Consider the following 72,089-nt stretch of genomic DNA (forward strand, 5'->3'; position numbering starts at 1 on the left):
AACAACCCCAGACTCCGCATTTTTTACCGGCCGCTTTCGAAGGAAAGAGTTTGGGAGCTTACCATCTTTCCAAAGGATGGGAGGAGGAGCTTGACACTGCCAAGTCCTATTTGGACAAGGCAGCAAACAAGATGAAGAAGTTTGCCGACCGCAGACGACGTCCCACGGACTATAAGGAAGGCGACATGGTCTTGGTGAAATTCAATCCAAGACAGTTCAAGGCACTAAGAGGCGTCCATCAAAACTTAGTGCGAAAATATGAGGGGCCGTTCAAGATCGTTGCCAAGGTAGGCAAGATCTCATACAAGGTGGAGTTACCTCCACACCTCAAAATCCATCCGGTGTTTCATGCAAGCGTCCTCAAGCCTTACCATGAGGACAAGGAAGACACTAGCCGGAACCAACCCCGCCGGGCCCCCATTACTGTCACCGCCTCGCACGACCGGGAGATTGAAGCTATCATAGACTACCAAGCCAAACGGAAGCGGGGTCAGCAAGCCAGCGCCATGTTCCTTGTACACTGGAAGGGACCAAGTCCGGGATTTTCTGCAGCAATGCGCCGCGGTCGTCGCATCATCGGGTGGGGGAGCATGTGACGTCCCGCCACCAACATAGGCAACTTTTGCAACGAAGAAGGCATGGAGGTTTCTAGAATAGGCTAGAGAACCTTAGATATTTCAAGAAATCTTTAGAGAAGTGTAGAATTCTCTAGATAGGGGCCAAAGTGTAAATATTGGAGGGACTTATCATGAAAATATTAATTACACTTTAGTCCTTGGAGAGTAGTATAAATAGAGGTGCCACCATTTGCAAAGGCACCAAGCAAGTTTGTAAGCAATCTTCCAAAGCTCAATACAAAGCCTTCTTCAAAAAGCTCTCTTTGTTCTTTCCAAAACTTCCCTTAAACATTCTCTTAGCAAACCAAGTCCTAAAGGCTTCCTTGAGTTTACAAGAAGCTTGAAAGATTAGTGAGTAAACCGTCAAGGGCCACACGGAACTTTAGCCATCACTCTAAGTCCGTGACAATTTGGTCATAAATTTCTAAATATTCTTGACAAATATTATTTGGATGAAATTTCACTATGTGTTTGGCCATAATATTTGGGAAACATATTTCACATATTTAGAAAAATATGATTTATATCCATCAGTTTTAAAAACTATCAAAACTAACCATAAGTTTGTATTACAAGCCAATTGAATCTTCGTTACAACAAATAACAAGTAGTGTCCATGACACTAGAGCAATGTGGTAGTTTGGCGTGAGTGCAACAATTATCATTCCATATATCGTGAAGTAGACAAAGCACATGACTTTGTTCCTGAGCCGATTGTTCATCATTTTCATCAACAATCGTATCATCACTTTCATATTAACTGAATATTTCATCACTATTTTGGTGTTCACGTAAGAAAATTATGTAATACAACGCAACAACTACTATAGAGAGTGTTTTTGTAAAAGATAAAAATTTGACGTAAAATTTCAATTTTTAAAAATCTCAAATAATGAGATTTGGCCCAAATACTAGAAAAAACTAGTATTTGGGAATTTGGGATATTTGCCAATAATATTTGCCAAATAATGACAAATTGTATGGACAAACACTATTTGTCAAATTTTTCCCCAAATATTATTTGGAAAATCTATGGCCAAACGGGTCCTTAGTGAATATTTCATCACTCCTTTGTTATTCTCACAAAATATTATGTTGATATAAAATGATGATTTTTTTTTAGTTTTTCGCTAAAAACATCCTTAAAATATACCATCAACTTAAACTACATCCTTAAATTATTTTTCTTAACAAAAAACATCCTCCAAATATTTAAACTTAACAACTTTCATCCATCTATTAAAATTTGTCAAAAAATTAGTGAATTTCATAAATAAAAAAAAAAAACATATACAATTCATACTATTCTCATAAAAAATAACTATAATTTTATTATTTGTTTGGTAAAAGATTCCAAAATTTAATTTTTTATTTGCGACCCTTGTTTGTTGTTAAAAAAAACAATGTTAGGATGGTGCAAGTCTACGAGGAGACATTATCTGCTCTTCTCCTTTACCAACTGAATGGAGTTGGAGTTTAATTTTACACCATCTTCACCTTGCAAAGTCAAAATGACATTAGATCAATAATTTTTTGGGGCAAACTAAGAGTTGAGGTAATCAAGATTCAGCTAATTTTGATCTCTAGTACTCGAGTTTTGTTTTTCATTATTAGAGGTAAAAGTCTCCGATCGACATGAATTTTTGCAGATTCAATAAGAAGAAAACATTTCAACGGATAATTTTTTGATATCAAAACAAATGAAAAGTAAATAAAAACAAAATTGATAATTAAAAGGAAGACCATGCAAAACGTTGTTGCTAAAAAAAATTCACAATATTTTATTTTAGATGCATGTAGAATAAACAAAATTGGTTTATTGAGGGTGATTTAAGGAGTTATATTGAGAGTAGTGTGAATTGTACATGTTTTTGTGAAGAAATTTGTTATTTTTTGACAATTTTTAACAAAAGGATGAAAGTTGTCAAATTTTAAACAATTGAGGGACGTTCTCTGTTAAGAAAAATAATTTGAAGATGTAGTTTAAGTTGGGAATATAGTTTAAAGATGTATTTTGGCCACAAACACTGATTTTTTTTCTTACAAAATATAATAGAAATTTTGGGCCATTTGTTAAATAACAGAGTTAGGAATAAAATATTTTTAAAGCAAAGAATAAATTTACTCTATTAAATATATTAGGGACACATACTTGACCATTTTCTCTTCTAGGAAATAAATATGAGGAGGAAGCATTATTGCAACTTACACATATGTCAATTCAATTCTAATAAAGTTTATATTCTCTTACTTTTTCTTTCTATCACTGTTCACACATTCATTCTAAAAATTAATAGGAAAAAAAAACTTTTTTTGAACAAAGAAAAGGAATCACAAGTTAACATAAATGTTTTAGAGTTGTAAAAAGTGCTTTACTACAAAGTACTATAAATCAACATAAAAGTTTTGAGTTGTGTAAAAGATAAGTGATAAACTATGATTGGTTTATACAATTATGTTCACACCTTGAATTAATATTTTAACTTATTGTATATAATTAAGTGATAAATTTGTATAAAAATACATAGTAAATGATAGCAACATATTGAAAAGATACATATCATATGCTTATTAACTTTGTATTGGTATATTATACTCCCGTCAACTCTATTTACTTGTTAAATATTTTCTAATTTAATTTCTCTTTTTATTTGTCATTTTTGACAAATCAAAATATTTTTAACAAAATGGGAGAGGAAGACTTCCCTCACTTTTAACGAAAGTCATTTTTTCTTTATAACTATTGGCATTATTATTTGTGACACTTCTTTTTAGATTGATGTGTTTGATACATGTATTGAAATTTGATATCATAACCTGCCTCAAATAGGACTTAATTTGGAGGGTAGCACTTCCTAACAATAAGTTTTTCATATTTATAACTCGAACTCAAACTCGAGCTTTCTAATTAAAGGATATAAGATTGCGCCACATGTCCCTATTTAGTCTTCCATTAGAGTAAAAGCATACATGCTATAGTTTTTGGATGACAGAGGCATCAATATCCCAAAAGTATGACGGGGTATTTGCATATCATTTACGATAGTTCGAGGGTATATTTGTTCTTTTCCCCTAATTAAAAACATAATTACATCTCAAAATCTTTTTCACATTCTTTCCATCATATTCGTGGATAGTATATTTATAGACACTCGTGAAAAATAATCTTATCATGAGTAATATAACCATAACTATTATCAATATTATAATATATCATATTTAACACTATTCTTATATGCTCTAACAAACCACGCTTACCCAAAATTAATATTTGTTCAAACATGATTAAAGACAATATACCCACTTTTAGAGTAGTAGTTATTATAGTTTTTTAATTGAATCCCAAAAATTAATTAACTACTTTTACACCTGACTTCCCAATAAACTCTGTCACTACCAAAACTTCAGATCCAACACAACTCTCCCTCTCTGTTTCCTCCATAGCTTTGAGCTTAGAGCTTAGAGCTCTCCACATTCTTCAACCTCTTAGCTCAAGCTCAAATTTTGACTCCATCAATGGCTTCCCCTAACAACAACAAATCGAAGAATCAATTAGTTTCCACTATGATCAAACAAGGTTTCATTTCCAACCCATATCTATCTCCTTCTCCTTCCCCACCTCGTACCTCCAACCCACCTTCCCCTATCCAAATTCCGACCCGACCCAGTAATCCTAGCCCGACCCTTTTCGAGATGATGTCAGAGGAGCAGACCCGCGAGTCCAAACACTCACTCGAATCGCGATACCGAACGCAAGAGAGAGTTTCGAGGGTTTTGGCTGAAGCTCCGTTTCCGGCGGTGGGTGATGTCAGGCTGACGATAGCGGCGCGTGATGGGTTTAAAGTTTCTATGGATGTTCACCGGAGAGTGCTAGTCGGACGGAGTAGGTTTTTCGCTGATAAGCTTCAGAGAAATGGGTCGCATTCGGTTGAGATTCTTGATTGTGATGACGTGGAGGTTTATGTGGAAACATTGGTGCTTATGTATTGTGATGATTTGAAGAAGAGATTGATGGGTGAAAATGTTAACAAGGTCCTGGGATTGCTTAAGGTATACTTATTTTTTCTGTTAACATCATCAATTTTTACTCAATTTTCGTTTTCCTGTATAATAAAGTTATATTAGGCAATCCTCTCCTCGTTAGCTAGTTTGCTAGGATTGAGTTAGGCTAAAAAGTACATATCTTCACATAGTATCGTAGTCAGACCCATCTATTCATGTTGTTGTGTTTCTCAATGTTGAGTCCCCGAGTTATATTGTCCATGCTTTAGTTGTCCAGCATAGGGCTTGTGAGGGAGTATCAAGTCTCACATTGGTTGAGGAAAGGAGTTGTGATTTCCTATGGACAATCCTTCCTATGTGCGCTAATTTTAACAAGATCCATCTTTTACTTGGTAAGGAGCCAAAACTCATTGAGCACGGTTGTTGTGTATCATAATGTTGGACCCCCGTGTTATATTATCCATGCTTCAGTAGTTGTCCTGTCCTGGCCATGCCAAGGGAGTGTCGAGTTCCACATTGGTTGAGAGAATGGGTTGTGGTCTCTGTATATGGTCTTCGGCTTCTCCTCATAAGCTAGCTTTAGGGTTAGGTTAGGCCTGAGATTCATCTCTTCACATGATAAAAACGATAATTTAGTTCTGATGGAGAGGACATCTTATGGAAATCATCCTCTTCCCTCTGCTTGGGTGCTCCTTCAGTAAATGAGAAATCAATGGAGAGCTAGACACTGTAAAAGAAACTATAAGTCTATAGATTTATTGGCAACTAGCAGAATGGGTAGTGTACCAAGCTTGAATTTTTCCGGTATGGCTAAGTTTTAACTACACTGATGACTTGGGACTTTGAGTTTCCATTTATGATTTTATGTTCTGTATTAATATTTCTTATCACAGATATCGTCAGCAATTATGTTTGATGATGGAGTGTTGGCTTGTTTGGAGTATCTGGAGGCTGTTCCTTGGTCCCAACAAGAAGAGGAACAAGTAGTATCTCATCTCAGTCAACTTCAGCTTCCCGATTCAGCAGCTGATATACTTCAGAGACTGGTTGCTGAACCATCAACATCTTCAAGATCCGATGACATTCTTCAGAGGATACTTACTGGTGTTTTACATGCCAAGGATGATAAAGCCCGCAAAGAGATGAAAAAAGTGATATCTCGTTTGCTAAGAGAAAACACTAGCAATAGTAGCAGTCATGAAAGTAATCTTGATATCTCAAGGGATGCTCTCTATCATTTTTGTCATAGATGCCTCACTTCTCTAATACTTAGCTTGTCTGAAGCTACATCCGTGGATGATAACAGGCAGCAGGACCGAGGGGTTCTAATGGGTGAGATTGCTCGTGAAGCAGACAATCTGCAGTGGCTAGTTGATATCCTAATCGACAGGAAAATGGGGGATGAGTTTGTGAAACTATGGGCAGAACAAAAAGAACTCTCCATTCTTCACTCCAAGATTCCCACCATGTATCGACATGAAATCAGCAAGATCACTGCACAACTTTGCATTGCAATTGGTAGGGGAAATTTGTTAGTGCCAAAAGATGTTAGATATTGTTTGTTATCGACATGGCTGGAAAGTCTATATGACGATTTTGGGTGGATGAAGAGGGCTGGTAGATCAATTGACAAGAAGCTGGTTGAAGAGGGACTTGGTCAGACTATTCTAACACTACCCTTGGCTCAACAACAAACCATTCTGCTTAACTGGTTCGATCGATTCCTTAACAAAGGAGATGACTGTCCCAATATTCAGAGAGCTTTCGAAGTTTGGTGGAGAAGGTCATTCGTTAAACAATACACAGTCGATTCTCAGTTACAATTAGCTATCTTCGATTATACAGAGTGAGAAGGAGAGATTGTACAATGTCAATGTTGGTTTGTTACATGCTCCTATACACACCAATGTATATATGAAATGCATGCACCCACCATTTTTTCAAACAATCATGTAGTTCAGTTTCTGTTGTAAATTTGGATCTTGAGATTGTCTGATGATTTATCTACAAGGAGAGGGAAGAGCAGCAGAAATATAATGTACTTCAAATCAAGACCATCTAGTTGTATAAAGATGGCAGTAATTTCGATATACAACCAAACGCAACCCCAGAAAAATAAATAAAAACAATACTATCAAAGATAGTCTTGTTTGAATTTCGTAATTTAAAATGTAAAGAAAAATCGAAATTTCTATAAATTGGCATCTAAATGTCCAATAAGGCCTCAGAAATTATGCGGTTTTCTTTGTTTTAGGTTTGTATTAGTCCATAGATTTTGGTGCCTTGTGGCGCCCAGAAGGTTTTTCTAAAAAATTATGAGGACCTTTGTAATGACTTGGGGGAGCATTACGTATAGTTCCACAATTTTTAAGACATATTTTTGCATCTAAGGGCTAATTTTTAGGAATTACGCGACTTTCTAGATTTTCCGTGTGTATTAGTCCATGGATTTTGGCGTCTTGTGGTGCCCGAAATGTTTTTTCTGAAAAAACTTTATGAGGACCTCTGTGATGAATTGGGGGAACATTACGTATAATCTCACTATTTTAAGGCATATTTTTTGCATTTTAGGGGCCAACTTTTTGGAATTAAGTGACTTTCTTGATTTTTCGTGTGTATTTGGCGCCCGAAAGGTTATCTGATAAAACTTTATGAGAGTTTCTGTAATGAGTTTGGAAGCATTACAGATAGTCCCACCAATTTTTAAGGCATATTTTTGCAATTAGGGGCCAACTTTTAGGAATCACATGATTTCGTTAGTTTTTCGTGTGTTTTAACCCATGAATTTTGACGCTGATACATGCTTTATTCTGATTCACTTGCTATGGCATTCGTAGCATCAATTCCTTGCATCTATCCTATTAATAAGGTAATTTCTTATGATTTGATTAAATTTTGATGGCACCTGATAGTTATATATTGGTGAAACTTATTAGTACCACATATATTTTTAAAAATGGTAAAAGAGAATCGGAAGGTTTTTTGAAAAAATTTTATGAAAATTTTCGTAATGAGTTGGGAAAGCATTACGTATACTCTCATCATTTTTAAAGCATATTTTTACATTTAATGACTAACTTTTAGTAATTACCTGACTTTCTTTTTTGTGTATTAGCTCATGGATTTGTGAATCGTGATCCTGTCTTGTTTTTTGCCCAAATTTTTCATGGACGTTCGTTTCGACATTTTATTGGCGTAAGTTGGTCCCGTAAGGTAAACAAACAAATTTTCAAGTTCTAATGAGCCCCAATGCGAAAAAATAATCAAAATTTATCAATTTTCGCATGTTATAGTTCATTAATTTTTGGTGATACGTGATCCCAACTTGTTTTTGGTCGAAATGTTTCATGCACGTCAGTTACGACCTTATAAATGGCAGGAGTCTGTCCCGAGGGATAAACAGACGTATTTTCAAGTTCAAATGAGCCACAATGTGGCGAAAAAAATTAAATGTTTTGATTTTCGTGTGCTATATAATCTATGAATTTTTTATGATATGTCATCCCAACTTTAAACGCCGCTAAAAGGTATACTTGTTGCCACTAAAACCATGTACAAGTCGCCTCTAAAAACCAGCATTAGTGACAACGGTTGTCGCCGCTAAAACATATATAAGTCGCCACTAAAAACCTCTATTAGGGACAAGTATTGTCGCCGCTAAAACATATATAAGTTGCCACTAAAAACCTCTATTAGTGACAAGTATTGTCGCCGCTAAAGTATATATATAAGTCGCCACTAAAAATCTCTATTAGTGACAACTTTTGTCGCCACTACAAATAATTATTAGTGACAATATTTGTTGCCGCTAAAACATATATAAGTCGCCACTAAAAACCTGTATTAGTGACAACTGTTGTCGCTGCTAAAACATATAGAAGTCGCCACTAAAAACCATCATTTGTGACAACATAAGTCGCCGCTAAAACATATATAAGTCGCCACTAAATACCTGTATTAGTGACAACTGTTGTCGCCGCTAAAACGTATAGAAGTCGCCACTAAAAACCATCATTTGTGACAACATAAGTCGCCGCTAAAACATATATAAGTCGCCACTAAATACCTGTATTAGTGACAACTGTTGTCGCCGCTAAAACGTATAGAAGTCGCCACTAAAAACAAGTATTAGTGACAACTATTATCGCCGCGAAAAGGTATATATATCGCCACTAAAACCATCTATTAGTGACAACATAAGTCGCCACTAAAAACAATTATTAGTGAAAACATTTGTCGCTGCTAAAACATATATAAGTCGCCACTAAAAATCATTATTAGTGACAACATTTGCCGCGGCTAAAAGATATATAAGTCGCCACTAAAAACCAATGTATTAGTGACAACTTTGTCGCCGCTAAAACATATAAGAGTCGCCACGAAAAACCTCTATTAGTGACAACAGAAGTCGCCGCTAAAAGATATTCAAGTCGCCAGTAAAAATTGTTATTAGTGACAAAAGTTGTTGCCGCTAAAACATGTATAAGTTGCCACTAAAAACCTGTATTAGTGACAACTGTTCTCGCCGCTAAAACGTATAGAAGTCGCCACTAAAAACAAGTATTATCGCTGTATATTTATCGCCACTAAAGACTAGTGACAGCAATATTCGCCGCTAAAACATATATTAGTCGCCATTAAAAACCTGTATTAGTGACAACTGTTCTCGCCGCTAAAACGTATAGAAGTCGCCACTAAAAACAAGTATTATCGCTGTATATTTATCGCCACTAAAGACTAGTGACAGCAATATTCGCCGCTAAAACATATATTAGTCGCCATTAAAAACCTGTATTAGTGACAATAATTGTTGCCGCTAAAATGTATATATTTGTTGCCGCAAAAAAATATATTTGTTGCAACTTTAATCGCCGTGAAAAGGTATATTTGTTACCACTAAAAACCTGCATTAATGAGAACAATTATCACCTCTAAAACATATATCAGTCGCCACTAAAAGTTGTATTAGTGGCAACTTCAATCGCAACGAAAAATATATATGTTCCGACTAGAAACCAGCATTAGTCTAAAGAATTATCGCCGCTAAAAGATATTTTAGTCGCTACTGATTTTATTAGTGGCAACTCTAATTGCCGAAGTATGTTGTTGCCTTTAAAAGTAAGAATTATTACCAACTTTAGTCGCAGCTAAAAAAGATATACCGTCGCCTTAAAGTATGCATTTGTAGTAAATTGTTGCCACTTAAAGAAATGTTAATCGCCACTAAAATGTTGTATTATTATCAAATGATTTGGACATTTAGGGGTCAATTTACAGAATTAGAAATTTAAGTTGTGTGTATTTATTCATGAATTTTTCGGAATTATGCATCCATTGGTGACGACCTATTAAATGACACTTCATTATTTTTGAAAGGCGTACATTACTTTTTTGGACTTTTTGTTACGAATTTTTTTTTAAGTGTTTATGTGTCACAAAATAGCAATTCACAATTGTCTCAATTTTTTGAATTATGTGTGACACACTCGGTATGAGCATAAATTTTATGGTTCATCGGTAACAACTTATCAAATGATTCTTTTCGTTTTGAAAGGAGGACGTTGCTTCTTTTGGAGTTGGCATCACATATCAGAATTTCAAACTTATCTCAATTTTTCAATGTTAGTCTATAAATTTCCAAAATATGTTTAGACCTAGACCTCAAATTTTGTGTCCATTCCAGATGACATAACATATGATACTCATTGTTTTTTGATGGACTGTATGATACACAATTGTGGGACTATTAGTAACAACCTATTAAATGATACTCTTTATTTTTTTTGGATTTCAATCACGGAACAGAAATTTAACATTAACAGTCTATACATTATACTCTGCATTTGCAACTATGGAGCTAAAATAATGACATGGTACCATACGTTGGAGGCAGGGAGTCTAACGACACTTTTCACCTTTCAGTAACTATGAAAACAAATAATGTACACGTAAACATGTCAACCAACAAGGGCCAAAGTAACTATCAACATTATAAGGTTTGCTGAAACCAATCTTTCAAGTGTTGGTAAGACTTTTGTCTCCTTCAAAGACTTCTTTTAAATTCACCTGATGTTGAATGGTCAATGATAGGATCTGCAAATCACGCCGCACACGGAAATATTGCAAGTTGCTTACCTGTAAAATCGATCCCAAAGGCAAAAAAGGTAAGATGGTAAAATCAAGAAAGGTTGACCTTAATTACTGTTCCAATCAAATCTGATAATGCTTCGACTTCGACAATTTATTCCTCCTCCAAGTCCAAGAGGGTGAAACTAAAATATTGATGAACAGTTACCAGAATGGTAACTAAAAGAAGAAATTTTGATGCACAATATGCAAAGGGAATATAAACAAGCAGCTGCATCAAAGTATCATATCACAGAAAGAGTGTTTATTCTACTTGTATTAAATTCTTTACCTCAGCTATTATCCTTCCATCAGAATCCAGCAGTGCCTCAAGTATAAATTTGCAGAACCAGAAAATTCATTTAATCCAGTAGTGCCTCAAGTATAATAGGGTCTGGTTGATAATTCAGCTCAACCTGCTCAACACTGGCATAAAGGAAGCAGAAGATAAAACACCGGGAAATAAGGAATTAGTTATCTTGGAAGGTACAAAGCACATAAAACTTTAAAAAACATTCACAAGAATGACAAGAAAAAAGAGCAGCAAATGAATGGATATAATATGATTATTTGAGGGATCAAAGTAACCAAACTATTCGGTGTATTATCCTCCCTGTGCTGAAGTTTGGGTTTCATTGGATTTTAGAGTCTCACCACACCTACAAAGTTCACTTTAATATGCAGCAAGGATTTGGCTCCATAACCGTAGGTAATTGGAATAGAAGTAGATAACTTCTTAGATTACGCATCTGTCCTTTTTGTTAGTTATTGTACTAGATAACCACTTTAACTTAAAGTTGACAAGTTTACGAGGACTTCTCCAATATACACAACATGTGCTCGCGATAAAAGAATCTTTGATAAAATATGAGATGCAGACTTCACATAAATAAAACCTATGATTTAGCTTAACATTTAACAATAATTTCCATTTAACTGGTGATCCATTTTATGCTCACATACAATGATAATCACATACATATCTCTTTCTAAGCATCTGAAACCTCTCACTCTACATGACCTGCTTTTCTCTAACATCTTGTATTGCTGTCAGTGGCTTGGTTTATGGGTTTAAAATTGTCAAATCACCAATGTATTTTACCCCATTATTCTCAATCCTATTTAAATAAATATTTTTAAAATATTGATCACAATGTATACAGTATATTCCAAATAGTACAACATCCATGCGAAATATGATCCACTGCAAAGAACAACCAATTATCTATCGACATCTATTAGGTGCTCCGAAAGGTTAAAAGAATATAGATGATCCGTGAACTGCTTTGACTCCTTTAAACAACAGGATTTCTCTCTCCATATGGTCATAACGAGTGCCAAATGGACCAGCTCTTACACTATTTCTCCATATGTTAGTTAGAGATATTATCTTTTAGCTTGAGATAAGATTTTATCTATTAGTTTGAGGTATTTAATATTTTCCAAAGGTATGGAGTTCTAATAGTCTTAAGAGTTTTTACTAGTTTAGAAATCCCTACCCGAATAAGGCTTTATTTATTTATCTTGTTTCATTAACTCAAAAAAAGGACTTAACGAATAGTTTTTGGTGATATCTATGTGTTCCTATCTTTTTTTTTTTGACAAAGGTAACAATGTGTTCCTATCTTATTCTTCTCTCATTCTCATACTTCTCTAATTTTCTCCCAATCCCACCTCCCTTCTCGTCCTGCATCAGCCGGATGCAAAGATATGTCAATATTTGATTGTTCTAACTTCTAACAAAAAGAAACCATTCTGAGAATACTGTTTTTCCTGATTTAGCAATAAGACCTTAAAACTTCCATAGACTAATAAGTTTTCTCCTTTGTAGCTTCCAATGTGTTAGCTTATTCAAAAAATTACGGCACACATAGAGGATATTATTAAGGTTCAAGAATAAAATGTCATGTTAAAAGTCAAAAAAATACCGTTGCCGAAGTTTAAACATCCCGGTGCCTATCGTCATTGGTATGCCCATGATGATACATTCGGTTACTCCTTCTATCTTATCATCCCTTCCATTTACAGATGCATTAAACAGGTGGTCGGTTGTCTTCTCAAATGAAGCTAACATCAGTACGCTATCTTTCATTTTCTGAACACCATGTCTAGTTATTCCGAGGACTTCACCCTATGATAGTAACAAAGAATGTCATTAAGCTTGATACTTGGATATTAAAGACGACATGTTTTTGGATGAGGAAACTATTCCAGGAGAAGTACCTTATATGTCATCAGATCTGCAAGAAGCATCATGTGCCGCAAGTCTATTGTCATTCCATGACTTGACATGGTATAATTAATCTCATCAATTATAGATACCCTTGCTGCTTCAATGCCTAGAGTATTCTGCACCTCCATTATATGATTGCTCTTTGTATAACGTCCATCAACTCCTTCAATGCCCATTACAGCAAGGAGACCGGTACTGCAGAAAGGAAAGAGCAGGTATCATGTAGAATTTCTATTTTATACCAACAGCTCATTGGAGCATGAAATCCCAGAGAAGAAAACCAAAAACCCAACTTGCTGAAAACTGAACCAACACAGTAGAGTAGGATTGTAATTCTCTTTTACATTTCTTCACAGGATCCTTGAAACTATATCAGACAACATTATTTTGATGAAATCATTTTTATTATATGAGTCAGTAGTCCTCCAATTAACCTCTCAATGAGACAATAAAATACAGATTCTCAGCACGTTTTTAAAATCCTTTTATTTTTTCAAACGATCTTAACCGCAACAAACTGGTATTAAAAGCTCCAACTATGTTCTTGTGTGAAAAATTGCCATTTAATTGTTGCATTTCTCAAAAAAAATTGTTCCCTTGATACCTTATTTCCCGATTAAAAAAATAAATTCGAAGTTGTTCTTTATTTGATTGTCGTAAAGTTACAGACCTAAATTGATAAATAAATATTTTACACTTTTCCCCCTTTCTAACAACTTAAACTTTTAAATAGGGTTATAGGTGACACCCTTCAATATGGTATTAGAGCCTCAAGAAACTTGGTAGAGACCAATTAATTTTCATGTACCAGCCGACAGCCTTATGCTGCAAGCATAGGCATAAAATATAGCCTGTATTCTCCTCTTTTCATATATATTTTACATCATAGTTACATTTTAATATTTCAATTAGTTTGACGTATTATTATGATATTGAGCTTATGTCTAAAATCATTAAAAAGTACACATAGATGCACTTGTAGCTCGCAAAGCTTAAAAAATAACAAACAAAACAGCTTTACTGGATCTAATGTGTTTGTAGTCATTGACTAGTTAAATAGATTATTTTTGCAAATGAATACCAATTTATTTTGATCATACAAGATTAGACAAATATCTAATGTTACAGTTATAAATAATTATTCTGTTGAGAAATACAGATATAAATAATTGAAGATAATCAAATTGGGGTGGGGAAGTGGGGGGTTATTTTCAATTTGAGTCTATCCTCGCCCAAGTAGGATATGTTTAAACTTGAACTCATGCTCATGGACAGACTTTGACCGTATATGATCTTGGGTCACCAATGAGAATATGAACGCCATCGTGCCCGGAAACAATTTGTCCGAAAAGGAGGTCACAAGGACTAAGATTTGCCCAAGTTCAATTCTACTTCACTCTTAAGCAACTGTTTGAAAAGGGGGTGTTGAATTCTCTGGATTAGTGTAATGGTTTCAATAACTTAATTAGCCCTCTTAGGTTATTTTTTAACGTAAGAAAAACAGAATAAGGCATGTGAAGTGAGATAACTTTTGAATCTCTACCATAAAAGAGAAATAAATTATGAGATATTGAATGCATCTAGGAATACTGTAGAAATTACAGGCTTGCTAAACCAAACTGAGCACAACCTAATGATGTAGGACGTGGAAGAAGCTATACATAAAACTTACCCTTCAACAAGCAACTCATATGTTTCCCCTTTGACATCATTTTTACGATCTTTTTGTTGTTCTTTGTTCACCACAGCCCTTTGAACTGTAGTAATACCCTGACATCCCAAGAAGATTTACAAATGTAAGTCAACAGAGTAGTTCAGAATAAACTGAGTAATCCGTTCTCAACTGAAAACCCCACATATAAAATTAAATTAAAATCTTGATGATTGTCATACCTTCACAACAACAGCAGGCAGCTTATTTTTCAGCCGGTGCAGTTCAAAATGCAGTTTATCTTTATTAGCCTGAGGGAAAACTTCCAGCTTCCTGGGATTCAGAACTTTTATTTGCTGCAGAAAATAGGAAATTCACTCAACAAGATGTCATTGATTGATAAGCAGAAGCAGAAATAGAAACACAACTATCTTACATGTTCTTTCAATTTTATTTTTGAAGTCTGTAAAATTGATTGCTTGACAGTATAAGCATCAATACACAGTTGTGACACCTGAATTGTCTCCATATCAAGTGAAATAGCAATTGATGCTAATCGAGATGCCAACACAATCTTTACACTCTTAGCCACCTGCATACGAAATAAATTTGTATTCACAATGAACTTAGTTCAATGCCATTATGAGAGCTTTGCAAAATTTTCATGAATACAAGAAACTTACCTGCCCCAAAAGAGTTTTTTCAATACGGGCTTTAATCATCCTTGCTGCAGTTAAATTAGCAGCAGACAGAAGTTTTGTAGTAATAATAGGAGTAGTGATCTTTTTTGCTGCATTTATGATTTCTTTTATTCGAGGAACTCCAAGTGTAACATCTACCAAAGAGTTAAAGAAACAAGATGATATGATAAAAGGTCAGTTAGACTAGCCAAAAACCATTTTGATGATGTAAACTTAAGCTCCAAATAAACAAGGATACTCATGCTTGCAACTCCAGCAAAGTGAAAGGTTTTCAGTGTCATCTGTGTCCCAGGTTCTCCAATACTCTGAGCTCCAATTGCACCAATCGCAGTTCCAGCTTCTAGTCTTTTCAGGTGATACCGAGAGATGCACGTGTTGAGGAACACCTACAAACAAGCAAGGAAAATTAAAAATCCACACATTTGCACAATGCTATTAGTAACTTTATGATTCTGGAGAAAATTAAGCATTATCTTTTTTCTTTTAATACAAGTAGAAAATGTTATCCCTTAGTTCCTTTTTCCCCTTTTTTCCTAATTTCCCATTGAAATTATTTCCTCGATGAAGTACTGCTAGTAATTCTTGTACCAGACAGATTTCATGTCTATTTTACATACTATAGCTTTGTTTAGTCATACTATTGGGGATTACAAAGAATCCCTCTGTGTTTCCAATTTAAATGACTTTGATTAGCACAACAGTTAATATAAGCAAACATTTTCATGTAATTACATGGAGGGAGCCCAAGTTACCTTTCTCAAGAAAACAAAAAAACATGGAGGGAGCTAGGCTATTAAAATACTGATGGAACAGGTGGAATGTAAGATAAGTTTGAAGAAAATGTGGCACATGTCACACATCAAAGTCAAGGAAGTAATCCCATTGCTCAAATTTACACGTCTCTCTTTTCTATTCTTGGACTTCCCTAAATATTTGACAAACTTCAACTAAACAGGTTCTTGTATATAACTTTCAAATTTGGAGAATTCATATTCCACAGGGTACTTGTTACCTCCCGCCAACACAAGTACTAGGTAACTTTGTTCACTAAGGCTTCAACAAATGGGAGTAAATCACCTAGTATTTTTGCCTCCGCTAGGATTTGAACCTAAAACCTCATGATTCTCAATCCCACGTCATTGGCCACTTGGTCACAGCCTTAGATGCAATTAATATACCTTTTCCTATTAAATTTGAGCTTTGATTTTTTTTCCATTGCAGAACTTACTTCTTTTCAAAATTGAAACCAAAACACAAATTCATTCAAAAGAGGAGCATTTTCTGAAATAAAAACAAACAAGATCTAATTGGTTATCATCAAATAATTACTCTCATGATTCAGCTAATCTTGAATTTCAGCATTCAAGATTAAGCAAGATAGCCTGTTATGTACTTCTGACCAATTAATTTGCTAACTTTCGATTGAAAATAAATTACTTTATTGTCTCATTTGATGCTATGTAGTTCTTCTCGGTTATCAAAATTGTATCTCCTTTACAAAAACTATATTTTGAATGTGTAGAACTTTCATATTCCATTGTACATACTACATTTTTCATCATTCATGAGCACATAAAACTTCTTAAAAAAAAGTTCTTGAATCTATATGATCTACTCCCTCCATTTCAATTTGTTTGTCTAGTTCCGACTTGGCATGAAGTTCAAGAAAATAAAGAAGACTTCTGAATCTTGTGGTCTTAAACTAAAGATACGTAGAATATACCAAAATCTCATTCAATCTTGTGGTCTTAAACATGTCATGTGGAAAGTTGAAACTAAAAAGTTGCCAAAAAAAGGTAAGAGAAATTATCTTTGAAATGGACTAAAAAGAAAAGTAAGACGAACAAATTGAAATAGAGGAAATTGAAATAGAGGGAGATTTTTATCATAAGACTGGAATGTAAATAAAAATTCACTGCCACATATAATGTTTGGATCGAACTATATGAAGTTTCCACTAAGGAGCAACAAAGATTTAAGTCTTGCTTGTCCTTGTGTATTTTTATTTTGTCAACCGGAAAACATCTATCAAGTAATATATACCAATAAGAATTACAGTCAAGCAGCAATAGAAAACACGTCATATTGAACTCCTATCAAAATAATAAGTAGCTTCTGAATAACTAGTTTGCATCATCCTCAATAACGACATAATTATAACAGAACTTCATATCTTAAAGGATAACCAACAAAAATGAAGGACAGGTAAAGCAAGTAGCAACTTTATTGTGGAAAACATCTATCAAGTAATATAGTACCAATAAGAATTTACAGTCAAGCAGTAATAGAAAACATGTATATTGAACTCCTATTAAAATAACAAGTCATTTCTGAATAACTAGTTTGCATCATCCTCAATGACGGCACATTATAACAGAATTTCATATCTTAAAGGATAACCACTAAAAAATGAAGGAAAAGTAAATCAAGTAGCAACTTAATTGTTGTATGCAGTTTTGTCAGCAAACCACTTAATAGTTGGAGCAAGCAATTAACCGAAAAATCTTCTGCACAAGAAAAAAGGAACTTCCAAAGCTATTTACCTGTAGTTGCCTCTTAGTAATACCAGATATGTTTAACGCAATTTTTTCAAGATATCCACGATCATCCCCTTCATACTGCTCTTCACCCAATAATAGGGATTCCCGTAAATTTTTCAAGGTTTCAGCTAAATTTTTAATCAAAAAATCAGACAGTGAAGAACGGAATGCCTCTGAGCACCCCCCTTCGGGAGTCATATCATGATATGAGAGCCTTTCATTGACTATTTCGCAGATCTCTGAGTAAGACAAACTCTTCTCACCTCCAGGAGGACACGTTGCCTGTAAATAGAAATTATTATCAAAATTTCTAACAACTGATGTTTTATTAGGTTCTATTAAAATTGAAGTTCATACCTTAACTTTCATAAATAATCTGCTAAAGTTTAAAGGACGTCCTTTTTTCTCTTCCATCTGTGAAGGATCCATGCCATCATCACCATACATGAACTGAACTATACATGCGCTAGCATTTCGTACAGTGCTGTCATAATAAACAGCAAGGTCCTCCAAAGCTTTCATAAGTCGACGAGACATGTATCCGGTGTCAGCAGTTTTAACCTGTAGCAATCAAAATGGATGAACATTCAACACTGACAAAACTTTAGCCTTATACTTCAAAGAAAGACATCAGCAAGAATCTATAGAATCCTGTTACATGCACTCTCATATTTGATACGGGTGTGTTAAGTCTACGATACGGGTATAAGCAGTCATTTTGTCAATTTTTTGGTGCAACTCAAAGAACCTACACAGAGTATCCCATACTCATATCCTACCTGTTGATAGAAGTCGAGCAGACAAATGAAGAATTCAGATAAACAAATATTATATCCGAATAAGAAATAATAATACCACCAACAAATAAGTCGAAAGAGGAGATCCATACCGCCGTATCAACAAGGCCTTCTCTTCCTCCCATTGTGTGAAAAAAAAACTCAGTTGCTGACAAACCGTCAAAAAAGGAATGAGCCACAAACCCTTTAGCCTGGATCACAAACAGAACTGTACTCAGCATTCCATAAGGGTACATACATGCATTTTCTATAATTGAGTGCATAAGTCGCTGCAATAATTACTGTAAGCATCTCTTCCTTAAGAGGGGAAATAACTGCAATTGATGAATCTGAATAATTCATTTTAGAAGGATAAAACCAACACACTAAACAGAGTCGAACTAACTAGGATTTTAGTTTGGTTGGGCTGTAAGAGGTGTGGACATAATGTTATTTTAATCCCACAAAATTTGACGGAAATAAAGAAATGGAACTTTTAAGTCTTTTGAAGTTAATTTATTACTCCCTCTGTTTCAAAAAGAATGACCCAATTTCCTTTTTAGTATGTTTCAAAAAGAATGACCCATTTCCTTTTTTTGGCAACACTTTAACTTCAACTTTCCACGTGGCATGTGTTAAGGCCACAAGATTAAAGGGCATTTTGGTACATTTGACATAACTTTAATTTAGAACCACAAGATTAAAAAGTCTACTTTCTTTTCTTAAACTCCGTTCCAAGTCAAACTAGGTCATTCTTTATGAAACGGAGAAAGTAAATGTTTTAAGTGTTAAGGGCTAGAAATTAAAGTTTTAGAATATTTTAAGTGCTCCAAAAGTATGTACAGCACTCTACATCATTTGCCAGATTCCCAAAAATTGAAGATCTATCCCTTATCCCATCATTGTAGGGCATCTATAAGACATTATTACTGATTCAAAATCAGTTAAATATCCTTGTTGACAACAAAATGAAAATCTTAACTTATGGCACTTGGCTTATTTTTGTTATATATTGGCTTAAAAACAAGTGTTTTAAGGGCTACTTACGAAACTGTAGAGGTGACAGTTTTTTCAACAAAAATGAGCGCATGTATGCAATGTATATGTAATGTATTGATATTGTATAAATAGTTATGTAATATATATGTAATGTATAGATATTGTATAAATAGTATATAACCGTGTATATCTATGATGTATAACTATGTATCAGACATGTATATACCCATATACGCTGCTTATACAATATTTACATACACATATTGAGATTAAGTTTTAATACTTACTCAAGGAAAAACAAGAATCTAAGTGTGGGGAGGTGATGTTCGGGAAAAAATACATATATTTAGTCATTATTTACTCACATTTTAGTACTTTTAATCGTCTTATGAGTATTTTTTTTATTTTTTTTTGATAACCGAGAAATCTGTCTGTGACTCGCCCTTTGGACCAATCACAGCCTTCTAAACTCGGTGGATAATGGGCCCGCCCCTCTACCTTCTCCACTTAAATACCAGGCTTCGCATGGTGTGGGGCTTGAACCTGCGACCTAAGCCACAAATCCTCCACCTTTTGCCACTTGAGCTAGGCCTTGGGGGCTCTTATGAGTATTGATTATATTTTTATTTTTTTTTATAACCGAGAAATCCGTCTGTGACCCGCCCTTTAGACCAATCACAGCCTTCTAAACTCGGTGGATAATGGGCCCGCCCCTCTACCCTTCTCCACTTAAATACCGGGCTTCGCTTTGCATGGTGTGGGACTTGTATTATATTACTTTGTGCTTAATATTATATTTTAATGTGTAGGAATAAAGCAATATGAAGATGAAGAGATTTGGAACAAAATTGAATAAAAAGTGAAAAGAAAAAAGAAAGAACACCATGCGCAGATCTTTCTTTCTCTCGCAAGAACACCAAAGCCTTAGCTTGTCATAAAAAAAAACTTCCTTTACTAAGGCTCACACGTCAACTCCATTTTGTGCTTAAAGCCCCAATAGAAGTCTAACTAATGGAAAGTGCCTATGAATTAGTTCCAAGAAAGCAGACGTGAAACCTCGAGCGCTTTTTAGAGCTTTTTGCTTTTGACAAACATTGGTTACATTTTATGACTCATAAGTTCAATACCATGACAGTTCACACAACTTTTAGGGTCTCCTTTGGTTTTATAATTGTAACAATGGGAACTCTTACTCCACTTACCAATCATCCAATCACTTCTCAATATAGCATTATATTAGTTTGGTAAGTCATCCCATTCCAACCTCACCAAGACGCTTCCAACCCTCTATACCATCTGGACCACAAGCTTTTCTTATCCTCATATTTTTCATGGCATCCCTTACCTCTCGCATCTCTTGTAATTATTACCTGGACCACCTAAGGCTTTGTGATGTGGTTGATACAACTCTAAAGAACCTTCCTACTCACTGCCTTGCATAATAAAGTATTTTTCCTTCTCTCAAGTCTCAACCCACTCATACCAAGCTTCTGTGTCATTAATGTTTTATGTAATGTCATATAACCTATTCCAACCAATGAAGTAGATTCTCTCCATCATTATATCTCACTTTTTAACCGGTCACTTAATTAAATGATTGCATAAAAATAAAGAAAGATCAAATTTGAAAATCAATGTCTTACCGGAATACTACAAAGAAGTTGGAAGTTTTGGTTCGACAACAATAAATATGTGTTATATAAATTAATCCAAACCATCAAAGCATCTGCTGCTTCTCTCTATTTTTAGTATCATCCATACTAAACCTAAGTAATCCCAACCATTTCTCAATTTGTCCCCCCTCCTTCCCCAAAATCCTGGAACCAAACATCGAGCACCACAATACCACTTAAACCTACATGCAGTGGCTTATCAAAGGACATAATCTGGGATCTCATTGTAGAAACAGCAGTAACAATCACACTGCAGAACACGATAAATGTGCCTAGTCCCTAGGATGTCTCCCCCTCCCAGGAAATGATGTTCTCCCCCACAACAGATGTCAACCATCACAGAACATGTTCCTTTGTCAAATTGCAGAATCAACATTATGTGTTTAAAAGCATCACATCTATCCACTTTTATAGGTTACCAGTTCATTACTTTTTCTTCAGCCAATTCAAAATAACTACAATATACAAGAAGTGTGCAGGAATGAATGAATAGATAGACCAATAGTCAACGAGTGGGCAGATGTGAAGTTGCATAGGTGGAATAGACGGACAATTCAGGCAATCATTTAATAGTATAAGTACAACAATCGATGTGAATGAGAAACACCTGTAACATGTTGTCCGTTGCATTACTGAAGATTTAGACAAGGAACCATCATAATTGTATGGCAGCAATACACTGATGCAGCTAAATTAATTGAATTGAGATGATTAATACAAAGAAGAAAGTAAAGAAGGTTTACACAGTTAGGACAGGAATAGGAGGATGCTCTCAGCAACCCCACCTACTACTAGTACAAGTAGGGTAGGTGTATAAGGAAAGACCTTGAGTTCTTGTCAAAGAGCAAATGACTAATGATCCAGTGCATAACAAAAAAACTAAAATGTAGCATGAAGTACTCACAGCTGGAAATTTTGATTTGAAGGGAAAATGCGGAAGACTTCGATCTATGAATCCATCAGGAGCACGACGGCCACCAACAGACTGCTGACCAACACATGCAATCATCTGGCTTATGTTAATCGGGGATCCTTTTGAACCACACTGTGACATGATTAGAGGACTATTCCTCCAGTCTAGTGCTTTCATACAAATCTGTCAAAAAAATTGATATTCAGGCAAATTTGTTCCACCTTCCCATATCAGAATGTGATCAAAATTATTCTTAAACATCACAAAAACCTTACTTCTGGGAGAGAAAGGTTCAAGAGGAAAGAAAGAGAGTTAAAAGAAGCATGTCTACTAACTCCCAAAATTAGATGCCAAATGACCACTCAATTTATTTTTGCAAAGATTGGTGGGACCATAAAACGGCAACTTGCAGAGAAGAAGATTCTCATTACAAGTTGGCACTGTCACTGGCTGGGCTCTCTTTGCTCCAGGTGAAGGAGAAGAACATAATGTAAGATCTTAGACTGGTTTATGCAATTTGGCAAGGGTTTGTTCCAATGGCCCCCAACCCCAAATTCAAATAAACACATATATTTTCTAAAATGAGCTTGAATGCACCAAACTCTCCATCATATTCAATAAATAGGGGTTTACATGGCTTCAATATTGCTCATATTGAACAGAAGAAACTTGAATAAAAAGAATGACAACATGGATAGGGTATTTTCTTTTACTTATCGAATGAGGACTTGGCAATGTCAGGGAGATCAGGGTTTAACTAGAAGATTTAGACTGGTTGTGAGAACGATTAAAGAGAATTCAGGCAATCCACAATGAAGACGGAAAATGAAAAGAAAGGGCTACTAAGGCTATAATCAACAGTTGAAAACAATCTGTAATTGAACTTTAGAAGCTGGAAAAGAGCTATCCTGCCATAATTGGCCATCAAAGTAATTACTACTTTAGGTTTTTGGTGTAAAGAACAGGATATAGAAGAGGAGTTCCAATTAGTGGACTTCATAGGATCTCTGTAAGTATTTCTTTTTAGTCTTTTCCTTTTGTTGTAACAGTTTTTTTTTTTTTGGAGGTGGCCAGCATAGCCCTTAATGCTGAGGAATATAAAAAGTTACCAATTTCAAAAAAAAAAAAAAGATTATAAAGGGAAGCATCCTACGAGTGCAAATATACAAAGTGGAGGGAAAATGGGTAACTGAACCTGAATAGCATAAGATGTTAGGGAAAGATGGAAGCCCCTTAGTAGCCTGATGAGGTTAAGAATCTAATGCAGCAAATAGACAACAATATGAAAGAAGACTGACAAAGAGGTGCAAATAAACAAGGGAAACATAAGCTCTTAGGACAGTATATTTAGAAGAGGCAGATCTTGAGGATTATATTAAAATTATGCCCCTGGGTTTTGACGGCTTTGGTGCATATAGGTTGCCTTACACTTTGCAACTCCTAGGTAACAGATGAACTGAACTGTAACATCATCAGATATGGTTTATGCAAATTGGCTTACGGTGTTCCATTCGAGTTGCTATTACATGATCAGGAATTCATCAGCAGCCAAGAGTGACTCTTTTCCTTCTATGATTACTGTTCTAAGTACACAAGTTTAGCACCTAGCCTTGAAGTGTTAAATGTTTGAAGATTGTGGCTAAGCTCACGTTATCCATGTTTTACCTCCTTATATCTGTCAGGGGAACTAGGAAGAGATCGGGAGTTAGGAAGGTTCTACTAGCACAAAAGAGTTTACAAGCAATATACCTGTCTTGGATAGATACAAGCCCTACAGGAGAAGATGTTTAGAGGAAACTAGCAGCAAAATGAAAATATACATTGTTCTTACTTTTCCTATGTCGTCACGAACTTTATTCAACGACATAGTTACTTCAGCCTCCAGAGTCTGTGCAGCATCACAACCAGGTTGCACAGCAAGCTTTCCTTCATTAAATTGTGTAATACAATCCTCGCATTTCTTGTAATTTCGATGAATTTCCCCTTGTTTTTGCTTAACTAAGTTTTCCCCAGGTGTGACATCATCAATCCCTATGGAAAATCCATGATTTCCAATCCACCGAGCACTAGCAAGACATGAACAGTGAAAAAGTCAGTGTTTTTTAAAAATGAAAAGCGCAGCAAAACAACAAGGTCCATGGTGCTTGAAGTGAAAAGAGAGAACTGAAAGTGTGCTTCTTTGAAGTAAGCATACAATCTGAAAATTCAAAAATACCAACTGCCTATGAACTTAGGGGTCGTTTGGTTGGGAACAAGTTATCCCAGGATTAGTAATCTTGGGGTTAGATATCCTGGGATAACTTATCCCACCATGTATATGGGATAACTTATCCCATCACTATGATATAAATGGTGGGATAAGTTATCCCAAACACGGCAACCAAACAAGATACAAAAATTTTATCCCATCACTATTTATTTTTATCCCTCACACCAAACGACCCCTTAGTGCTAGAATAGTCAACTTGCAATCAGAATAACTACAGCATCCAATATCAGAGGAAAAGACTTTAGAAAGCTTAAATAGTAAAAAATCACTAAAAGGGAGAAAAATTTCCTCCACCATGGGAACAAGGAAAAAAAAACCCAACTCCATGCAGAACCAACTCCAAGTAATAAGAACATGAAATGTGTAGAATTTGAACCGAGTCGATGAAAAATTGAAAGCCTCTAATCACTTATTTCATCCAAAAGTCTGAGGACCAGCTACAAAGATGAAGTATGAAGTATACTCCTTTAATGACAGCTTAAAAAAGAAACTTCAGTTGACAACAAATGCAGAAGGAAATGGCTGATCTGAATCTAATTAACGCACCTCAACTTTGCAAGCCGATTCATGCATGTTGCAGCAGCATGGGACTTGTAGTCTCTCAACAGAACAGAGTATAGACCATCCTTATTTCCATTTCCTATCGTCATCTCACACAAATAACAACTACCGTTATCTCATTGTTTCTTACGGTCTTAAAATACAAAAAGAACAGACCATAAGTCAAAAGGACAATACACATAAAACTTCCAATATAATCAATCAAAGAAGAAAAGACTTAAGGCTGTGCTGTACTACCTGTAACATCAGTACATAAGCAGGTGTTCTTTTACATTCTACTCGTATCAAAACAAAATAAAGAAGTCAATTCAGCATAATTAGACATGAGATCTTGAAACAACATAAGAAAGACATTTCTCGCGCTTACAAGTAAATATATGAATGATCTCCTTTTTTATTAGGTAAATTATTTTATTAATGTTGGGGGAACCCTCATATACAAGAAGTTTAACATAAAACAGAGAAACCTACACCAAGATATGATTCTCCACAAAAATCTCCCACTCATATATACAAACACGAACCTCATGGTGGGTGCACCAAAAAGAAACTTTAGACAAGAGCCTATTCCTCGCATGTAAAAACTCACTCTTCACCCCTTCAAACGTTCTCCTATACCTCTCCCTCCACACAACCCAAATAAAACCTAATGGGGCTACATCTCATGACTTGGGTCTTCTCTTTCTCCCTTTGAATGACCTCCACCTCCTGGGATGCAAAAGAGTTTAAGTGATGAACAACAAGATGCATGAAAAAGGATTGTAGGTTTGGCCAAGATTGAAGACTCGATGAATGCAGGAGTACACAGATTGCTAATTCACCATTATGAACGGTTGTGGCTGTGATCAAACAGAAGTTGTTAAATCCAAAATGCTCAATTCACTTTCTTTAAAGAAAAAAGCCCCTTACCTCCAAGTACTATAATCTTACATGAGAACTACTAAAGAAGATTGAGCAAGAATGTTCTAGGCAAATAATATGGTGAAAGCAGTACGGAGTTTAGAACAAAGCGACAGTCCCCGTATATAAAGATCTTATCCAGTCTAGCCATACACAAGGAGTTTGAATATTTTTTCAAGTACTTCTGCAATCCAATGGAAGTTCTATAAATTAATCGAACTAAAATCATATCTTCAAATTAAATGGGATTAGATCCCATATGGTTAATACCTAATAAACCATAACCACCATGAAATGTTAAAAGGGAAAAAGGCAACTAATTTACCATTTATTGCCCCCATCACTGATATGGTTTCTCATTATTCACCATCTCTATCCATTCCCCCCAACCCTCTAACACCATGTCCAATCACCTTTGCATCAGCATCTTTTTGGTTATCTCCCTTCCACCCCACTTCCATGATGAGAAGACTTGTCCCTCATGTGCCTTGCTCCCTCATGACAGAGGAAACCCCCCTACTCCGGATTATTTTCATTTTTACTGTCCTGTGACTATTTCTTTAATCTTACTAGTGCTATTTATCCTCCCAAAGCAGTAGCAGTTACTTTTTTCTACTTGCCTGATCTTTTGTTACCCTTCATAGATTTTATTCGAAACCGGTTCTTCCTTTCCTTATTTATTTTTTGATAAGTGAATAATATTTCATTAATATAATATCAAAATGGTGTAAAAGTATGTACGAAGTGCATAAGTAGCTCAACAATCATATAGAACTATCTGAAATCATCTATACATAAGTAACAGAAGACATATTATACTTCTTACATCCTCATGCTATTTCAAACAATCTTATTTTATTGTTCCGGAATATACACAGTGGTATGGTATTTTAAGCCATCATTCTTTGTAGCCAGTTTTCTACAATCTCCAATTTGTGAATGCCCTCCCATACAGTCTTCAGCAACATCCATTAAATATTAAGCATTGAAAATTTCTTAGCTGAGCAGTGAACCTGCAACTCATTAGAAGATGAACAATTTCTTGATTCTTCTTTATACTCCTTATGTAAACAACTTTCTTATTTTCAAGTTAATCCTTGTGAGAACAAAAAAAAATTGGTGCCTGAGCATTTCACGCTTTCTTCCAATCTCCTAGTAGAATTTTTTTATTTTAGAAGTCTTCATCCCTTTCCCCGTCACCCTCGTGTCTACCCTTCAATCCCTACCCCTACTGGTTATTCATAAAGCTTATTTAGGAATTCCTTCACTTCCTCCTATTTATAATACCAGAGAGTCCTCTAGCAGTTAACTCCCAAAACAATTCCCCTAGCCCTCCATAAAAAATCACCAATATAATTCCATGCTAAACACCTACATGAGTGCATCTTTCAGGGCTTGTTTTTTTTTTTTGCACTGCAAGTCCTGTCAAAAATTACTCTTTCACCATTATTTACAGTATGTCGTATTTGCTCCGCGAAACCATTTCTTCCTTACACAATCCCTTTTGACACACCCACTCCATACAATTGCCTTGCTTCTCATTAAACCATCTACACTTGGCTCCTCTATAGTAAATTATCACCATTTTTCGTTCTTCTCTTCCCAGGTATCTCTACAACTACTTCCCTAACAATGTCACATTGAATATAGATATTCTTCATATCTCTAAAACCCCTTCCTTGTAGAAAAAATTACTATTTTACAAGATACTAGAGGAAAAACATTTCCCTCATTTTCTTTTTAAAAAGGAACTTCCATTATCTTGTACAACCTTGTTTTTTCTCTATAAGGTAAAATTTTATTTAAAAAGTACCAAGAAGGTACAGAAAGGTACATCAAAAACCAACCAGACAACAGCATCTTTAGGAACATCCTGTTACATATTTCCTGGAGTTCCCAGAAATTTCAACCTTGGTTTGTTATGAAGAAATAAACTTTTTTGAAACCTCGAGGCCATTCATTACATGTATGATGATGATAACTTACAATGTAGGAAAACGGAAAGACAACAGGAGTTTTTGAGGGTAATCCTGATGGTTTCCTGTAAATTTAGGGTAGAGCATTTTTTTCCCCCCGTAAATGACGAGCTTAATGATGATCCACCCATATGATATATGTGATGGAAAATCAATGGTAAAGAAAACTTACCTAAAATTTGTTTTAAAATGTAAGTAGGAGCTAATGTTTATCCCAACACAGTAGCAATTGGATATGTTGTAAAACAATTCAAATATCCCCAAAAGAAGATTGATAAAAATAGAATTATCTATAATCCAATCATGCATATAATTTTAAATCTTGGGACAATGTCTAAGGTACTACCAAGCGACCTATGAGCATTTGATTGGATTAAGAAGATGAAATGCTTTGCAGGTGAAGCCACCAAAAGATTCAATTTCACGAGCAAATATATTGAAATATCATAAATTAGAGATAAGTATAGAGTGGGTTAGGGGAGCTTCCCCACCATGGTCAAGCCTACTCCATTGTGGTAATCCTATACTAAAATTTCCAACCCGACTTGTTTCACCATGTCCCCACTTTTCTCCCCAAAAGAAGATTTTTTTACTATCTTTTGCCATATTAATAATTTTTTCATTTCTTTCGTCACTGCATCACAAAGTTTCTCCAACATACTTCACCCCAGATGCAATGGAACAAAAAAGAATTTAAAATTGTGTTGTGTATTTCCCATGAAAGCATTTGTTTGTTCATTTCAATTGCTGGTATCAACTGGATTCTCCCCCAGTGTCAAAGAAGTAGTGGGAAGTTGGAGTCTTGGAGAAGTTGATAGCCCCATCAAGAAGACCTGGCAGATGATTCTATGATGTATATTTTGGTGTAATTGAAATGAAAGGATCTTAGATGTTTTGATGGTATCTCAACTCCAATTACAAGTTTGAAATCCTTTTGCCTTATTAACCTCTTCTATTGGAGCAATCATCCCTTGTTAATGATATATTACCCCTCTTAGATTTCATTAGCTCCCTCAATATGGCTAAGCGATCATTCTTTTGCTTGTGGCTAACTCCCTGATTAAACAGGTGTTTTTGTTCTCAACAGGTGTTTTTGTTCTCAGGAGTTAACCATATTTTTGTGTCTGTAACTTGCATCTCCTTTATGCCTTTCAAATACATCTTACTTCATCAAAAAAAGAAATCCCAAATGTACCTCAGGAGGATCAACAGAACCAAATTATTTAGTAAATAAGAAGAAAATCATGTCAGTTTCAACAAGGGGGCACTAAAGGTAAACTCACCTAGTGTAGCCTTCCCGAGCTGCCCGCTGATCAGTTCGCTATTACGGAAATAAACAAATCCATCACTTGGGCACATTGTTTCCCCTTTCCCACTGTAACTCTTTTCTGTGACTGTTAGATTTACATAGACTCTCATCTTTGAATACGGACGCAGTAGCATATGGAAAAGTTGTTTCCCAGTCCAAAGCTCAACCGGCTGTAAAAGGCCACCTCAGTCAATTGAAGATCCAAAGACAAGACAGGCAGTAAATTCTACTGGCTTTAGCATTTCAAAAAAAGATGGAAACAGAACCCAATGAATACCAACAACAACACCCTGTGTAATCCCATAAGTGGGGTCTGGGGAGGGTGGGTGTACGCAGACCTTACCCCTACCTTGGGTGAGGTTAGAGAGGTTATTGCCGATAACACCCTCAGCTCAAGAAAAGTATTTACAAACAGGCTTGAACAATACAACAGTAAAAAATTAAGATGAAAAAGAACTCGATAAATACCACCAACTAATTAAAAAAGGGAATGTGCAGTGATTTTGGTTAGTGTTAATATCCATATTCCAGTTCAAATCAAATATCTAGGAAGAAAGATGACAGGCCAAAAGGCTTCAAAGATCAAAAATTCAATCAAATGATATTTTTTCAATTTTAGCACAATTAACACAAAAAAGGGTCAAATGTCACTAAATAGTTTCCTTTATTAGGGCAACAGCCCTATTCACTTACTCTATGTTGCCTAAAGAATTAAATAAGAAGGGAAATAAAGAAAATAAGGAAAGAAATTGTTGAAGCAACTTAACTGCCCTCATCCTATACATAGGCACCTCCCTCCAGAACAACATCCCGATAACCTCTGTTCCCTTTTCTTTCTCTCAATTACACACTTATCTACTACTTGACCTAATAAAATCTATGTGTGAGAGAGAGAGAATTAGGGGGAAAGAAAGTATGGTCATATGTGGACTATTTCACCCACAAATTCTGCCACCAACATGCCCTCATGAGACACAGAACTAAAAATAACTAAATCCAGAGTATTCTTTTTTTTACAAAGGCCTCATCTTCACTAACAGACGGAAAGAGGTGCCAACACATACTTGCAAAAGAAAAAAAGTGGATATCAGCTTATGGTGTGGGTATGAAAGCTCCATAACCAGCAAAAATACCTAAAAGGTTGTTGCCATAATGTAAAAATGCAGGTTCCCATATGCTTAACATTTGTGAAATGCACTTTCCCAGAGAGTATTTCTTTATTAATTTATTCTTCACAACCGCTGTAGTTCAAATGTTGAATCTGTGCAATTGCTACTTATGGATTTTTCAAAAATCTGCCTGAACACTTTCCCGGCATGTAAAGCCTTATATCTGTCTGACCAATCATCAAGCAAGCTAGAGACATGAAAGGAGCACATAGAGGAATAGAAAGAGGATCACAGAAAAGAGAGTTGTTTGAAAACAAGAACTTCATCAATCAGGCAACAAACGGAAGTAAAAGTTCACACTCTTTCGAGGTTTAACCAAACCTTAATAAATGCTGGAGATGGTAAATCTGTAGGATCCATTGCGTCACCCATATATGAACAAATAAGTGAAAAGGAAGCACGGTTATAGAATGTGTCCTTCCTCGTAATGAGAAAGGAAGACGTCAGAAAATCCTGGGTGGAAGCAACCAAAATTTCTCCACTCTTCGGAGTGCATAAATTGTTTTGAACCTGCATTTTCATCACAAACACATAAAGGAGAAAACTAACATGTAAACAAGTAAAGACAAGTTCAGTATTTCTTCATAGCCTGCTTTGGTCACAGTAGAGGACAGACTGACACAATTTCTGCCACATTTTTGCAACTAGATATCATTAAAAAGATGAGAGTTTGATGTCATCAAAAAAGATGAGAGTTTGAAGGATTTGCTTTTCAGGTTTCCTGTAATAACTTTCAGAAACTTCCAAACCGAAATGTAATACATATTAGTAAAGCATAGATGACGAAACCTTGACCTTGCTTGGAAAGCCTTAAGCAAAAATCTCAATAAAGGAACAGAAGAGAAGATGCTTCACTGGAATAATAAAGAAGCAACCGAAATCCCTCCCCTCAATCTTGTAACGTATGCATATAGATCCTATTAAATAACTTCAGCTAATAAGCAGGTAGGGATTTCGTCATGATTTTAAGAAGATGCCATTCTGATATGCCAACTGACCTTTCAAACAGACAAACACTATTGACAATGGAAGCAACAAATCTATATTTTATCCCCAACAGGAAAAGAGAGTATTAATCACAAAGAGATAGAGTAGAAAGGGGAAAAGGAAAAGTTTCCTTGCTTTGGAAAAGGGAAAAGGCAAAGCAAACTACATCAAGGATATGGACCCCTTGATACATCACGGTCATCTATCAAATAGATGGCCTTATATGGAGCCGTTGAGACATCACGGTCATCTTTCAATTAGATGACCTTAAGCAGTAGACTCTAAGATGCATAAATGCAACAGAAAACACCCAAACTGACATACCACTCGAATATATTAAGTCGTCCAATATTGAATCTGTTGGTTCTTCCCAGAGTTTATACTTTTTTCCAATTTATCGGCTACCTTACCATTTAGGGAGTCAAAGAGGTTGCTAATTAAGCATGCTTCTCTTAAATATTTTGAATTGTTTACTATCATGACTTATAGTATTTTTAATGAAGTTTTCAAATATGTAAATTTAATTCCAAAAATTAATGAATCTATGTTCGAATTAACGCCAAAAATCAAGTACTTTGACAATAGTACCTCTAACTTTTCCACATAAAGTTAGATGGTGGGAGTACTTTATAATGTACATAAAATAAAATCGAAAACTATAGTATACCAAGCAAATTATTTCTTTTAAATTTGAATACAAGTGAATCGATTGGATAGTATTGACCATATTTCTGTATTAGTCCACTTCTCCTCAACACATCAAATGTTTACCCTCACAATGAACTAGGATGTGGACTTTCTCAGCTGGACTTCTCTTTCACACATAACTATAATTTCAAACCTTTGTCTAGCTAACTCAAAACACTACCATTTTACTTCTTATCCACATATGTCAAGTAAAGATGGACGAAGCAGTGAACTTACCCCCATTAACATAAGAGCCTCTGTCCTCGCCTCTTCTGTTTGTGGCACATGCATATTCATCTCATCACCATCAAAATCGGCATTATAAGGGTTGCATACAGATTCATTAAATCTCAATGTGCGCCATGGCATTATCCTTGCCTGCCAGAAAAAATAAAAATTTATAATTTGAAGACAGAATTATCCAAAGGCTCTCCACTGCCTGGACATGAGTCAGCAAAATATTCATTCATGCATTTCGATCAAATAATAGTTACCCGATGAGACATGATTGACATTCTATGCAGACTTGGCTGTCTGTTAAACAGGACTATATCTCCATCTTCTAGATGTCGATCAACAATATAACCAAATTTCAATTCATCAGCATGACGCTTTCTAGAAGTGAACATCAACGATCTGCATTATAGAATTCAGATAAGACTTTAGAAGATTTATGCATGCAATTTACATGAAGGGTTGAAAAAAGTACAGTTCTTACATCTCAGATCCATCAGGATGCCTGATAAACTTCGCACCAGGATACTTATTTGGTCCATTACGAACACATTGCCTCAACTTCTCTATATTGTGCTGGGAAACTCGCTCAGGATATGTTAAAATTTGAGCCATCAGTATTGGAATGGCAACCTGCATATGCATTTGTGATTCTCCCTTCACAGTCAAATTAAATGATTAATATCGATCAAACACTAGTTCCGTGTCAGACCTCTGTAATTTTCAAATTTGGATCAGGAGATATAACAGTTCGGCCCGTATATTCCACGCGCTTTCCTGAGAGATTTCCACGGAATCGTCCCTGCTTACCTTTAAGACGTTGAGTGAAACCACTCAATGGTCTCTGAGCTTGCATATGTAGTGGCACTCCACGAACATCACTGTTTATATATTGTGCAACTTCCATTTGCAGATCAATCCAAAGATTCTATATCAATGTTGTAACATCGAGTAAGCTAAAATAGAAGTCTGAGTAGCATTAATAGACAGAAAATATCTGGTCAACATGCATCAGCAAATTGACAATAATTGATGCACAAAGCATAAAATTCAAATAGCCCTGATGTTTGGATAAACCCTGCCTGTTACACACCTTGAGTGTGGCCTAAATGAACTTTTACTGACATATATCTCTCACAAGAAAGCTCACACCAAAACATTTAGTAACTATATCAAACCAATGTCAAAAAGTTCAAAGATCATTTTCTAGTGTTTCACCAGGGAACACACAGTTTAGTGAGATTGATATCTAGACTCAAGTGATTGATATCATGAAGGGAACAAGCACATATTTCAAAAGGATATAAATCGGTGACATAGTGCTGAGATTTAGCAGAACTAACAGGACTGCTAGACAAATCAAGTCAAATCGCTATTACAGAAGTTAGATTTTCAAAACCCTACACTATCCTAGCCATTTAATCTTGAAGAGACAGTAATTTGCAATGGTGTATGCAAATACCAAGAATTAACAGTAGCTTTCAACAGTAAAAAAAACTATTTGATAAATAATTTTTTTTGAAACTGCTATTTGATAAATAATTTACCTAACATGGGTTAAAAATCTACTGTAGTAGCTCTCTCCACAGGTATAATATGGATCAATTCTCCGATTCATATAAAGGAGGTAAGAAGGTCAATTTGGATGGGAGAATGTAATCCATTTTTTTATATATAGAAATGGGAGAATGTAATCCATTTTTTATATATAAAAATGGGAGAATGTATTTCTAGTATTAATGCAAAAGGGCTAGAATTTTATCTGCTAAGCCAGAGAGTACAAAAGGACCAACCCAAAGGTGCAGAAGCGCACAATGTATGAAAGAATTCCCATCAGTTGTAATGTACATGCTATTGCATCCTAAATCTTAAAGAATGCGTCTAAATTGAAAATAAAGTTATCAGTTGGTTCTTTTCTACCATGGGAAAAAGCTGATGATAGAAAATAACACACAGCAATTACAACCTGATAATGAGTTGACAGAAATGGCAAGGTGAAAATGAGGTGACCACAAGAAAAAACAGAAATTTGCAACCCGCAACTAACAACTGCCAATGCCACTTGGATGTCCAAGAATAAACTTCCCAATTTTTACGCTCTTGGTTTCTTAACAAGATTGCATCTTTTTCACTACCTTCCTCTACAACCCCATACCTTGAGATGATCTCCCAGATATTCCACTACGAGTTACTAAGCAGAGATCTTCTACTATTCTGATTGAGGTACAACCCCTGGGGCAGCTTTACGCAGTTCAAACATAAACAATAATGCATATTCCACCAACTTTTTAGAAGATCGTGAATTGCTTCATCTAGTTTGCTAAAGAAGGAATACTTAAATTATTTAGGTAGCCCTGTAACACACCCCAAAACATGTGGGTCTAATTCTTTTGCTTGGACCTTGGCATGATGTGCTGCTAGTATATGACCCCAAGTATTGAGGGTGAAAGAACCGGTAAATCCAACCTAAAACCTAAAATCAAGTGAAGTGACCCTAAGACCTTTAAATCCCCATTGGATGCCCTTATTTATCAGATGTGAGGCTCTATATACCTCACTCACACACAACTCAGTTTTTGAGGTTCACAAGTGGACTTGAATGTGGACCTACAAATGAGGAAACATGAAATGTTAAGGCTTCAAGACAAGGTGAGAAAATGTGTCATTGTCTTTATATAATTTTGGACAATTCTCACATTAGTAGTTAAATTTTGGGTTGAATTACGCCCCAAGCTCCATTGTCTTCCCTTGGTGTAAAGATCAGCCCCATTCCTGTTGATGGGTTTCCAGTGTTGGGCCCACATTATTTTATAAACAGTTCAAATGTCCAATCCTGGGCATGCCCGGGGGAGGGGGTGTTAAGAGTGCTACACATTTGTGAGGGAATTTGTTGTTAGTCTTCATATATGTGGCATGTACAATCTTCGTTGGATGAATTAGTTTTGGGGGTTAAATTAGATCCAAGGTCAATTTTCTACACGACCAACAAAGACGGGCTCAGATACCACATCAAAGACCTAAGCATTTAACTGAAACCTTCATGCAGAGGGTTAAGTGGCCCATAATATTAATAAACTTTCTCCGGATGCTCTAATATCTACCACGGGATTTTATACAACTCTAAAACATCAATATGAACTGTGACTAATTGAGATTCCTGTTAACACTCTAAACAATACTTGTTGCAAACTCAGCGGAGACAAAAAACACTAGGTGATTCTTTTCATCTGTCATAGCCTTGGTGAACAGAGTTACCTAGAACTTGTTGGTGGTGGGAGGCGGTAGGTATCTCGTTGAATTAGTTGAGGTGCGCGAAAGCTAGCCCGGACACCACGGTCATCCAAATAAAAAAACAATACTTGTTGCAAGAAAAACCAAACACGCATAGACACCCACAATTATGGAAAGGGAGTTGCAATAATATGAGGCTCCTCAACATCACTTTTAAGAAAAATAGACTCCTAAAATGTCTCCTATGTGACATAAAATATTTTGGCAAAGAGTAAAATACAGTAGATATCAAAATATGCTTAATACTTCTCATCAAGTACACAATTCAACTATAACATAAAAGAAATGCAACACATTAAATATGAAGTCCAGGAGAAACATGGTAAATATTCCATCTAATTGACAATCAAAAAAAAGTTACAAAAAGATGATAACTGAGAACACTGAATCATTAACTTTCAAAAAGAGCAGGAAGTCAACCAAAACTTACCAGACTCTTAACAGGACTGGAATCAGACATCTCTTGATGAAGACTGGCATTTGCTTGAATAATGCGCTTAAGCCTCTCCGTGATGTCATTCTCATTGCTGCAACAAGCAACTAAACAACTTCAGGGAGTTGTCAAAAGTATTTGAATATTAATGTGAAAGATAATAGCACAGCAAATACAAAGCCAGGCTTCAAGTGGTAATTGAGCATCTATCAGAATACCAATGTGTCAATCATGTAAAGCTACAAAAGAAGAAGAGTATTGATGACAATCTCAGGGATTGAAGTTTCATAGAACAAAAACTATTGAGCTAATACAGGCAGAGTAAAAAATGTTCCCAGGCACATCCCCCGAGGTAAACTTTTTCTAACCTTTTCAACCAACAGAAAGTCAACTTAGAGTGTATAATCTGGCAACCCCCTTGGCCGGAAATCTTAACCAAGCCAAGATGGAAGACAATTTGACCTATTTTTCCATTGGTTTCAAATCATATGACATCACCAGGGAAGAATCTCGTGGAGAGACTTGGTACAACTGGACAGAACGAGATTGAAACATGATAAGAAGAACCTTTTCTAGCCAGAAGCCAGTGGAATGGCTATGCTTTGCACTGAAGGAAGCCTCCAAAGTGAAGAAAATTTGTAAGAAGATGGAAGCATCAAGACTACTCCTCTGAGTTCTTTTGCTTGAGAAATTTCAACAGATATGGATGTTATATAAGTATTGTAAGCATGCTACCTATGAACCCAAAATTGACATCCCAAAACAGATATGGACCTCAAAAAGTTCACATCCCAAAACAAGTAGTACAGCTACCTATGAACCCAAAATGACAGAAAAGGGTACTTTGAAGTGTGAAAAAACATTTTTGCACTAAAATATCTTCTATTGTCAACATACACTCTAGATCAAAGTAAAAGTTAAAAGTCAAAAAAATTGCATATGACCTCTGTGTTCCACCATCCACAAATACTGAAGGGCGAATAGCTATTGGTGGCACCGGAATACTTGTAACAAGGAGTTTTTCTGGTCTATCACTAAGGTAGAGTAACTCACAATCCTGCACAGAATCATGAGAGAACAATGGTAGAAAGTATAATCTTTGTTGAAACTGAACAATGATAGAAAGTATAATAAAAAAGTAGGACTAGACAACCAAGTGAATTACTTTAGAAGAAGGACGAAAGGGCATACGAATTAACAAAATCTTAAACAATACCTCATCGGACATATTCTTGAAAAGGGAGTAAACTACTTTTGGGTCAAGTTCTGGAGGCACACTAACAGATGCCCTGAGCTCTCTCTTATCAGAGATAGCAACATTGATCTCATCCAAGATACGATTTCCTTGTTCATGTGTGATTTTTAACTGAAGCTTTTTCACCATACCTACAATTAACAAATATAAAAGAATAAAATAAACAACGAGATTGAGAGGGTACTGTGACCGTGCAAGACCATAGAGTAATGCAGCCTCCCCTAATATCTCATCAAACTCTCAAATTAATCATTTGAAACTGTTGAAGACATAATAATCAAGCAAAAGGAGAGACATTTATACCCATTAAATATAGATATATCTTTTTGGTAGCTTTTTGGTGCAAACTAATTATTGTACATAATATAGATGCAATGCTAGAAACAATAGAAGATTTGCACAATTTGTAACTACGCTTGTTGCACTGGCCACTAGCTTAGTACAAGTATTTATAAATTCTCTTATTGATTATTTATAAAATTAAAAAAAAAAATTGTACTTTTTCTAACAAATGAAGGGTTTCGATGAGATGGTGGCACACTTCAACATGGTACTAGAGAAGATAGAGGTCCTGGGTTCGATTCTTACTGCCTCCCAATATTAAAATGAATTTTAACGTGTTTGGCTCATGAAAAAAGAATCATGCACTCACGTGATGGGGTATGTTAAAGACATAACTGAGTAAATAAAAGTGTCATCTCACTAACAACTTATGCTTTTAGTGAGATGGTCAAATGGTTCAACAAAAAATTTATAAAGCTTGATATATTTTTAAGGTAAATACTTTACTAATGTGGAAAAATCACTCATACACATCGTCTTTACATCTAGTATCATTTATATTGTGTTTATATAGATATTGTAAGATAGAATTTAGCTTATCATAGCTCCTCAAAAAAAAAAGAATTTAGCTTATCATATGCACCACGTTTGTGTCATTTGACTAATCTTTAAAAAGTTGTGATAAAGTATATCACAAAAATGGGCGAGGAGGCAATACTTATTGTCAGGTTGACCCCTGGCCCACAAGTTGTCCCCCTTAAAAACCTACAACTTAATAAAGATTTGTTACACACATTAATATTTGACTAAATGATGTTTGTTCACATTTACAAGTTCAAAGAATATCCGAATCATTTTGATTCCGAATTAGGTTATTGATACAACATTTTCATAAGATATTTTCAAATATGCTCTTTATAATCACGCGAAATACATGTGGAACACAAATGTATAATGACTAGTCAATAGAAGTGTAGATGGAATCTAGACCGAACAAATTCACCCAAAACAATGGAGATGGAGAAGAATATCAAACCATTCATGTATCCGCATTTGGAACATGTCGCAGTCTTCTGGCCACCTGCCATGGCATTACACCTTTTCACAACCTTTTTATGTAGTTCACTCTTCTTCAAAAACTCAGTTCTTGGATTTCTCATCTTCTTCAAAATGTCTCGACGCTCCTTGTCATCCAGAAGTATCGAGGAACAGCACTGATCAAGAAAGCAGTTGCACAAGGAAAATTATTAAAGCACTACAAGGAAAGTAGATACCAAGCTCTTAAGCAAGGCTAGTGTAATGGGTAAAACGAAAATTAAACTCTAATAAGGCATCATAAACTTCACGAATATTAGTTTACTATCTCCAAACCATCATGACACGGGAACAACAATAAACCCCGTGTACTCCCACAAGTGGGGAATGGGGTAACAAGGTGAAATTATCAAAATCAAATAAATTATTGTCCTGACGTGAAATCTTACTAATTGGCTTTTGAAGATTGTTCAATTTCTACTTAATCACTATTCATATTTATTTTTATTACTGACCTATGTTATATCGCAATCTGACTAACTTTTGCAATAACAATTCTCCACCAGATGATACTAACTTTATCTTCAGCAGATGAATCCATTGCAAAAAAAAATTATTCATAATACAGGCAATTTCGTGTTTGCACATATAGAATACGGTTTAAACCTTCACCATAATTAATCTACCTTACCCAGCACCAGGCATCCTTTACCTTCCCCCAAATTAATTCACCTTAAAATTCTTCGTATACACCAACCCCATCAGAATCCTCTTTTTCTTTGTTCTAAATTTGATTTAGAGATATTGTTTGCCTCTGAAACTAGCTTTTACATGTTAATTTAAGATAACAGCGTGATAGCAGTCTTATTCCCCAAACATCTCATTTACTTCTACTATCATGTTAATACAAAATTACTAGTTTTATACATATTAATTTAAAATTACTGCATGCGCCTTACTCCCCAAACATCCCATTTACTTCTTCTATCGTGTTAATATAAAGTTACTAATTTTTACATGTTAATTTCAAATTACTGCCATTTTTCCCTAACTTCAAAATCATTCTCATCTACTTCTTCTTTCTTTCATTCTTTTCCTGGGTGAAACAATTTCATCAATCAAACATGACGTCAATGCCATGATATGTACAAACCTCTGCTTCTTTATTCTGAATTTGTTTCAAAAATGTTTTGTGCCCCCGAACCAGGTTCTACCAAAATGACTTTCACATTTTGATCTCTATGAGCATTTCTACTTCTTTCTTTTCAACCAGAAACAAAAGTGTTCATAAGGACCAGACATGCTTCTTTTTGTGTGTGTGTGTGTGTGTGCGCCTGGGGGGGGGGATGTTTCTAAGAAGCTCATACCCATGTTTTCTTATCTTTTTCTGTATTGAGAGTGTTTGCGACAACTGCAATTATCTAAAATATTTATGTCAAATCAATCAGAAAGGCAACCTATTTCTAATAAATGACCTATTTCTCGTCTGTTCTAAACTGAAAATTTTTTGCTGTAATTTGGCAGTTTACACAAGTATTGCATCAAAAAAAAAATTAAGAATTCTAACAGTAGAAGTATTACATCAATAATCTAGACTGTTGATCCACATACTGTTTTATTTGCCTTGAGGATAATAGGAAAGTAGGTGTTTTTTTCTCATTATGCTGGTTAACGTCTCTGAATACTTTTCACACTTCTAAAACTTTGATTTAGCATAAAAACTATCACAAAATTTAATCATTTAACAACTTAAAATTAAAGTTACCAATGACTCTTTTTTCAACCAAAGTAATTTCTAACAATTTGGGTATTACTTTTCCTCACTACTACCAATATGATGTGGAAGAAAAATTAAATTTTCAGCCACTGTACCAGTAAAACTGCCGCCGGAGTTGTAAAAAGTTGATGTACCAGAAAAGATTAACTACGGATAGCTTTTTCAATCATTAAAACACAAATCACCTAATGATGTATAATATTAAAGAAGTTAAGTTCAAACAAGATATCACCTTGCATATGCACTTCAAGATGTCCACCACAGTGCCTAAATATCCAACATTATAAACTGGTAGAGCAAGAACCAAGTACCCATAATGACCTGGACACTCTCTAAAATTACCATGACATGTTTCACAACATCCATTCTTGTTTGGAGGTCCCTGAAATCCAAAACTTCCTATAATCAAGATATGGAAATCAGCATCAAAGACACAAAAAAGTAATTGGTAGACAGAAAATATATAAAGAGAATTCTCAGAGAGAAACACGAAGCTCAGGGTTGTTGTTCCATCATCTACTCCTAAATCAATATAACTTCATTTAGCTTCTGCTCATTCAAACTATTATGAGTGGCTCATCAATTGTTGGCAATTATAAACCTGTAGAACAGCTCGTAATTTTAAACTAAGATTTATTTCCCATTCTTTTACCAAAAAATCCTTTTATAGACTTTCTGCTGTCCTAAATTCGCATGAGGAAAGAAGCAAAGAAGCACCAACAACATAAATTTTTTGTCTATAGAGAACTTTTTGGTGTGAAAAGAGCAAAATTACAAAACAGCTTTTGAAGCAATAGAAATTCCAGTTTGGAAATTAAAATTGGTGCTCTTGTTTAATTTTTCTTTTGGTGCTCTCATCCAACTTCTTCGTCTCTTGGATAGTATTCGGCACATGTTCTGTCAGAGTTGGGACTCATGAAACACAGAGATCTTAATTCTAGCTAAACCGAAATTGTATACATGTATTTACTATGAATTTTCCAACTAAGCTTGAAGGAATAAGCAAGCAATTCTCTCAACTTTCTTCTTACTGAGAGTGTTTGGCTGTACTTTATCAGAGTCCTAGAAAAGACAAACTTCATGCCAAACCAATTAAGTCTAAGTCTTCATTCCTGAAATACTCATCTCCGAAAAGGTTGCATATGCTATGCTCCAAAAACAAATAGACATGTTATCTTAGCATAATTATCCTATTTTGAGATATCCCCCCTTTTCACACTGCACTACCAAAAAAAAAGGGCAAATTACAGAAATCACATACTTTTAAGGCAAAATTACAATTTATTCCTTAAAAGTTTATAATTACAGAAATCCCTCAAACGGATACAATAATATAAGGGCTGATACACTAATCTGATGCGCGAAAATGAGGGATTTTGGAGATTTGTAAAACTTATAGGGGATAATGGTAATAAGTAAACTAAAAGGTGAGATTTCTGTAATTTTTCCAAAAAAAAAACTAATTCCTCATTTCATCTATTTTGCTCTATTAGGCCCATTTCATTCCAATACTACAAAATTCATCTTCTAAGACAAATCAAGAGTTCTCATTCACCCCACCACCACAACACCCCCTCCCCAACAAAAAAAAGAAGAAGTTCCCTGAAACTAGAAATACTCCAAATCTCACAGTTATCTCTACACAGAGATACAAGTCTCTAACCATAAAGACTCCTAATGCACACACGAACCTAATTACTGTTCTACACGTTCCAACTTCTTAAAACAAATGAAAAGCTATTTTCCTTGCATCAAAATCTTCAAAATTCAAAAGGATACAAGCTAGAAACTAAAGATAACATTCATCTATAAGAAAACAGAATTTCACATTCCTTTTCTACAGTCGTCTCTCGATGCTCAAGAACAGATAGCACGGCATACCATCATTCTGGGAAGTCAGATTTCTCTTAATTTGGTGTAAAAATTGTATATTTATGACAAGAAACAAAACTAAACTGCATTTTGCTCCCTGCAACCCCAAAAAGAATCCAGGGCAACAACTATCCCTCCATAAATTGAACCACAAATTATATACTAGTATAGCCTTCTATCACGATGAACAATGTAGATAAGAGAGTTACCATGCGGGGGTCTAACAAGCCATTTTGAATAGGCTTTTTAGTAGATTCATAGTAAAGCCCAAGGTAGACTTCAACTTCAGCTGATTTCAAAATTTCAGACTCTGAGAAGAGAGAAAATTTAATGCTTTTTCTGTCCAACAACAATAAAAACAAAATAGATACAATCAAAATCCAATCATGAAAACATTAACCCCAAACAACATTCAAAAAAACAGAAAACATAATCAAAAAAAAAATGATCAACAACTACTAACATCTTTCTAGGGCCAACATCTTCAATGTAGGGCTGTTTGGTGACTTGCAACGAATTTTGTATTCTCTTCATCTTCCTGGGCACCACCCAGAAAACTCAAAAAGGACAGTTTTTTCTGGGGTTTAAGCAGATGCTTACTGGGGTTTATGGGGCGCCAGTGACAAACGATGGACGGTTTATATATAAAGTATAGAGAAACCCTAAGTGGCCTTAATTAAAAACGAAGGCGGCGAGAGCAAAGTTCGTTCTAGGTTAGTTGGCAAATATTGTTTAGTTTTTTCCCCACCTTTCAAAGGGTTGTGGGTTCGATTCTCACCACTCTCAATTTTTTAGTTGTTTTTCCTTTAGAAAAAAAAAAAAAAACTTACGGATAAATTAATAAAACAATTCTTCTTATTTATAATTTTTTAATAGGTGTGTAAGCACAAATGAACAACTAATACTATAAAATTAAGGAAATATTATGTTTGTGAGCATTGTGTTATTCCATCACTATAAGTAACTATTATTTTTTTTGGCAATAAGATGTGAATATTATCATACAACTTAATCAACTCAGTAGTCTAGTAATCTTTACAATCTAAGAGCATCTAGTGATTTGAATCCCGTTCTAGAAAGATTATTCAGCTTTGAACTAAACCTCCAACGCACTTGCTAAGAAAAAAGAAAAAGAAAGCAAACAAAACCTATATTAATTACAAATTATCAATATCAAAACTTGGCATCTTCTTCCTTTTTGAGATCCTGTGAACATGTTCTCCCTTTCTTTGCTGATTTTTTTTTTGTATTTGTGTCGTTATAAACCTTGTGTCTATATTCAAACCCTTGTACACTCTCTCGTTCCTTGCTTGTCATGCATAATAGATCAAGGCACCAATATTGCAGCTGCTAGTTCCTAGCGAAATTGTCTCCATTTGTCTATTCTTGATCCATCGCATACATTCCTCTATATTTTTTGTTGGAATTGGAATGTCAGACCATCTACTCAGCGCTCCCCGAACCTCAACAATCCAAGTGCAATGTACCAAAAGATGTTGTTGGTTCTCTAGCGTAGTCATTGCACACAAACAACAATCAGTGTCTCCTATAACTGAAATTTGTAACTTCATCATCCTATATGTGAGCAACTTATTCTGGTAATGCTAGCCACATAATCACCCTTTTGTCTAGGTAGCATAGTAGAAATTCAAATTAGATCTGCTTCCCTCAGTCTAGTCAGTGGTCCCAACATATCAATACTTTATAGTTTATATTTGATGATAAAGTGAAAGAATTGAATGGATTTATAGGCTTTCAATTTCTTTGATATAGATATTTTTTAGAGGAACTTTCACAAATAGCCACTATAATAAACTTAATTACGTTTCATAGCTAGAGTTTGCATATTTACGGGTTGTAGCTATAGTTTAAGGAGCCTCGTTTATATAATTCGTGAATTTGTATAATTCGTAGGTTCGTTTAATTCGCGGGAACATTTGTATAATTCAGTTATTTTTGTATAAACTCGAAATAACGAATTTATACAATTACAAACATCGGAAGTGTAAACAAGTATACAAATTATATTATACAAATTTCGAATTATACAAAAGTTATACAAATTATATTATACAAATTCTTAATTATACAAACGTGCGAATTATACAAAACTAAAAAGTTGAGCAGCGTAATTATAGCTAAACATAGGTCACGAATTGTAATTAAGGTAAACTATAGTTATGTTAAGTAATTAGCTAGTATATGTTTGCTTATAAATCTTTCCAATTTTTTATTCCAGTGTTTAGAATATTTGAATGAAGCATATTAATATTTAATTATTTAAAATGTATATCTTGAACCTCTTTATTTGTGAATGACCACAAATTTTCTAAAGTAACATTCCACCGTTTAATTATATATAATTTGTGTCAAGTTTTTTTTTTTTTTGTTGCTTAAAATCCGAGGATAGTATACCTTTGTTTGATAAAAGAAATGTAACAATTATGCTTGATGGTGATTGTAGAAATAGTTAATAGTGATGGTGGTTGAATATTAGTTGTTATTAGTGGCTAGTTATGATATAGTGGTGCTAATTGTAACGGGGAAGGTGGTTGGTTGGGGTTGTGATGATTGTCATAATAGAGGTGAATGATTGTGGTATTGGTGTTGTACCGGTGAAGTTAATTGATGTTAGTATGTAATTGGTGGTGACTGAAAAATGTGTGGTGGTTGATGATTTGTTTGTAATAGTTGGTGACAGTGTTAGTTATGATGATGGAGGTGGTTGATAGTAAAGATTGATCGCATTGATGGTAGTGGCTAATAGTAATGATGTAGGTGGCAACAATGATGTTTGTAATCGAAGAATGTATGACAGTAATTGGTGGCGGTGCTAGTTGTAATGATAGAGTTTGTTGGTAATAAAAAAAAAGTCTATAATGATGATAATGGTTGTAGAGGTGGTTGTGGCTACAAAGACTATAAGAATGGTGCTAATGAATATAATTATAATGATTGAGGAGGTAAGTGTAGTAACACTTGAAAGTAATGGTGAACAATTATGATATCAGATATAGTTGATGGTAAACGAGGATAATGGTGGTTGACAATAATGGTGGTCATGATGGCAAATGTGGTTAGTGGTGGTGTCGGATGATTAGGAATAGAGTGATAATGAATATTATCCATACAAAATACTATTTAATAATATTAATTAAAGTTATGTTATATATTTCTACTATATAGAAGCATGATAAATTAGGACGATCAAGGCTATATTTGTAATTTTACACAATATCCAATTTCTATTAGAGACTTCCCAACACAGACACAACAACATATGTCTAGAAACATCCATACGTCTCCTTCACTATTTTTTAGGCTTTCAAGAATGGTCTGTTTCTTTATCATCTCAAGAACTTTTTGTAAGCTGAAGCAATAGAGATTTGAATCGAACTTTATTAATTAATTGATCAATGATTAGTATTTTATCAAATGCAAATTTTATGGTGCAAATATTGCAAAAAAAGATAACAACATTGTGGACTATAGATATCACTTGCGAAAATATATGAAGATCGATGAACTTTTTCAAAGATATAAGCATTTTATATATTCCTCGAACACGAACTCATAATCTAACACAATTCTTTATTTCCTTGCTGCATAGAATTTCTTGGAATTCAACTTTCTCAATTTGAGTTGTAAATGACACATTTATGTCATATGAACATTTGAAATAGATTATTAAGTAATGTCCTGAAGTTGTTTACTGAAAAAAATAGTTTAAAGTACAAAAATTTCATTACAAAAATCCTATCCCGAAAGTTTCCTCAATTACAAAAATCTCGAATTTTCCATTGTTTTCGAATACATTCATTGATTGTCTGATACATTGCAAATGATACATTACTTCTTGCGGAAATGAATTCGAGAGGGGATAGGTATTTCTCCGATAGGGGATGGCTGTAGGAATGAGAAAATGATCAAAATGGTCCCTAATATATGACGGTTACTTTATTTTGATCTTTAATATATTTCACATGATTCATATGGTCTTAATGTATTATAAAAGGTACTCAATTTGGTCCTTTGTCCTAAAAGTAACAAATCCATTAGTTAAATTTAACGTTAGGGACCATGAAAAAATAAAATACCAAAAGCTCCCTTTCTCCTTCATTATCTATGTCTTCCCATCAGAAGCTCTGTTTCAGAGAGTTTGTGTGTTGTTTTTTACCTTAGCCATCAAAAGGATCCCACTTCCACTTTTAAAATATTACTTCTCAAAAGTATGGTTCAGATAATTGAGTTCTACTTTTGATAAACATTGAAGGACCGAGTTCATCTTATTTTATATAAATTGTGAATTTATTTTTACAATGCCTTCAACATGAAATTTGTTTGGTTGATGCTTCATCAACCCCCTATGACAAATTTAAGCTGAAAAATGTTGCCTCAAACACAGGAACACAAGGTCTGTTAAAAAAAAATTGTGACGAACACATATACAATTGGCTTTCACTAGAGACATTAGCAATTCTAAATATAGGATCAAATCTTATAATATCAATAACAATGTAAAAAAAATAAACTAATTTTCTAATTTAATACTAATAAATATATTTTTTTTAGAAATCCTAATTTTGGATTAGGGTTAATAAACAGTGGGAACAGAGGATGGGTGGAGGAGGGACTGAAGTGGAGAGCAACGACTGGCTGGTGGACGAGCGGTGGTGTGTCAATGGTCTAGAACATTATAATCGCCGGAGAAGAGAGAAGGGAGAAGAATTAGGCCAAGCTTTTCAGCTATGCCTGATGAAGGAGAAGGGAGCTTTTGATATTTTATTTTTTAGTGGGCCTGCCGTTAAATTTAACTTATGAATTTGTTACTTTTAGGGCAAATGACCAAATTGAGTACCTTTTATAATATATTAAGGACAATATGAATCATGTGGAATATATTAAGGATCAGTGTAAAACAACCCTCATACATTTTGATCATTTTCTCCGATAGGAATAGAAATGTATTCGAAAGGAGATATTTGTAATTTTCTTAAATGTTAATTTATTTTTTTAGAGATTATGATATAAGTATTAAATTATATTGGGTCCGTATGACGGGCCTTAAATTATTTAGTATTAATATAATAATAAAACCCTGATTTTGAAATAGGTAGAAAGTCAAGTGGAACTCAAAAGTTAAAATCATAAAACCCTAACAAAATCCTAGCTCAACAGAAGCATAGCAAAATGAAGAGGGTATCAGCTAAAGTTGAATCTACAATCCCAATCTCTCTCTCCGCCGCAGCAAAATCCCTATCCAAATTTGCTGCATCAGACCACGAAGCTTCACATGCTGTTTCCTTATATCTCCAAGGTGCTGCTGATTCATTCAACAAGCTTGTTAAGATTCAGCAGAAACTCAGTGTGAAAAAGGAGCATGATGTCAAAGTTGAAGAAATTTCAGAAAAGAAAAATCGGGATGTGGGTTTAAAGGTTGAGAAGAATGAAGATATCCCAAATGGGTTCCGAGAAAACAAGAAAAGCAAGAATCTTGTCAAGGAAGAAAACCCGGAAGCTGAGCCTAAGACCAAAAATTCGTCAAAAATTGATAAAGTGAAGGGTCATAAGTTGATCAAGACTGAACAAAAACTCGATATAGGGGAAGAAGAGATGGAAAAATCCAACAAAAATGAGCTGGAGTTTGTTAAAATAGATAGGGAGCTGGAGTTGAAGGAAGTTAAGGAAGATGGTATGACGAGTAGAGATAAGAAGAAGAAGAAGAAGAAGAAGAAAAAGAAGGATAGAGGTGTTGGTGACAGTGAACACGAGGTGGGGAAGGTGGAAGAGGATGGGAAGAGTATGGATCCTGATGCTGGTTCTGCTTCAGCAGAGCAGAGTAGCAAGAAAAAGAGTAAAAAGAGAAGAATTGAAGGTGATGAGTAATTGAATTTAGTTGAGTCTAGTTGCTGTTGTTGCTACTATTGTTGAGGATTAGAGTTAGTGTAACACCTGCGGAAATCCTCTCCCTTGCGTTTATCATTGCTAGAGCTGTATTGATATATCGTTTCAAGTAATTTTGTCGAGATATGATTCAAATTTGATATGGTCTACATATCAGAATGAATTTAGGATTCAAACTATTTTTTTTTAGTATAGGTAGCATTTTTGGGATTCAATCTATATTACAAGCAGAAGCATATGGTTGTATACATTGAGCAAATCAAAGCTAACATGTTTTTGTTCATTTCTGTTTCTTCACATTATTTAAATTTGTGTAACTTCTTTGCTAATTATTGGAGATTGTTGTTGGTTGGTTAAGTGGTGGTTATTCACTTGTATGACTCAATAGCACACTTTTGGATATGCTTTTCTCACTTCTTCCTAGTTCTCACATGCTGAACCCTTGAGAGTTGTAGCTAGGTTGTAGGTTGTCCATTAGCTTCAGTCGAAGAGGAAACGGAAAAGAATGCAAGTTTTAAAGGAGTTGTTCAGTTAACTTCAGAACCAGAGAATGTTTTATCGAATCTGTTTTTCTATGTTAACATAGTCTGACTGCCTTCTTTGTGCTAAAGGATTTGAATTGAGCAATTCAACAAGGAGCAAGAGTTCACTTGGGATGAATTATGCTGGTTGAACTGCAAGCTAGTCAATGTTTCACATTCATGTAAACCCATTAACATGTTTTAACAAGAAGCTATCATAATGTACATTATCAGCAAGAGTGGGTAAGACAGTTGAGATTTCTCCATTCTTAATTAGAGGTCTTTTGTTCGATATTGCTCCATCTCCACAGGACAAAGCACCAGACTCGTAAATATGTTTTGTAAGCACTTTCCTGAAATCAAAGTTACGACTTAGACATAGTAAACATGTGAGATAGAGAGCTCTGTATCAACCAAAAGGTGGCACATCCAGATAATTAGTTGAGTTTGACAATAAGCAGTAATGGCAAAAATTCACTGGTTAGTGTAAGCATAGCTTGGCAATATCAAATGTACAAGCAACAGAAATCATGGTAAGGTGAGGGGAGAAGGGGAGGAGGAGAGTAACCTCAACTAAAGAAGAGAGAACTTTGAACTCCAAGAAATGGCAGAAAACATATATAAATTTGTATGTTTTAGTATTCTCAATGTATGATTGTTGGCTTCTAATCTTTGGATCCGCCCATGGCTTTTTAATCTCTGAAAAGGCAAGCTTATTAGCATCTATAACTATCATTTTATTCTTGATTTTATTGCTTCTCTAATATGAGTTTCCTTTACTCCATTTGATAAATTTTAGTACTAATTTTTGTTGTTGGGAGTTTTTATAGCTTTCCTGTTTCAACTCCAACAGTTCTTTATAACTACTAAGTAGTTAGGAGGATGCAACTTCTAAATTTATACTTCTTGGGTCAAATAAAAAAAGATTAACTCAATAGTGAAGGTAACTAACTATATGAATTGAAATGGTTGCTGCTTGCGGGGAGCTTGTACGTGACACTGGGAGAGGAGTACATGATGAGTTTATCTCCTTTACGGACATTGTGAGTTTTCTTCACTTGAAACCATGGTATCTCTTTGCTAGCCACTCCATCATAACTCCATTTATATCCATCCCAATGTCCAAACACTGTTTCTGTTCGAAAAAAAGTATGTGCAAGTATGTTGAAAATTTAAGTAAAAAAAGTGTAATTTACGTACTTGGCTCATAAAAAAGAATCTGTATGACACGTGAAGGGTACTTACCCTATTTCTTATAGAAAAGAGAAATTTGCCATTGGAATTCATGAGATGAACTTGGTTGCTACGTTTAATGTTGTAGTTGTCGATTCTATAAACAATTTGTCCTTTTTATAATGCATGAAAGCATCTTCTCCATTTGAACTCTAAATATATATGTTGGAAACTTGATTTGTTTTTTCAAGTTAGCTACTGTCAGTTGTTGATTGATTTGTTGTGTGGGTATATTTGCATTGACTTAATACTTTTACAGATGTGTAGATTCCTTTTAAGATCACATCTCCTCCATTTGGACTCTAAATATGTATTCATGTAGTTATAGCATGTTAAACTTATATTTGATAGTAATATATTTTACTTACTTGACGTTTGCAAGGTGTATGGCTTGTGTTTTAGTTTTTTTGTCTAAACATATATCTGATAGTAATCTATTTTGTCTAAACATATATCTACTATAGACCTTGGATAGTGGATAGGCATATTGTTTAGACAAAAATAGATTTGAGGAAGGTATTTACATGTAGTCCTTGCTACATTTTGTTAGATTCCCTGGCAAGTTGGGAAGTGTGCTGCTATAAGCTTTGCATTTGTGTCCTATTTTTTTAATAACCGTGGTGATCGAGCCAGCATGTGCACCTCAACTATTTCCATGGGTTGAGGAGGAAAAGCTGCTGGAAGAAAAGAAACGAAGAAGAAATAAAAAGAAAATGGAAAGGAATAAGAAAATAATAAAATTAATTTTTAAAAAATGAAATACACACGTGAAGCGCCTATGTTTCATCACTTTTACACAAATCTAATGGAATTGTTTGGGTTGTGCACCTCACTAATTCCATGAGTACATTTCATGTCCTATGATTATCATATTTCCTTGCATTTGTCCTATATCTGGTCTGTCATGGAATGCATTAAACAAATTATATTACTCAATACTTATGCAAAGACTAAGTTTTTAGCACCTTTAGAAATTGTAAATCTGGATTTTTGATGTTAAGACCACAGTAAGCGAACTACTTCAAACACGGAACATGGCCTACAAAGGATTATCTTAAACGGTTGCACTTGCTAAGAGGTTCTGTGACAACTTTTCATATAGAAAATGATCTTTTATAGAGTCATCTGCAGACCAAATAAAGATACCATGAAGTGTTCCCTGACTCTTTAGTATGCTGCATGCATCAAAGAATCCATGTCTAGGAGACAAGCCACCACTGTTGTCAGTTCCAAAGCTAACTAGAATCTTGCCTCCTTTATAGTTATACATCTGAGTTTCAAAGTAGTGTAGGAACTGAGGAATGGTTGTGCCCTTTTCATAGGCATAAAATTGGAAGTTGACATAGTCTATTAGATGACCGTACTTTCTCCAGAGTGCTAAATAGTGCACCTGCACTGAATCATCTGCATATGGGGCTATTGATGTGTAAGTGACGACATTGTTCTGTTTAAGATAGTACAACAGTCTCCCAATGCACTCGGCGAATGTATCTGGATCTGCATTGAAGTGTTCATAATCTATATCTATTGCGTCCAGGTTATACTCTTTCACTATCTTGGTGATTGAATATATTGCATTTCTCACCCAAGAAGTAATTGAAGTAGGAGTGAAGGTGGCATTTTTACCATTCACTGTATCACCACCGAGACTCATTCCTACCTTAACGTTCTTATGCTTAGCCTTGATGGAAGAAATATGAGAAGGGGTGAGGTTATCAGTGTCCCAATAAACCAGGAAGTCACCATTAGTGGGTTCTGGTGATTTTGTGTTCGTGTAGTCTATAGCGAAGGATAGGAGGAAGTGAAACTCAATATTTGGATTAATTGGGACATCAGAGAATGTGACATTCTTGCCCTCAGCTCCAATGTATTCTCTGAAAACCCCAGGGCAGAATGCTGGAACTGCCTCGATCGTAGGGAAAATGTTGAAGAGAGCTTGAAGGACAAGAAGAGAGATGCAGAATTTTAAGGACTTCATGATTTGTTGTAGTTGGAAGGATCCCTTGTACTTCTTATTGGTATTTAACCAAAGTAGATGCCTATTAAAATATTTCTCCTTCAACAAGGCATTTGTTGTATGCATTGCCGACTACCCTATAAGGTTTAGATTCTATTTGTTCTTTTGTGAGTTTTGTCTCTTTTCAGGACCTGGTTTTGTAAGCATCCATACTATTAATAGATTCTGTCAGCTGGAAGCCAATCATTGTCTTTCTTGGCATTTCTAAGGACGGCTCAATTGTTTCTTCTTAGGTAAGTGATCGAATTTGGACAGTTTATATGACAACTTGTGGGGTATGAATGCTGTGAACGGCTGGTACTGCATTGTCTTTTTCTTGTTTGTGAGAATAAGCTGGAATAAGTTATTCCGCAGGATGTTTGAAAGGCTTGTGCATAGACACTAAATGGTGGTTCTTCACTTGAATAACATAGTAGTAGCACAATTTTGGAGAGCTTTTCTCACTTCTATCTAATTCTCACATGATATTGAAAGTTAAACCAGGTAAATCCATCTGCCTAGAAATATTTCGCGCCAAATGCATTGAGAGTGATGATGCAGATGAATCAAAGTGCAAGGGTTTGGGAAAATACAGGACATATGCTGGTGGGACTGCAAGCTGGTCAAGGAACTTGTACGTTTTACTTTCTTTACTCAAGATACTGAACGGATTGCTTGCTTTTGAAACCGGAAAATTCTTAATTGTGTATTTTCTAGGCGACTAATTCAAGGCATAATAATGGAAACCAAGTGCCTGCTAGTCTTAACCTTTATATTCACGCATGCTGCTGCATTTTATAACATATCTGTACTCAGGTATAGGTGTTGTAACACGTCTACATGCTTAGACTTGAATAGAGCTGCTGGTCAGTCTAATTGACATGTTTTGCGTTTTGGTGAAATGCTTCGTGTCAGTCCTTTTAGTGTTCTAAACTATATTTAAAAACATAATTATTTTTCTGTGAGTCGTAAGCTTTAGCACATAATCGTAAATCTGAACTTGTTTGCATCAATATTTTGATTCTAAGACCACAATACAAGTACAACCTCATACATGTCTTATTTCCTAGAGAAGTCTCCGAAATAAGAAATAACATTCTAGCATTCCAATTTTTATCTTTTGTCATGGCCTACAAAATATTGCCTTAAATCGATGCAAGATATCTAAGCTGCACTTGCTAAGAGGTTCTGTGACAGCTTTTCATATCGGAAATGATCCTTCATAGAGTCATCTGCAGACCAAATAAAGATACCGTGAAGTTTCCTCTGGCTCCTTAGTATGGTGCATGCATCAAAGAATCCATGTTCAGGAGACAAGCCGCCAATATTATTAGTTCCAAAACTCACAAGAATCTTGCCTCCTTTATAGTTACATCTCTGTGTTTCAAAGTACTGCAAGAATTGAGGAATGGTTGTGCCCTTCGCGTAGGCATAAAATTGGAAGTTGACATAGTCTATTAGATGACCATACTTTCTCCAGAGTGCTAAATAATGCACCTGCACTGAATCATCTGCATATGGTGCTATTGATGTGTAAGAGATGACATTGTTTTGTTTAAGGAAGTACAACAGTCGCCCGATGCACTCTGCAAATGTATCTGGATCTACATTGAAGTGTTCATAATCTATATCTATTGCATCCAGGTTATACTCTTTCGCTATCTTGGTGATTGAATATATTGCATTTCTCACCCAAGATGTAATCGATGTAGGAGCAAAGGTGGCATTTTTACCGTTCACTGTATCACCACCAAGACTCATACCTACCTTTACATTTTTATGCTTAGCCTTGATAGAAGAAATATGAGAAGGGGTGAGGTTATCAGTGTCCCAATAGATCAGGAAGTCACCATTAGTTGGTTGTGGTGAAATTGTATTTGTGTAGTCTATAGCAAAGGAGAGGAGGAAGTGAAACTCAACGTTCGGATTAATTGGAACATCAGAAAATGTTACATTCTTGCCTAGAGCTCCAATATATTCTCTGAAAACCACAGGACAGCTTGGTGAAACTGTCGCGGTTATACGCGAAATGGTCAAGAGAGTTTGAAGGACAAGAAGGGAGATGCAGAATTTGAAACACTCCATGTTTTTTTTTTTTTTGCAGTTTGAAGGATTCCTTGTACTTCTTGTTAGTATTTAACCAAAACTGATGCCAATATTTAAAGTAGACATTTTTTGTTACATGCTGCTCAACACCATCAATTAAGGCTTAATTTCTGGTTGTAATTTTGTGAGTTAACATTTTTTTCTTTTTGCAGACCTGGTTTGGTATTTGGTAAAGCATCAATATAGTTTTAAAAAAATGATGTGTTAGCTGGAAATTTGGCATTGTATTGCTTGGCATCTTCTACAGACGGCTTAAAGTTTTAATAATCTAAAATGTAAATTATACATGGACCTTGAAGTAGTCTTAAGTTACTTGTAACGATCTATTGGACTTCAGTTTTGTGTTTGAAGTAGTCTTGCTGCATTTGACAGCAAAATAAAATTCGCAAGACATAAGTGCAGTGACACAAGTTATGTCTGAAGGCATAAGGCAAAAGAAATAAGTTTAGTGACGCAAGTTATGTTCAAAGACATAAGTTCAAATGACACAAATCAAGCACAATATAAATGTATATTAACTTTAGTTTAGTTTGATTTTAATAATTGAAAAAATCAACTAAAATTGATTCAATTTCTATTTTAACAAAAAAATTGACCCAATTAGCAACGCATAATCACCTGTGCCTCTAATATTAATTTTACATAATTAATTTCTGCATTATTCATTTCTTTGAACCAAATGATCTCTGAATTTTTCTCTACAAAAGCAATCCGTTCCTTTGAGGCAAAGAAAGGTTATCTTCAAGTGACAAATATACGAAAAATAAATATAAATATGAAGAAATTTCTAAAATATCTTTCAATACTTCTTAATTCTTATCAATCATTATTTTTAAGTGTTTTCTAATGTAGTATTAGTACAATTAATGACAGAATTGTCTCTCAAAATCTTCTTCGTATCCTTTCTATCATACTGGTGAAAGGAATTTTAAAAAAAAAATTAAAAATTACGCAATACATGTTATTTCAATACAACAAACAAAACATTAGTGTGTTAATTAATTATCTCTAAAAGCAAATGAAACAAGAAGATTAATATCATTAAAAGGTGGTTATTATCTTCAAGTAATCTAAACATCCAAGAATATTTCCTTTTTGTCCATATGAAGCAAAGAATGAGTATCAAATATATGCTAAACTTCTCATATATAAAAACAAATGCATGTTTGTTTCATTAATGTTCTTCTTAATTTCTTTATATCAAATTAATCTCAATAGATTAATTAAAGATGATATTAATAAGCAAATTTACAATAACATTAATTATTTTTATCATAAGTTTTATCTTTCTTGCTTCAGGTTCGGAGGTTTCCATCAAGCCCACAAGTGATAGCCTTTCAACAAAAAAAAAGGTATGATAATATATTTAAGAGAATATTTCAGAAATAGCAAAAATACTAGACATAATAAGGTTCTATAGCTATAGTTTCTGTAATTGTGCTTCATAACTATAGTTATGTTTGCTATGAAGGTTACGATTTGTATATTTTGCTTGCAAATATACAAACAAGATAACTATATATAAATTCTATATTTATACATTTAGGATTTTTTCAAAACTCCGTTTGTATGTTTCACTTGCAAATATACAAATAGGGTAAGTATATACAAATTCTGTATTTATACAAGATTTTTTCAGAACTCTGTTTGTGTATTTCGCTTGCCAATATATAAACATGGTAATTTATTATGAATTTTTCATAAATTGTATACAAATAGTTAGGGTAAGGATATACCAATTCTGGATTTATACAATTAGGAACCAAATTATATAAATTCTAAATTTATACAATCAGAAACCGAATTATACAAATTCTGAATTTATACAATTAGAAAATTGAATAGCATAATTATATTCAAATGAGTGACAATACCTTATGTCTTGACAATTATTTTTTTCAGGAAAAGTGCACTTATTTTGTGACAATAGAGACAACATGTACAAAAGGTGCAGACACCACAAATCATGTAAGTCTAAGGTTTGGTGATGAAAATTCCAATGACATTTTAGTGAACCATTTGAATTCTAAACATGTTAGAAGAGTTGATCCATTGGAACCACAAGTTCTTGATGACATCCCAAGAAAACCATTTCAATCTTGCATGATTGATCAATTTCAAGTCACTGGTCAATGTGTTAAATCACCAATTTGTTATCTATATCTTAAATTGGCTGGAAGTGATGATTGGCGTCCTGGTTTTGCTCAAGTTCAAGTCTTACAAGGACCTCATTTTAGCTCAAATATGTTTTATTTTCGACGATATTTGCCTCGTCATGTATGGCATGGATTGGACCTTTGTGAGACACAAGTGACACCTTTTGGGTTAAAACGTAAGAGAAATGTATTTGGAGATGAAGGTCCGTAGATTTTTCTGTGTCCTGTGAAAAGATGAAGGTCCGTAGATCTTTCTGTGTCCTATGAAAATTATGAAAATAAAATATGATAGTTTTAAACTTGTAATGTACTTTGAGTAATTGAATTTGTATGTATAGAGATAGATTCTCCGTTTTAAAATCACATTTCGTGTAAAAGGAAGTAATTTGAATCATTGTTCTTTGATTCAATTCTGTTCTAAAAAGTTGAGGTACTTCGAATTGTTTGTTGACATGGACAAAGCCAGGGAAAACCTCTGGAATTGTTTCAGTATTGAATATATAATAGTTTCAAATCGAATCTCTTTAGAAAGAAAATCGTTTGTCTCATGGTAGTCTGTTTCAGTTCCCTTACGAAACTCTCATTATATATTGGGTTAGTCATACACTTCATACATTCTTTTAGTGATTCACATGACATCATCAAATGATACAAGTCTTAGATAAGAATTTACAACGCACTAAAATACCTTCATTGACGATCCTTTACTATATCAACATCTAGGGATCCTTGAAACATGTGATATTTTACATTGGTAAAATATACATAAATTCTGATAAAGCATGCAAAGAAACCGAAACAATTTGGAACAAAAAAAACAAGGTTTAAAATGAGAATTTAATGATTTGAAAAAGGTAGAGAAACAAACAATAATTTGTGAGGAAAGCCCAACTTTTTTGCTCTTTTTTTTTAAAAAAAATAAAATAAAAAGGAACTTCCAATTAGTAGATTACCTATTAATCCTCCGTTCTATTCTCAACCTTCATATTCTAATATCTACGGATATGTCTTCGATGAAGTTGTGTTATATCCTGCCTAAATACTTCACCACAATATTTCTTAGGCCTACCTCTACTCATTATCCAACTCACTACAACCAACCTCTCATACCTCTTTACCAGAGCATCTACACATCTCTGAATCATTTCACCTCACTTTCCACATCTTGTCCTTCACAATCCACCTTATACCAAATATCATCCGTCCTAATCTTACCTTTCTTGATATATCCACACATCCAGCTCATCGTTCTTATCTCTATCACTCTTATTTTCTCAAAATAAAAGTTTTAATTAACCAACACTTTATTTCATATAATCAATCTAACCATCATCCTGTAAAACTTATAAATCAAAATATAGGATTAAATATTATCAAAATATTAATAAATATTACCCTCCTTAAATTTACAATCATCATTTTGACCTGGTCTAAACGGTGCAGTTTTAATTTCCATAGCCCCATCACCACCACTCTTACCCTCGCCTTTATCTCTCATAATATTTATCTATATAAATATATTTTAAAATAATATTGTTTTATTTATGTATCGACGATCGAAAAGTAAATAAAAAAATCACTTTATCATTTATTTTTCTTGCTGACGTAAATAGAATTTTTGTCCTTAGAAGTATTAACTATAGATCCCTAATTTGACCCACTCAAACAGAGACACATTAAATTGGTGAACAATAAACAGAAGTAGAAATGATGACATTGCTGAAATATTTGTAGATCAACCACTCAATTTGGTTATCACAACGTCACGTTTTTTATTTTTTTTGGGACATGTCATAAATACTCTTCATTTATTATTTGTACTTCTTGTGTTTATTTGGTATAACACCATTTATTATATTTTAATTTTATTTGCTTAATTTTTAAAAACTAAATTATTTTTTTCGTAATTCAATTTTATTTATTCATTTTGAATTAATATAAGTATTTTATCATAGTATTGATATTAATTAATGTATAGTTTTAAACCTTGAGAAATGATTTGGAGAAAAAATAATTAATGTTGAGGATAAACCATTAAAAAAACTGTATTTTCTTGATTTAGAATACTGAACAAGTAAAAATAATTAGAGGGAGTAATTTATGACTTAATTGCTAATTACTCTTATTATTAATAATGATCATTTAAAAAATATTTAATTTATTATATTTAAAAAGTGATTATTCTTTAAGAAATGTGTCAAGTCAATACTAAACGTCAAACAAATAAAAATATGGGGAGAAAGTATTATTTAATCTTACTACGTCGCCAATAAGGGAGTTCCTTTAATAAAGTCACAAGACCTTTGTATCATTTTTATATATTTGGAGGAAAATATATCAAATGTACCTTGATATATTTAAATCAAATACATAATCCAATTAATTGGATGAGCTATTACCTCACCCTCCTAATTATCATCATAGATATCAGGTGCCCACATATATATGGAGTCAAAAGATATATTGAGTCCGAAGGATAGGGGATTTTCATCGGGGTTCGAGAGATGAAATAAATAAGGCCCCACAAGGTTGAAATTTATTGATAGGAATTTACACGAAAAGGAACGAGGAATTCTCTCTGAAATTGAACATGAAAATAATTTTTCATCAGACATTTTCTTTTCTGTTATTACTTGTTCTGATTCTACATATTGATCGTTTTGAACTAAAAGTAAAATTTTGGATGGAATATTCACATTATATATAATACTTTTACTCTCAATAGTTATATACAAGTTTATAAAACATAAAAAGGCAAGATGTCTATGACATGTATGTGTCGGATGAATCAAATCCTCATTGAATTTTATTTTTTCATTAGATGAGGCTCACACATGTTCTCCAGTACGCCCCGTAAATACTCCACTGATATGAGAAGTTTTTAGTGTTAAATGAGTACTTGATTCTCCAATCGATTGACGTGCAATAGAACCTACAACTTTCCACAATTCAACCAGGTCGCATGAGTGTTGGATTACGACCATATAACATAATCGACAAATTTAAAATATACTCTTACAAGTAAAACGAGTTTGAATAGAGATTTAGTTGTTCCCCAAAGGTTATGAATTGATTTACAAGTCCAATGTCAAATATCTTGATTTCTAGTGGCAATACATTGTGAACACATATATATCATATGTGAATACATAATCAATTAATGGCTGACTAAAAATTCTTTCATATCATCCCGTTTCGAAGGCTTAAAGAAATAACTAGTGCGGTGCCAAAATTCATTCGATATACAATAATGTGTTGAACTACTTCGATATGTTTGTTAGTGAGATATTTAACGTCTGATGTTCGTACATATACACAAACTCTTTTATGGAGTTCGTAGCACAAATTCGAAATGATGTATTCTGTTAGAGATAGTCCTTCGTGCAAATTACTTTGAATAAGTAAATCAATTATTTGTTTCTTGGCATACATTTCGGCTAAATTTGAATTCGCGCTAGAAAATGTTACATGAATATAAAATGTACCCTAACATTTCAAGCATTTTCATTTGAGATTATAACTATTTTTCTTTTCTAGTTTTAATTTGAAAATATTTAATCAAAGTCTAATTCATCCTCATAAATAAACATTTACCATGAAATACCTTCTTAGCTAACTACCTAACTCAAGTACTCAACTCCAAAATGTAGTTATCCGGGTGAAGATAGTCCAAAAGCATATAAAGAGACTAATTATATATCATCCCATTTTCGATATGGGAATCTTGATAATCCCCTGCATATTCAAATCTCCTTAATAACTAAAGCGTGAATAATATAATATGGATGTTCAATATTACTGAACAAGTAATTGAAATGAGTCTGACTCTAATATCATAAATGAATCTTAGGCCTTGTGCAACTCCAATAACTAGCTCTTAATTAGGATGAGAATTGTCTAAGATCACCAATTATCCATTCCATATCCAAATGAGACTCTTAACCTAAACTAACTTTAAAAAATTAATTACCAAATAATAATGTGATGATATTACTATAAAGTGATTTGACTTTTCATACATTTTGTAAAAGTACAACTCTCTAGTTCAGATATTTATATCTCTTTCTTTACTTTTCTGTAGGCCCTAATTTTCAAAAAAGCTGTGTAGAAGTTATCAAGTTGTGAGAAAATTAGAGTAATCAGCACCACTCTCTGGTCAAATTCATCATTATGCATTCTGGCTTAATTAATGAATGAATGAAGTTGTTATATCTCCAATTTTTCATGGAGATATTTACAAAAAAAGAGTTTTAAGTTTTAATTTATATACTAATAAAAAAAGAGATTGATCACACAATTAATATATTTATAAAGTACTTCTTCTGTTCATTTTTTATTTATCAAGTATCAACTTGACACACTTCTTGAAAAATAAATAGATAGAAGAATAATTTTACTATGTTATACTTTGAATATAATAAATTCAATAATATGAGAAATGTATTGAAACTGTGAGTTTGTTTGGTATTACTGTAGGGAGGCCAAACACACTTATTTTGAGGAAAAAAATACTTTTAAAAAAAGGCGTTTGACAAATCAATAAAAGTGTTTTTGAATGGAAGCAGAAACAATTTTTTTTAATTGTTGGGACAAAGCTAAACATTTGTGTTTTAAAAAAAAATAGAAGCAGAAGCACAAAATTATTTTTTTGAAGACCAAAATATCTCTACCATATATACATATTTATCAATATATCCCTTATATTTATTTATTTATTTATTTTTGTGGTGGATTTAATTTGTGAAATAATTTTTAATTTATTTTGCTAGATATTTTTAATTATATTTAAATCACCATATTAATATTATATCAATATTTAATTTTTTAATTAGACTATGTGAAATATTAATTGAAAATTTGAATATGTATGTTTTAATTTAATAAAAATAAAAATTTAATTAAAATATTTATGATAGATATTTAAAGTAGTTTCCTTCTATAAATAATCTTAATATTTAAAGTGCATTGATACTTGTCCTTTTCCGTCATTTGACTCTCAAAAGTACTCTTTAATTTTTTTATCCAGACACAGTTTGTTTATCAAAAATACTATTCAAATGAATTAATCAAACACAAATTGCTTTTTCAAAGCATTTTTCTAAAAAGTTAATTTTAAAAAGTACTTCTAAAAATAAGCGATTTTTAGCAGAAATGTCAAACATGCTCAAACTATAGTTAATAATGAGGATGATTAGAAACTAACTGATTTTTATCTCTTAATTTTCTAAAATAAGTAAATAAAATGGACACCTGCTTTTAATATAGGAAACAAATAAAAATAGACATCTCTTCATTTTCACTTAATTTGATTTGAAAAATCAAGAGATAATTTATCATTTTATATTTGTTTTACCCTTATTATCTAGTACTATATCATTTTCAATTAATTTTTCAACATATTATAATTTAGGGGTGATATAGTAAAATTATCATTTTATTTGTTACTTCTTAAGGGATATACCAAGTCAAATATGGACAAGTAAATATAAACGGAAAAAATACTTTTTCATTAATTTACTCCACTCGTCTCAAAATACTTGTTATATTTTTAATTTACATATTCCTTAAAATATTAATTAGGAGGAATATTTGACTATTTTTATTCATATTTATGCCTGATATAATCACTCTTCAACTTCATTAAATATTTAACATTATTTTTGTATCATAATTGAGGTGTTTGTAGTATTCAAAAATAATTACTTCTAAGGGTAAAATAAGAAATAAATATTTTTTTCTTATACTTTTAAAATAATAAATATTTTTAATAAGGACCGCAAGTATTTTAAAATGGAGAAAGTGTAAGTCAAGATGACATTAAATAATTTTATCCCATTTTGCCCTTAATATTAAATGTTGTTGAAAGTAATCGATATTAATACGCAACCAAATATTTAGTATAAAATTGAAGAATTCAAACAAATGTTCATTATTGGTTGATATTATGATTTTCAAATACTTGATCATCTACTTTTATTTGTCTGTCATAACTCGTATTAATAATAGATATCCATAAGTATTTATCTAATTTGAAAATTTTAAAAATAATTTATTATTTACTTTTTAATTTAATTTACCAATATTATTAATTATATACAATTTTCAATACATTTTTTAAAATATTAAATTTATTATATTTAAAGAGTGATATAGTAAAATGATCATTTAATTTATTACTCTATTTAAAAATATATATCAAATCAATTTGATTAAGTAAAAATGAAAAAAGAAAGTACCAACAAAAGAAAAATTCAAACAAGTAATTGTTGATTAATATTATAATTTTCAAATATCACTAAAAGTAACTTAATATTATCCTTAAATATAGTGCATATTAACTGAAGGGGATAAAGATAAATTAATTAATAAATATTTTTTATTTATAATTACTTAACGAGCGAGCAACAGAGATCATGATATTTCTTATATTTCAATTTATATAATTTACTTTATTTTAATTAGTGTGAAAAAACATCTTTTTATATTTAATACTAATAATTTCAAGTATTTATGACTTATTATAGACCATAAATTTTAAAAGAATTTCTATCTCTCTTGATTTTCGTGCCAAATCAAATTACTCTCTATCCAACAATAGTTGTCAATCATTGATTTGACACATTTCTTAAGAAAAAATAAATAATAGGATAATATTACTATATTATCCTTTGACTTTATTAAATTTAATGTTTTGAGAAATATGTTAGATGATAAAGGGTAATGTTAAATGGCCAGAAAATTTGGCCAGAAATTTAAAAAGTGTATAATATTTTTTTATTTTAAAATAAACTAATATTTCTTCTATTTTTTAATTTAATTAAAATGTATTAAAGTTAAAAAGGTAAAAATATTTAAAAAGTAAAACAACATAGGTAAAATACCATTCTGGCCAAATTCTGAATATACAGATTATATTATTACCGTCTAAAGATAATAGACTGTTTCTGAATATGCAGATTATACTTTTACCTTGTTAAGATAAAGAGATTGATTCTGATTATGTAGATTATACTGTTATCTTATAAAGATAGAGAGACTATTTTCGAAATATCTTCGGAGGGAGTATAACTTACTCATTATTTATGCATATTGGTGATGAATTAAAAATGTTACTTACACATGTTGTGCTAATGAATGCAAAGAGAGTATAGAAATTAATGAAAAGATATGTCGGAGAGAGAAGAGTTACGCGCTGAGATTAGCAAATAACAACACACATTATTTAGCCGCCTTGAATTAATTGGCTGCATAAAAAAAAGGAGGCTGTATATTTGAATTTTTTGTGCAAAAGATGATGATAATACAATCTCATTTAATGATCTCATTTAATGCAATTAAACCTACTTATTAAGTCGAGGAACTAATTTTAGCCGACCATAGCAAAGGAAGATTTATATAATTTTTTATTTTTAAAAAAAAGTAAATAAAAGTTTTTTTTAACGATTTAAGTTTTAGATCATAAGATATATAATCACATATTTTAATATGATATCAGAACATATTGGACAGTTTGATTGAATTTTACTCACTCATTATATATAAAAAGACAAAGAAAGCGTCAGGTATGCATAAGAGGAGACGTGTTAAAAATATAACTAATTGTAAATAAAATGTGTCATCTCTAAGGAATCATTGGGTATGAGGTATAATAATTCGAGGAAAAAATGTAGGATTATTTTATTCTACGACTGGTATAAGGTATTAAGTAGTTCTTGAATTATTTATCCTACTATTTTTGCCATAGTGATGAAATATATTATCTCGTACATAATGAAATAACTTATTCTGAAATAATTTATCTCGGAATAATTACTCTTGAAATATCTTGTTTCCAACCAAGCGACTCCTAACAATTTAAACGTTTAAATGGGTCTGTCACTCATTTCAGCAAGGATTTTATTAGGGATTAATTAAAAATATGTTTGACATTTGTTGCATGTATGTATTCTAATGTAAATTTAGCTACTCCTCATTTGAATAATTAATATGAAATTTTAAATTTCGTAGTTTTATATTATTTGTTAGATTCTTGTTCTTATTTGCGTAAAATGTTTAATCGAATATATAATACACATGAAGAATTAAGTATGTGTTCGATTATAATTTCTTTTTACAAAAGATCTTCATTTTCTATGGATAAGTAATCATCATTTTTCATATAAAAAATCTATAATTTCTTTTTTTCTATTTAATGCAAAATAATTCTCATTTCCTCTAATTATACAGGCTTTGTCCTATCATAGAAAGGACAATAAATAATTAATTAAATGTGATTATTCGTAGGTACTGTGGGTAGGTGTAAGTATTACTTTCTGATTACAAAAACTCAAAGCCTTATGTGATCACCTCAAAGTAAGGACTTGTGGTCCAATTGAAATTATGATTTATTTCAATTTTAATACTTAAATAACTATAGAGTATTTCATATTAATTAGTTTCAAGTTGTTATGGATCAAATAGAAGAATTAAACCAAAATATTAGTTTGTTTGGTGATTAGAGAGTTCATTTAGCTACTCATTAATTTCCTTTTCATCATTTATCTAATGAAAATAATTGACACGTACACTTAATAGAGACTGACAAACCATATATTTTAAAGAGACTTACTTATATATATATTCTTTGACCGACCTAGTGTAAAATATTTTTTTATATTAATGATACATAATATAAAACTTTTTTTAATAAAGTTTAATGCAATCTCCATGCTAGTTGAGTTTTGACAGTATATATGAGTTGGAACTTGGATGATCTACTGTGAGGAAATATTAAGGGAGGAATGCAATGTAACTTTCTACTATAGGAAACTTTTGCCTTTGTTTGAGTAATTCCTCCGTCTCATATTACTCGATCTCCATGTACAGTTACAATATATTTTTTCTACAAACTAAATAGAATAGTAATGGTCAAATTTTATGTTTCAAAAATATTAATAATAAAGTTAGTTTAGTAAAGTGAGTATATCTCTAATTCAGACTTTATCAACTATGTATCAAATCAATATCGATAAAATAATATGAAACCAAAAAAGTACTAAAAAATGAGTTGACTCATGTCTGGCCTTCAAACCCTATTTAACCCTCAAACATATGTACCAAACAACCAATAATTTCTAAACCTAATCTAAAAGGTCCTAATTTATGATAATTAACTTTTTAGGAGAAATTATAGTGCTATTATGAAAACCTAGCTAGACCGTGTGGCTTGCCTTCACATTGACCAAAAGATTACGCAGTCCAAATGCCTTGATTTTAGAGTTCAACTTTTTCTCAATTATTTGACTTATGTTAACGGAATATATTTATTATAAAAGTTTTCTTTTTAGAGTTGCATTTTATTAGACCAACTTTATTGATAATGTTTTGAAATTCTAAATTTAATTATCGAGAGTGGAGTCTAAAATAATTTATCAAAAGTTAAAGAATCTCAGTCATTTCACAACAATTCCGAGATAATTTTGCATTGATACAAAAATAGGAAGGAGAGTAGTAGGCTCCACATTAAACACATACGTACAATCGATCTTATATTTTTTTTTTTAAAAAAGGAAGATCTTTTTCCGTACTACCATAATTCCCCATGCTGTATTTTTTCCATAATTAACTGTCAGATGAGTAAATATAGGGACGATGATGACGAAATCAGCAACTAACCTAGTAAATGAGTCTTCCTCCTACCATACTTCCTCCGTCTCCGACACAGTTTTCTTTTTAGTCTGTCTCAAAAGATATTCACTTTACATTTAATAAAAAGGAAAAATGACAAATATACTCTTGAACTATCATAAATGGTATGTGGATATCCTCTATCATACTTTTGGGACATTAGTGTCATGTCATCCAAAAACTAGAGCATATATACCATTTATACTAACAGACATACACGTATCATAATCTTATCCATCGACCCGACATTTATGAAATATCGAATCGACGGATAACATTGTGTCGCGTGTCCCTTTTTAGTCTTCTGTTAGAGTGAAGGGCATACATGCTCTAGTTTTTAGACGGCAAGGGCACCAATGTCCCAAAAGTATGACAGAGAGTATCTGCATATTATTTATGATAGTTCAGAGATATATTTGTCCTTTTTCCTCTAATAAAATAATTCATAGTCACATAATATCTATGACATATATATTTTAGACTATAAATTTTATTTTTAATTTCGTGTTAAGTCAAACAACGTCACATAATTGAAACGGAGGTAGCAAGAATCATTGAATACATTAAAGTACTTTATATAGCTACATCAGCATGACAACCCCATTATTAGGACCACCATTAAATCTCTTGTCTTCTATTTATACATTACCCTTTATAGAAACAAAAAAAAAACACATTACCTCAAAAACACACAAAACCAAAAAAAAAAGAAAAACTTTTTTATTTTGAATCTTGAATATGCCTAGACCAAGATGGAGTCCAACACCACAACAACTTATGATTCTACAAGATTTGTATAGAAAAGGTTTGAGAAATCCAACATCTAGTCAAGTACAAAAGATAACAACTCATCTTTCTCTTTATGGAAAGATTCAATGCAAGAATGTATTTTACTGGTTTCAAAATCACAAAGCTAGGGACAGACAAAAACTCAGAAAAGAATTGATGATGCTTCACAAAATCCACAAAACTACTAGTGATGATGATGTTCCTCATCAATTTCACACAACTCCCAACACCAACAATACCAATATTAATCTTGACTACAATTCCCCCCCTAGTACTTTTCATACACTTTACCCTCACTCACCTTCCATATTGGTTCATCAGGTACATATTATATATGTTTATTTATCTATGCATTACTTCTATCTTTGTGAGTCGTTTGGTATGTCGAACAAGTATAGATAATACTGTAATAAAAGTTAAGTATCTCTTCTGTTTCATTTTACTTGTCTGTTTGAGCAAATAAAAAAAGTTTTACTACTTCATCCGTTTCACTTTATTTGATTCCTACATCAAAAATAGATATTTTATTTTACTCGACCATTTTAGCAAATCAAGCTGTTTTTTTTCTCCCTCATACTACCTTTAGTGTTAGATAACTACATAAAATAACAGTAAGCAACATTATTAATAAGGTTAATTTGGTATAATCCATCTCTAATTAAGGTTAACCTTAAGGGGTGTGTCAGATCAACGGGGGTCGAGTAATATAACACGAAGAGAATATTTTTTTCCACCTTATCTTTAGTACTCCATCTATTTCAAAAAGCATGACCTACTTTATTTTTTAGTCTGTTTCAAAAAGAATGACCTCTGTCCTTTTTTGGTAACATTTCAATTTCAGCTTTCCATGTGACATGTTTACGACCACAAGATTAAAGGATAATTGTATACATTTGACATAACTTTTAATTTAGGACCACAAGATTCAAAAATGTTCTTTATTTTTCTTAAACGCCATGTCAAGTCAAACTAGACCACTCTTTTTGAAACGGATGGAGTATTAAATAACTATATAAAAACCAACAAGGGTTGTGGTAGAGTGGTAAGTACTCCTTCATCCTTAACCAGATGTCTCGAGTTTGAGTCCTCCTGAATATGGAGTCGTCTTTGGCAGGGAGCACTTTACCCCCTCCCCTCCAATGTGGACTTCCCGAACGGCCTAACTCAAGTAATATAAAACCGAGGGACTTCACTTTTACTTGTCCATTATATTGAAAATAATAGACAAATAAAAGTGAACATATACAGTACAATCTTATTCCTTGCTAAGTTACTAATAGGATAAGTTATGTCATGATTAGTAATTAGTACCAAAATAAATTATTCTTGCCAGAGGATGAAATAACAGTATTAGTATTAATTATCCCAGGGTAAAATAATAAAAAATGACAAAAATATCCCTGAGGTCCCTTTATTAGACAATTTTTTCTTTTTAATTCGTTTAAAAAAATGGATCTTTTTATGTTTAGTAACAATTTAATTCTTAATATACCCATGTTATCCTTGATATATATCTATGATACCTATGTTAGACCACAAATTTAAATTTCTTTTCTTAAACTTTATGTCTGGTCAAACACTATCACATAACTTGAAACAGGTGGAATATAAAATATATTCTTCCGTCTCAATTTATATGACACATTTTTTTTTTAATCCGTACAAAAAGAATGTCTCTTTTTCATAATTCGAAATAATTAAAAATTTCTCATTTGTCTAGGGTGAAGGAAAAGACACATCATCATCAACAACTCAAATGATGAACAACATGGGGAATGTTGATTTTCCAAAGCATTGTGTCATAGAAAATGGCATGATGAGAACAAATGTTCAAGGTTGGATCTTGATGATGACAGATATGGACCCTAATTCTATTCCATCTTGCAGCAATAACAAGCCACTTGAAACCCTAGAACTTTTCCCTATCAAAGCCACTGGCATTAAGGAGTAGGGCTAGCTAGCCCCAACAATATAATATTCTTGCTGAAGTATTGCATGTGTAATACTAGCTAGTAGCTAATAATAAGTTTTTAGCATTAATTAGAATAACTGCTGATATGTGTGTTACGTTGGCTAAAATGTTAGTATTTTATAGTGTTGCTCGGATTCGAATTAATAATGTTATCGAATGCGGTGTTGGATTCTCCAAAAGTAATTCAGTTTTGGATGATCCAACACAAATATATCAATATTTTATAGAATTCGAGCAACGTAGGACGTAGGTTATTTATATATGATGTCCATGCATTGATTTGTCAAATATTTGACTATTCTAGAAATCCAAGTTTACAATTCCTCGAGGACAGTGTGCTTTTAACGTTTACCTTTGGAGTTATTTTGTCATAGAGAAATAACATTAAATTACTCTTTAACTTGACAAGTTAAATTTACTTCAGTACTTTAGCTACATGGATGTTTATTTACCCTCCTAATCTCATTTGAAGTGAATTAAATATCAGTCTCACAATAAAGAGTGCATTACACATATGCCATGTCATTGCTACGTCAACACCACATTAGCGTCAAATCTCATTTTTCTCTATTGGGAGTCGAGAAAATTTAAAAGTTTCTTTAAAAAAATGAATTTTGAAAGTATAAAATAATTTTTTTTTCTGTGGTGCTAAAGTTTTTTGTGACTTTTACGCGTGGGTTTAATAAAAATTTGATGAATAATGTACTTATGTGTGGAGATTGAGAAGAAAAAGAAGAAGATATGTATATGAGGAAGAAGAAAGGAATGAATATGTTGGCTGAAAAATTTTTTAAAGAAAAGGGGTGGGTGTACGTGGGTGGGTGAGTATGAGGAAGAACAATGGAACATATATTTAATGAAAAGAAAAGAAAAAGACCCCATTTGTTTTATTTATTAACATTTTTACGCGTCTAAGAAAAAATATTTGTCACGTCAGCTATATGGTGGGTTTGTATTTAATTCACTTCAAATAAGGGGGTAAATCAGTGCCCATATTGTTAACGTGCTAAAATAAATCTGACTGCTAAATTTAAGGGTGATTTGATGTATTTTCTCTCTGTTATAACATGTAATACAAAGATATAATATATGCGAAGATATTACCTTTAAATCTAACTCAACTCTAAAATTAAAGTTGACTCACGGAGGAGTAGACTTATGATTATATATACACTACACCAAAAATAATCTTTAGCGACAATTAATTAACGGCAACAACTTAACTATCGCTAAATTTATTTTTCAAAAGCAATTAACACTTTTTGTAAATATCCTTAAAGCATATAACGACACCGAATCTAGCGATCCAACTAACTAATGCTGGTTATAAAAATCTTTACTCTTTAGCATCCTTTACTAATATACATATTTATTGTCGTTAAAAGTTATTTTTGTTACCGTGATATATAGAGGCTACAATCTACATGATTTCAAACATTGATTTTAAATCTATCATGTGTCCAAACGCCTTAATAATGTGCTAAAATTGTTGCAATTAAGGCAAAACAATGCATGCATGTGTGCTTGTCAGATAGTAATTAATAGTGATTTGTGAAGTCATTGTTGAACAACCCAACTGTCTCTTTCAACGTCACATGATTGGAGTGATCTTCCAAATTTTTTTAAGTAATTAGGTTATAAAACAATTAATTTAAATAATATAAGTGGAGTGTAAAGAAAAAGGAGTTGAAGTTTTGAAAATGAAAATGAAAAATTTAATCTGATATTTCGTCTGTATATATCGCTAATTTATTCGTTGTTGAAGTGCGTGATCGTCTCACCTAAAAGGTCAAGTTGTTAGAGAAAATACGATTTTGTTAGTTAATTATATTCTCAACACACTCCTCATGTATGGGCCCGCTTTGATATCATTGTTGGTACTATTGTAGTTCTATTACATTTTAAAAGGTGGTTAGATATGAGTTGTTAATTAGTACTTAAACAAATACCAACCATGCAAATTTGTTGCTCCCTTTGATGTGTCATTTCAATTTTCAAATCTTGTTTGTTGTGTCATTTCAATTTTCAAATATTGAAGGCATGACAAGCAGACAAGGACCACTTTTCGTTGTTTAACGTTATGTTGATTTGCAATAGTATTGTTTGGTAATTAATACCAACATCCTGCCTATGGCAAGGTCCACGAGGAGCTGGATGGTCCGGGTTGGAGTCATGATAGAACATGATGTTTGATTCGTGAACTTAGTTAAGAAATAAAGTTACGTCTTTGCTATCAGCTATAGTTTTTCGCATGATGGTAAACGTTTGATATATAATAACAAGTATGAAATAAGAAAACATTATCTAGTATTTTTGCATCTGTTAAGATTTGAATTTTAAATATTACTTATGATCATTGTCAATTTATTTCATTATTCATTACGTTATAATTTTATATTTGTCACAATCCAAGTCCATAGCATACGTATTATATTCTCTTTAGACCTAGACATTGTCTTTGTGTACGTCCATGTGAGCTTGAACTATTATAAAGCACTTCACTTTTTAATTCTCATTTTGGTGCAAGATTATCCTAATAAATCACATGTTATTTTATCTTCAAAAACTTGTCAATCTAGAGGGCTATCATCAGTCTTGTGTGATCCGCCCTCATCAACTCACCGTTCATCAGGGACGTCAACGTCAACGTCCTCGTTGAGATTTGCCCACCATTCTACTAGCTCAAGAGTGTTAGAAAATTGTGCGAAAGATCAACAAGTAAAGCAAAATTTGGGCCGATATAAAATGTCCAAAAATTCATCACTCTCTTCCTGGGCTTAAAATAAATATGGCCCAAAAGCTACTTCTGATTTACCCGTTTGACCAAATAAATATTCTTTTTTTAAAAAAAATATCACTTTGTAACTAAATAAGATCCTATGTTACTAAATCTATAGATATTTTACCAAACATAGCAAGTTTTTTTTACCATAAGTAGCAAATATGAGGAAGACCGCATGTGCGCAACCCGTACCAATTCAATGTATATTTATTATACATACTTTATCAGAAGTTATACATATTTATCAAGTTTTATATAATTTATATGTAATTTACAAGAATCTCAAGATATATACAATTATATACACAAAAATTGTATTTATTTTATTTTTCAAAAATCTAACATAAACTTCATATAAAAGATACAATATATATATTATATACAATATTTATAAACGAAATTGTGAACAAGAATTGAAGTCGTAAGTGAGATTCGAAGCATGATTTTATATACGTTTTTAAAAAAATATTTGCTAACTTTGATAAATGAAAAACCCTTGCTATATCTAATAATACTATATATTATTTTCTATATATATACAATTTTTTTTTCCTCCTCCCATTACAACTTGAAATGTTACTTATGAAACTTTCAAATATTATCTTTCAATTCCAACTTCAAATTTTTTGTATACCAACTTAACCAAATATATAAATATAGCATGTTGCAAGATATTAAATAGGAAATAAGATGCTT

At 33.3% G+C, this 72,089-nt stretch overlaps 6 protein-coding genes across 7 annotated transcripts; 3 read left to right on the top strand and 3 right to left on the bottom strand.

The window, feature by feature from the left end:
- Nucleotides 1-3,972: 3,972 nt before the first annotated feature.
- Nucleotides 3,973-6,671, top strand: LOC102603605 (BTB/POZ domain-containing protein At5g60050). Its single transcript, XM_006365088.2, has 2 exons — nucleotides 3,973-4,667; nucleotides 5,513-6,671. The coding sequence occupies exons 1-2, from the start codon at nucleotides 4,134-4,136 to the stop codon at nucleotides 6,467-6,469; spliced, it is 1,491 nt and encodes a 496-aa protein (XP_006365150.1). The 5' UTR covers nucleotides 3,973-4,133; the 3' UTR covers nucleotides 6,470-6,671.
- Nucleotides 6,672-10,427: 3,756 nt separating this feature from the next.
- Nucleotides 10,428-42,907, bottom strand: LOC102603938 (DNA-directed RNA polymerase III subunit 1). Of its 2 annotated transcripts, XM_006365089.2 has the most exons (28): nucleotides 42,732-42,904; nucleotides 42,478-42,607; nucleotides 40,629-40,778; nucleotides 38,621-38,798; nucleotides 37,264-37,433; nucleotides 36,992-37,104; nucleotides 36,045-36,141; nucleotides 33,036-33,251; nucleotides 32,808-32,956; nucleotides 32,584-32,725; nucleotides 32,327-32,467; nucleotides 30,737-30,925; nucleotides 29,221-29,416; nucleotides 25,047-25,140; nucleotides 24,063-24,297; nucleotides 22,223-22,414; nucleotides 18,760-18,858; nucleotides 18,228-18,431; nucleotides 17,874-18,152; nucleotides 15,569-15,716; nucleotides 15,313-15,464; nucleotides 15,066-15,221; nucleotides 14,872-14,985; nucleotides 14,651-14,748; nucleotides 12,969-13,173; nucleotides 12,674-12,876; nucleotides 11,038-11,171; nucleotides 10,428-10,754 (listed from the first exon to the last, which is right to left on the bottom strand). In XM_006365089.2, exons 1-27 carry the CDS (start codon nucleotides 42,800-42,802, stop codon nucleotides 11,108-11,110), a joined length of 4,185 nt encoding a protein of 1,394 aa, XP_006365151.1. In that variant the 5' UTR covers nucleotides 42,803-42,904; the 3' UTR covers nucleotides 10,428-10,754; nucleotides 11,038-11,107. The 2 variants fall into 2 exon arrangements, with proteins under 2 accessions (XP_006365151.1, XP_006365152.1); XM_006365090.2 differs by lacking the exons at nucleotides 10,428-10,754; nucleotides 11,038-11,171; nucleotides 12,674-12,876; nucleotides 12,969-13,173 and adding an exon at nucleotides 14,172-14,385 and having other exon boundaries at nucleotides 42,732-42,907.
- Nucleotides 42,908-47,378: 4,471 nt separating this feature from the next.
- On the top strand, nucleotides 47,379-48,455 carry LOC102604496 (protein pxr-1). Its single transcript, XM_006365091.2, has one exon. The coding sequence runs from the start codon at nucleotides 47,459-47,461 to the stop codon at nucleotides 48,152-48,154; it is 696 nt and encodes a 231-aa protein (XP_006365153.1). The 5' UTR covers nucleotides 47,379-47,458; the 3' UTR covers nucleotides 48,155-48,455.
- A 2,204-nt stretch (nucleotides 48,456-50,659) lies between these two features.
- On the bottom strand, nucleotides 50,660-52,028 carry LOC102604830 (chitinase 2-like). The gene has a single exon (XM_006365092.2). It carries the CDS (start codon nucleotides 52,007-52,009, stop codon nucleotides 50,981-50,983), a length of 1,029 nt encoding a protein of 342 aa, XP_006365154.1. The 5' UTR covers nucleotides 52,010-52,028; the 3' UTR covers nucleotides 50,660-50,980.
- Nucleotides 52,029-53,061: 1,033 nt separating this feature from the next.
- On the bottom strand, nucleotides 53,062-54,147 carry LOC102605166 (chitinase 2-like). The gene has a single exon (XM_015304311.1). It carries the CDS (start codon nucleotides 54,005-54,007, stop codon nucleotides 53,087-53,089), a length of 921 nt encoding a protein of 306 aa, XP_015159797.1. The 5' UTR covers nucleotides 54,008-54,147; the 3' UTR covers nucleotides 53,062-53,086.
- A 1,075-nt stretch (nucleotides 54,148-55,222) lies between these two features.
- Nucleotides 55,223-56,690, top strand: LOC107058508 (uncharacterized). The gene is made up of 2 exons (XM_015304309.1): nucleotides 55,223-55,380; nucleotides 55,931-56,690. The coding sequence occupies exons 1-2, from the start codon at nucleotides 55,258-55,260 to the stop codon at nucleotides 56,393-56,395; spliced, it is 588 nt and encodes a 195-aa protein (XP_015159795.1). The 5' UTR covers nucleotides 55,223-55,257; the 3' UTR covers nucleotides 56,396-56,690.
- The last annotated feature ends 15,399 nt before the right edge of the window (nucleotides 56,691-72,089 follow it).

This window comes from Solanum tuberosum, unplaced genomic scaffold, assembly GCF_000226075.1.
Source record: "Solanum tuberosum cultivar DM 1-3 516 R44 unplaced genomic scaffold, SolTub_3.0 scf00529, whole genome shotgun sequence".
In the NCBI taxonomy this organism is placed as follows: Eukaryota; Viridiplantae; Streptophyta; class Magnoliopsida; order Solanales; family Solanaceae; genus Solanum; species Solanum tuberosum.

Excerpts from the sequence above, each read along its gene's own strand:
- LOC102604830 (XM_006365092.2), bottom strand. The coding sequence starts at position 52,009 with ATGCATACAACAAATGCCTTGTTGAAGGAGAAATATTTTAATAGGCAT.
- LOC102603605 (XM_006365088.2), top strand. The coding sequence starts at position 4,134 with ATGGCTTCCCCTAACAACAACAAATCGAAGAATCAATTAGTTTCCACT. Across the intron at positions 4,668-5,512 it reads AGGTCCTGGGATTGCTTAAG|ATATCGTCAGCAATTATGTT; the intron begins GTATACTTATTT and ends TTCTTATCACAG.
- LOC102605166 (XM_015304311.1), bottom strand. The coding sequence starts at position 54,007 with ATGGAGTGTTTCAAATTCTGCATCTCCCTTCTTGTCCTTCAAACTCTC.
- LOC102603938 (XM_006365089.2), bottom strand. The coding sequence starts at position 42,802 with ATGAAGAGAATACAAAATTCGTTGCAAGTCACCAAACAGCCCTACATT. Across the intron at positions 18,859-22,222 it reads TCAAATCAAAATTTCCAGCT|GCTAAAGGGTTTGTGGCTCA; the intron begins GTGAGTACTTCA and ends TTTGTGATCCAG. Across the intron at positions 12,877-12,968 it reads CAGATCTGATGACATATAAG|GGTGAAGTCCTCGGAATAAC; the intron begins GTACTTCTCCTG and ends TTACTATCATAG.
- LOC107058508 (XM_015304309.1), top strand. The coding sequence starts at position 55,258 with ATGATATTAATAAGCAAATTTACAATAACATTAATTATTTTTATCATA. Across the intron at positions 55,381-55,930 it reads GCCTTTCAACAAAAAAAAAG|GAAAAGTGCACTTATTTTGT; the intron begins GTATGATAATAT and ends TATTTTTTTCAG.
- LOC102604496 (XM_006365091.2), top strand. The coding sequence starts at position 47,459 with ATGAAGAGGGTATCAGCTAAAGTTGAATCTACAATCCCAATCTCTCTC.